General features: G+C 42.0%; 1 protein-coding gene and 1 pseudogene across 4 annotated transcripts; one reads left to right on the plus strand and one right to left on the minus strand.

Annotated features, from left to right (window-relative positions):
* Positions 1-5,375: 5,375 nt before the first annotated feature.
* On the minus strand, positions 5,376-34,853 carry MTURN (maturin, neural progenitor differentiation regulator homolog). Of its 4 annotated transcripts, none has more exons than XR_005021172.1 (4): positions 34,295-34,830; positions 24,500-24,622; positions 10,584-10,745; positions 5,376-9,181 (listed from the first exon to the last, which is right to left on the minus strand). XR_005021172.1 is itself a non-coding variant. In XM_036863087.1 (4 exons), the coding sequence occupies exons 1-4, from the start codon at positions 34,454-34,456 to the stop codon at positions 9,101-9,103; spliced, it is 462 nt and encodes a 153-aa protein (XP_036718982.1). In that variant the 5' UTR covers positions 34,457-34,835; the 3' UTR covers positions 5,376-9,100. The 4 variants fall into 4 exon arrangements, 3 of the variants coding, with proteins under 3 accessions (XP_036718982.1, XP_036718984.1, XP_036718983.1); XM_036863087.1 differs by having other exon boundaries at positions 10,650-10,745; positions 34,295-34,835; XM_036863089.1 differs by lacking the exon at positions 24,500-24,622 and having other exon boundaries at positions 10,650-10,745; positions 34,295-34,853.
* Positions 34,854-36,655: 1,802 nt separating this feature from the next.
* Positions 36,656-49,272, plus strand: LOC118900534 (annotated as a pseudogene).
* Positions 49,273-72,089: the final 22,817 nt, after the last annotated feature.

The raw sequence follows: 72,089 nt of genomic DNA on the forward strand, positions 1-72,089 counted from the left end.
ATGTTCAAGGGTTTGGTTTTGACTCACCTTTTCTGCTCTCCTTCCTCGCATCCCAGCATCATTTGGAAAATGGAAAAGCACCGCTCCCGGGATTTAGCACCCTCTCCCTGGAGCCACTCACCAGCAAGCCCACGCTCGCATGCACGACCCATGGGGTCCCAACCATGACGAATCTGTGTGACGACACTTGGGATCTCAGAAGCAGGGAAAGTAGGTTTGGAGAACTAACATTTCTTATGGGATATGATGTGGCCACCTTTTCTTTTCCTGCACTGGTGGAGGAAACAACGGCAGAGGTCATCCAAACAAGCAGGTGAGACTCAAAGTGAATGGAATTTGTCTTTGAAATGTGTTCTCCAATTCCCATGCACTCCTGCATGATACTGTACCAAGACAAGCCTGAGAATTCCGCGGCGGTGATAGGGTTACTGAGGGCGTGTGCTAGTGCCTCAGCAGGGACGTGGGAAAGGAAAGGGCTGGAAGGCAGGCTGGAAGGGTGTTCTCACGGTTCGGGGAGATACACAGACTGAAGTCGTCAGGGTGTGCTGTGGCCCTACTGCGCGGCACCAGGTCTGAGTGGGTGACAACAGCTTCCTTCTGGTTCTCAGGGACTAGCCTGACTGCAGAGTGAATTTCTGCTCCTGGTTATTTCAGAGTAAGCTTGAGTAAAAGCCGCTTCATCATGAGGAGTCTGCAAGAGCCTCTTCTGTTCTCAGAAGAGTCCGTAATGGCCTTGTTCAGGGGGTAAGACCTAGGAAGAAGGGTCCAGATAGGGGGGCACGCTGCTTGTCTCCACGGCCTTGCCCTGTCTCAGGATCCTCTGATTTTATCAATCACTAAATTATTTCAACAAATCTGTTCCTCCGGTTCTTTAGGGCATTTTCAAATCTTTGCAACCACATGGATACTGGGAAAAAATGCGTCAGTTATCATCCCAATCCACTCAGCACGGCCAACCTGGTCACAGGCAAGGCAAAGAGCTGATGAAACTGAATGAGGAGTTTTCTTCATTCCATCCTGTGCACGGGCAACCATGCAGACCAGCAGCGTTCACTGCACCAAGTTTAAGGGTAGGGCCCCTGTGATGCTGAGCAAAAAGGACCAGGGATTTCATTAAAAGACCGATGCTGATGACACTCTTTGGAGGAGAGTAGGTAAGAGGGCTCTGAAGCCACACTGCCTGGGTTTGAATCTCAGCTCCAGCACTTACCAGCTGTGTGATCTTATGAAAATTACTTAATGTCTCTGGACCTCAGTTTCCTCATCTATAAAAGGGGGATATTATGGGAAAGGGAAGTATTGGGAGTTTGGGATTAGCAGATGCAAACTATTATATACAGGATGCATAAACAACAGGGTCCTACTGTATAGCACAGGGAACTATATTCAGTATCCTGTGATAAACCATAATGGAAAAGAATATGAGAAAGAATATATATATGTATAACTGTGTCACTCTGTTGTACAGCAGAAATTAAACACAACATTGTAAATCAACTATACTTGAATAAAATTAAAAAAACACAAACCTTGAGATATAGAAAGATTAAAAAAAAGGGGGGTATCAATCATAACATCTACCTTTTGTTGGGAGCATTGCAGCAGTCAAAAGGAGTTTAGTACAGTGCCTGGTACTTAGAAGGGGCTTTATAAACGTTTGTTTTAAAAAAATTATTGCATGTAACAGTGCACACAGCTGGGGTATATTCACTCAGCACTGTTTGCTTTATGGCAAAATGAATGAAACCTCCTCGGGCTGTTCCACACTTGCAAAGAATGCAAGCAACACTGGGGAGCAGGGTAACCTTGGACCTTGTCCACACTCACCAGAATCAAAAAACATCATTTTGAAACTTAACGGTAGTAGAGAGACTGCTGTTAAGCCACTGTTAAAATGTTTCTTGGGGGAGCAGGGGCTTCCGTTACGTTTGTGACATGTTTATTGTCCTTTTCACCAATATCCCTTCTCAGGGAGTGTCCCAGGCTCAGCGAAATCACCCAGCAAAGGACAACTATCAATCTCATGACTGTGACATGGGTTAGACCTAATTCAGCAGAAAGAATAAAGACCCTGAACAGAAGAGGCAACACGGAGAGAGGGGAGGAAAGGCCTTCCTGTTCCTTCTAGGGACAAAAGGAAACCCTGGGGCAACTCTGGGAGCCGCTGGGAACTCCCAAGGCTGCCTCCAGTTCGGGCTTTGGCCTGCGGTGGTCTATGACACCCGTGGCCATCACCACATCTTGTTACTGCATCTTGTGCCCTGGAGCCCCCAGGAGTGTCGACCAGTTTTTAGGGGCTCCCAACTACCTCACTTCTGGCCAGATATACTACAGATGCTCAAATCCTTCCCCACCCACCCCTGATCTGTGCAGGCCTCAGGCAGCCTGATTTCAGCCAAGTAGAAACCTGTGGTTCCAGCACCGCCCTCGGCACCCTGAATTTGGGTTGGAAGTCACAGGGCTTCACAAAGCCTGCCGGCTGATCATCAGAAAATCCCGGGCTGCCTTGGAACACAGAGCAGCCTTTCACCTTGCTCAGAGCAAAATAAAATGTGCCATCCATCTCCTCTTTGGCATTTCCCCAGCCCTTCTCAGAGTGAGCTAAATGCCACGGTTCGTCGATCGGTCAATAAGTCATGTTTATTGAGCTGACAGTGTGTACACACGGGGGTGTGGGAGCTGCAGAGAAAGATGGATGAGAAGGGAAGAAAACCAACCAGAGTCAAATGTTAGGGTTTACGTATAAAGAAGGGACTCTACACCTTCGTCTCCTATGCACAGCTGGTTTGCTCGCTCCTTTCACGCCACTCTGGGGGTCTGCTAGCACGCCTCTCCCAAAGGCTCCACAAGGAAATGGGCAAAAGGCTACCCAGCACTAGAAAGCCCTTTCCTTATGCAGTGCTGACCTCTAGAGGCTTCCAATTAAAAAGCATCCCACAGGACCAACTTCGTTTTACTGTAGGTTTTTACATCCTGCATCATTGCCATATTTTCCTGGAAAACAAAGGGGAGAAAAATCTCTCTGCTCCTTTAAATGTTGCCTAATAGGAAATGCCTGCTTTATTCTTTGGCTCCCTAATTACAGCCTGCTCAGATTTTTAGAAATGTCATTGTTTTTTTGCTCCAAAAAAGGGAAAAGGGTAGGTCAAAGATCAGGAAAGTATTTCAAAGTATTTGCCCGCTGTGAAACTAAGAGGAAAAGCACTGTGCCAGCTATTTCGGGACACATTTCTTCAGTTTTCAAAGTACCAGATGGCCAGGCCCGCCAAGGGAGGACGGCATGTTTGCTCCTCACCCCGCCCCTCGTCCTGATTCAGCAGGAGAGCACGGGGTGGGGAGGGGGGTACTACCTGCCAGCCCCTCCTGCACACACGCAGCCAGCCCACTGGCTCCAGCCCCGCGGCAGGGTCCAAACACTGGGTAGTGGGTTTTGTTCTGCTTACTTTGTTTCATTTCAACCCGTTCACATCCACAGTGAACACTAGGGACAATGGGGTATCCCACCTGGCCTGACTTTACTATGAAAACCAGACTCGTTTCTAAAGGAAACGAGACTATTTGTTACATCCCTAAGCAAAACACCCCAAATATTCCTATTTTGTGGTAGTTTTTATCCTGTATTCTTGATCACAGAAAGGGACATGTAGGAAGGCAGGAGAAAGTACCCAGGGATGTCAGCACTGGAGCTACTATACACCCACTATTTTGGCTGGGATCTTTATTTCTTTTCTTTTTATTAGAGTTTACTTTTTACAGTAGTTTTAGGGTCACAGCAATTTTGAGCAGAAGATACAGAGATTTCCCATTTAGCCCCAGCCCACACACATGCATCTCCCATTTCAACATCCCCCATGTAGTGATGCATTTGTTACAACTGATGAGCCTACGATGACACATCTTATCACCCAGAGTCCATAATTTACATTATAGTTCACACTTGGTGTTGTACATCCTATGGGTTTGGACACATTTATAATATGTGTTCACCATTACAGTATCACATAGAGTAGTTTCCCTACTAAAAATCCCTGAAAATCCTCTGTGCTCTGTCTATTAATCCCTCTCTTTTGGGGTCTTTATTTCTAAAAGGGACCTTAGACAAGATAGGTCAATGTCAGTCGCCCAGCCCTCGTTTCCTGAGACAGTATTTTCCTTATAAACTTTGCTTCCCACCTGCCCTAATCTCACTAGCCAAGATACATTCCTACAATGCTAGTGCCTGGAGGGAACTTGGAAATGAGTCCACACTCTTATTTTTACAGATGAGGAAACAAAGATGGGGCAGGGGGCGAGGGGGAGCTGGTGACAAGCCTGTGATCACACAGCCAGTCAGGGAGGAGACTGGGCTAGATCCTTGAACCCCGGGAACCAATCTGAGAAAGATTCACTGCAAAGGGGAAAGTGGCTCTTTCCAACACCAGTCCCTGCACTCAGATAGAGGAGCCAGCTTACATTTTTAAAAGTCTATCTGTTTCAAATTCTTTGCCCATTTAGGTTGTTACATAATGTTGAGCAGAGCTCCCTGTGCTATACAGTAAGTCCTTGTTGGTTATCCATTTTAAATACAGCAGTGTGTACAACAGAAACTAACACAACACTGTTAATCAACTATACTCCAATATAAAATACAAAGTTAAAAAAAAAAAAAAGTCTATCTGTGAGAGCGCTCAACTAACAGTAACAAAGGAGTTCTCTTGTAAGAAAGCCTTTGTCTGGGGAAGACCATGTCACCGCCCGCTGAGGTCAGAATCTTACACTGAGTGAGGTCTGGAATGCTTGCACACAGCCGACCACTCAGTACAATCTCTGACAACACCTATGTCGAAAACAAGGAAGCACGAATTAAGTTACCTGAAACACACACAAGAGCCTCTAGGCTGTGCCTATTAAGGCACTTGCAAATCTAATTTAACAATCTTTGGAGACCTATTCATTTGGGGAAAGAAAATTGCTCTTGATCAAATAATGGGACTTAGCACCAACCTCCAGACTTATTTTTTAAATGCCATTGTTTCTGAATAACAATTGGGCGGAAAGTAATGGGAAATGGTGTCATGTCATCGTAGAACGACCACAGGTTTCTAATTGGTGCCATGAAGGATTCCTAACTAGGACGGGAAAAAATCTAAAGTTCGAAGGAAGAGTGGAAAATTACTAAACACCAGGTTTAATGTCTCCAAATACATCAATTATTAACATCTGAACCATATCAGTGGTTCTTGTAATCACTCCTCCCTCCCCACCCCCCCACAGCCAGGCTCCAACATCAGTAACCACAAAGCTGGCTGATGGTCCCTATTCCCGGTCCTCCTTTATAGCAAGTTAGGCGTCCTTTAGGACCAAACGTGGTGGAGAAAGTAAACAAGAGGCAAATAGCAGCGGAGTTCGGAAGGCTCTTTAATAGCAAGCGTATGGTAATTACATCGTTGGATGAGATCCTCACCCTCCGGGGAGAGTGGAAGGAGCAGGTGTGCACAGGGTTCAATTTCGCGTTTACACTGCTGAAGCATCTAATGAAGGGCAACGATTTTTGGCAACCCATTTCACAGTTTTGTCATTTACAAGAGATTTCTTTGAAAGGAAATATAAAGGCAAAGAAAGCAGAGACACCCTGCATGAAACATTTCTCACCTAAAAAACAAAACCCCCAAACCATTCCTTGCTTTTGCTTCTTATGGAGATACTAAACTTTGCTCTCTTACACAAATTAAGACTGGTTCACAGATAGTTTCAGGTTTTCCCTAGAACTGATGACTTACTTTCTCCTCTAAAAAGCTGACATTTGTACAGAGTACTGCTCTGTATCTTATCTGCCTAGCTATCAGGAGGTACTTAAAGTAAAAAATGAATCTGAAGAAACAAAAAAGAAAAAAAAACAGGCAAAGGCAGTTTTACAAGGAACAGACTGTCAGCTCTCTCTGTGGTACTGAATAACTTGAATACACAGTTCTCAGAAAATTAAATGTTTATTTGTATGTGGCCTGCTGCCTGATTTTAACTACTTGGGCCTATTCAGCCATACCGTGCTTTAAGTAGACTTTCTACAACGTGAAATGCTCATAGGTCCTCTATTTTTGTAATCCAAATTTAAATAAAAATACCAAAGACAACACATTATTTAACAATTTGCCCAATGAACACGAGCTATAGATATTTTACCATGGACACCACGTTGCCACGGATACCAGTGGCTACCGGCATTCTGGCACGTCTGAGAATTATTCTGTATAAAATCTAAAAGACTTCAGCCTTTCATGCCATACCTGGTATCACCAAACCAAGATAACTGCTTGTGTCTTTATGGAAGAGGATTAGTTTTTAATTCAAAAAAATTTGAGGCTTCTCTGATCATCTGAAGACTAAGCAATCAGGCAATGACATCTCTTTGGAGTTAACACTCACTAGAGGGAAGAGGGATCTGTGATCCACTGGAGTTTTAATTGTGCTCTTTTACAACCCGGAAGCGTGGTGGAGTAGGTGGGCTCTGCCCTCTGGCCGGCTGGGGCATTCCTGATCTGCAGCCTCCTCTGCAGCTGACAGCGAGGTCAAGTTTGGTTCCCGTTCTGCCTGCCAGGTGATTGGAGCCCCTTTCAGATCTGTCAGCACTTTGGAAATACAGGCTTCTCTGGCAGCTGGTTTAGTGAGGAACAGAACTCCACCAGATTTGCAAGACACCCATTGTCTCCTTGGCTGGGGGGCATTTTTAAAGCCACAAAGCCACCCCCGACAGAGGCCTTGCCTCTCAACATGCAAGCAGTCCCTTTGAGGAAAGCAGGATCCTGGTGAGATAGCCAGGACAACAGTTCTCTTGTATTTTATATGATAACTGCCTCTTGCCTTTATATTTATGTAAAAAATCAGACCCTAACTCTCCCATTCTACCTTACTCATCTCCTCCTACCCCAGGTTAAGTCCTGCCTATTCCTATGTGTCTCACAAACCAGGAGAAATAAGATCTGTTCATACCACAGCTTCCCAACTTGTATATTTTAATATGAGGCAGATTCCTAAAATATAAATTCCAATGATGCTCTAGTATCACAGCTCTCCTAGGTCCATATACTTTGTGCTCTTATGAAACAGAAGCAATATTTAGACATGTACTTGTGCTAGGGAAAGGTTTCTGCTCCTATGTGGAAACACAGTGACTACGAGAGGAGAGGGGTTTTCACTTAAGGACACTGGAAACCTCAATTCTGGCACCAGGACACAAGGAGAATTCCTAAATTAGAGACTTTTCATGTTCTAGGCATGGGGGAAAAAAGCACTGTGTTGCTGGGAGCCTGGGAGACTTGAGTGGACACCGTACTGTCCATGGTGTTGGCAGGCATACTGTGGGGTCTCACCTCCCTCCAGAATCTGCTCTCCGACTCCTCGAAGTCTCCTTGGTATGATTATCAGGCAGGGAAAGTAACCAGGTAGCCACTAGAAAAATGTCTCTGTGATTCACTCAAACCTGGGACCAAGGTTTTGGAACATTATCACAGGCGTGACTTCACAGCTAGCCCACAGTGATCAACAAGCAATCAACCATTCCCCTATTCACACACACACACACACACACACACACTCACACTCAGTCACTTTCTCTCTGTTACTTCTCTTTCTCTCTACTGGATGACACGGCAACAAAGTACTCATCTCTCACTCTCTTCCAGCTATTCTTCATGCGAATTCCCCGTCTCAGCTAAGTTAAACTTACCCAAATTCCAAAGCCCCAGTCTGTCAGAGCACAGGCAAATCCACACCTTCCATGGCACAGCAGCCAACTGGGACAAGTATTGATATGCTTTCCATATCTCCGGGGCCCCCCTTTACCCTCTCATCTAAGGACAGAATCTCATCAGCCCCTCAGCATCAGACCCGAGGGGGTTTCAACACTCAAAGACCAACACAAACATGTTCTAAGGTCATCCTGTGGCCAGGATCCTAAGGACAGCAAGATTCAAAATGCATTTCCTTCGCATTTCTCGAAAAGTTTCCTTGATTGCTGCTCTTCATACACACACACATAGTAAGGCAGTTAAGGAAGGACAGTGGTTGAAGCAGGAAGGGCCAACACCCCTTTCTTCAGGCGAGTTAAGTGACCTGTCCAAGGGCAAGTACGTGGTCACTGGCAGAGCCAGGACTAAACCCAGGTCTCTCTCCTAACTCCTGGGTCTACGCTTCTCCTGTGGCACCACACTGCCTCTCTGTAGGTGCATTTACATGTTTGTGCGAGTCGGAACTCGTCTAGCCAGGGAACCACTTCCATAACGAGAACCACAGGCTGCCTGCGTCCCTGAGCGGCCAGGTGAAGCTCTGCACTGAGCCAGCTCTGATGCCGCCCACGACCCAAACAGAGAATCCACAGCGCAGGTGAGTGTGTACGTGTGCATGTGTGTCAGCATGCACTGGCCGGGATGCGCACAATCAGAGAAAACGAAGCTTTAGAGGAAACAATCCGATTCGCGAGGCCCTTTGGGGTTTTGCCTTGAAAATAAGTAACACACAGCGATGTTCTTTCCTACCCCTGGGGCAGAACAAAGGCCAGATTTCTCCTCGGCCCACTGAATGGCTGAGTCTGTCTCAGCTCAATTTTTATAAACAGAAAACATTCACATAATAATACCACAATGCATTTGGTCAAAGCCTAAACACTTTTTTCATAAAATACATTTTATATGTCCATTCCATTTTCAAACGTATGTAAATTTAGATTTTAACCCTCTACGTACAAAATTCCAGTTTACCTTTGAATGGAGCAAGCCAGTCAAGCTTCTTCATTTCGGCGGCAGAAGTCATTCTTTCAGACTACTGTGTGAACACGGAGCTTACAGACGTGGGCTCTACCTACGGGAGGCATAGCTCCCAATCACCTGTGCTCAGGTTCAGAGCCAATCAGAACACAGGCAAGGGAGCAAAGCACGGAATCCGCTTGCCCCACTGGATAAAACCCCAAGGTTTGTTTTGTTAACAGGCTACTCCAAAGGAAATTCATTTCACTTGAAGTTAACCTTTAATATGTTTTTCCAAGAAACGAAAAAAACATGGGTACTGAAGCACGGATGGAAACCACGAAATTATTTTACCCGATGACTTAAAACTGTAGGACACCGTTTTACCACGAGCAGCTGTACTCCTCACGGCACCAATCAATTAAACAGAAAACGTTGAGATAATCAGGTTTACACCGACATGCCTGGAAGATATACAAGACTCCCGTAAACTCTGTGGCCTCTGCTGCTTTATTTTTTTTAATCTAAAATTTTGACAACCCAACAGGCATGTGTGTGCATGTTAAAAACAATTCCACCCCAGATGTTATGTTTAGTCAAGTGTTGTAAAAGAGGCATTCTGCATCTTTTATTAGAACCAGAGATGCAGAAGGGTCTAAGCAAAATGAATGTTTTAAATAATTCCATGTTAGCATTGCAAAGAATTTCCCCCCTCAGCGTGTGTTGCTAAATGATGACAGCAGTATTTCCAGTTATGATAGTAGTTGTTTCTGTGAGTTGTCTGAATATTTGATCATTAAAACTTCCCTTCTGAACCAAGCTAACCCACGATTAAAAGATTCCCACCTTCATACCACTTTAAAACTTCACTGCAGTTAGGTTCCTCAAAGCACTTGATTACAATTTTTAAATAAATTATACAGTGGGATCCTTTCTTGACTTTTTTTTGAAGAATAAAAGTCAGATTAAGAAAGTAAAGAAGGATTCCATCATATTTTTTAAAAAATTTATCCTGGTTTATTTTCCTATTAAATTCATCTATGGCTTCAAAGTTTAAGTGGCACTTGGATTTGGGATGTTTTCATGATTTAACAAGTTGCCATCTTGTTATAAAGAGAGAAGGTAAATGTTTCATTTCATATGTGGGGTGGCTTATAAACATTTTAAAGAAATCAATAATTTATGTCACCCCATTTATATTCTCCACTATTAGACTTTAAAAGTGGCTTTGGAATCAGCATGTTTTAAAATAACTGAACATGCAAATAATGTTTCTTCCTAACCATGAACCAGTTGCTATATATCTAGGTAACTCAGTAATGGCAGAACACTTAAACAAAGGCTTCTTTGCCTCTCTTACCCTCTTAATCCAAAACTAAGTAATTCTCCTTTTCTGCCCTTGTATTTGCACTTGTGCAGTTTAATGACTAGATATTAAAACTCATGCTTTATAAGCAAAACCTTCCATTTTCATACACTTAAAAGGTACATAAAAAGTGCAGACTGCATTTCTTCTCTGCCATGCTTTCTCTCAATAATGTCACCTGTGATGACTCAAAACATATCCTTAATACATTCAGAGTTCTCTACTTTTGAGTCAGCAAATGTTAGTTCTCCAACATAAACTCAAGAGAGAACAGTCAGCCGCAAAATGGACTCTAAATTCAAAATGGCAAAGGCTACCGAGACAACTCCATAGAGACCCACTGAAACGGGAGTAAAATTCAGGTCACTTCTGAGCAAAGCTCATCCCAGATATCGTGCGGTCGTTAAAAAGGTATTTCATTTTAATTTGGATGCTGGGAGTCAGACGTCCTGTTTCGAAGTGCTATTGCAAAATGCTAACCCAGGAGCTTGTGACCCCACCTCGGGTACCACAGGGCCCACTTTCCTTCTCAGGTGGGAGCCCTTGGAAGTCTACTGCTGACTGACCCCCATTTGGGGGTGGTCCGCCTCTGGCTCCTCCTCTTCCACGTCCGCACTGTACTCTTCAAATGCGTCGTCATCTGCATCCGGAAGCCCCAGTAACTACAGGGGAGAGAAGAGAAGCAGCTGTGAGTGCCAAATGGCCCACAGGCAGGAAGACAACCAAAGGCATCTGATCCAAATTCAACAAAGGGGGCAAGAATATACTGTGGAGAAAAGACAATCTATTCAATAAGTGGTGCTAGGAAAACTAGACAGCTCCATGTAAAAGAATGAGATTAGAACACTTCCTCACACCATATACAAAAATAAACTCAAAATGGATTAAAGACCTAAATTTAAGACCAGAAACCATAAAACTCCTAGGAGAGAACACAGACAGGACACTCTTTGACATAAATCGTAGCAATATTTTTTTGGATATGTCTCCTAAGGCAAAAGAAAGAAAAGCAAAAATAAACAAATGGGACCTAATGGAACTAAAAGCTTTTTCACAGAAAAGGAAATCACTGACAAAATGAAAAGACAACCTACTGAACAGGAGAAATATTTGCAAATGATATGACTGATAAGGGGTTAATATCCAAAATATATAAACAACTCATACAACTCAATATCAAAAAAACCACCCAATCAAAAAACAGGCAGAAGACCTGAATAGACATCTTTCCAAAGAAGAAATACAGATGGCCAACAGGCACATGAAAAGATGCTCAACATCACTAATATGAGAGAAATGCAGATCAAAACCACAATGAGATATCACCTCAAACTTCAGAATAGCTATTACCAAAAAGTCTACGAATAGTAAATGTTGGAGAGGGTGTGGAGAAAAGGGAGCCCTCCTACACTGTTGGTGGGACTGTAAATTGGTGTAGCCACTATGGAAAACAGTATGGAGGTTCCTCAAAAAATTAAAAACAGAACTACCATATGACCCGGCAATTCTGCTCCTGGGTATATATCTCAAGAAAACAAGAACACTAATTCAAAAAGATACATGTACCCCCAATGTTCATAGCAGCATTATTTACAATAGCCAAGATATGGAAGTAAACTAAGTTTCCATCAACAGATGACTAGATAAAGAAGATGTGAGTTACACACCACAAACACACACACACACACACACACACACACACACAGTGGATTATTACTCAGCCATAAAAAAGAATGAAATTCTGCCATTTGCAACAACGTGGATGGACCTAGAGTGTATTATGCTTAGTGAAATAAGTCAGACAAAGACAAATACTCTGTTATTACTTATATGTGGAATCTAAAAAATAAAACAAATGAATGCATATAACAAAACAGAAAAAGACTCACAGATATATAGAACAAACTCGTGGTGACCAGTGGGGAGAGGGAAGGAGGGAGGGGCAAAATAGGGATAAGGGTAGGGGACTCAAAGATACAAACTACTATGTGTAAAATAAATAAGCAACAAGAATATATTGTATAGCACAGGGTAATATAGCCACTGTTTTGTAATAACTTTAAATGGAGTATAATCTATAAAAATACTGAATCACTATGTTATACACTTGAAATTAATATAATATTGTAAATCAACTATACTTCAATAAAAAAAGTTCAACAGCACTTAACAGGAATTAGCACAGTAGCTATGGATTTCTCATGGGAGTCAGCTACCTCTATAATTATTTTCATAAGCTTATTAGATGGAAGTGTCAATCGTACAATGGATTGGTGCCCAAAGGACTAGGTTTTACTGGAGAGCCTGGAGATTCTCTACTTTTAAGTATCATCCATGTATACACAAAGACATAACATCTATGCACACACACACATATCTGGGCTGTCAGCAGTGGTACAATGAACAGTGCTGACTATCTCATCAAGATGTTAAAAATCTATTCTCCTCTACATCTTCTTCTCTAAAAATGCATGCTGCTATTATTCGTAACACACATATAAAAATATAGAGACTACTGAAATGTTCAACAAAACGGTTAAATAAATTATGGTACATCCATAAAATGGAATCTTACATATCCACTTAAAATACCATTTTTGAATTTAATGATATAAAAAATGTGCTCATGTGTGTAAAAAGAACGTGATGAAAATTGCATTTTCATTATCATACAAATTTTTTAAAAAGTATACACAAATGCATAGAAAAAAAGACTTCAGTGAAATATATCCAAATTTTAAGAGTACTTTTTTAGGCGATGTGATTATGGGTAAATTTTTTCCTTTTTATCGTTTTGTATTTTCCAAATGCTCTATAATGATCATCAGGGAAATTCACAATAAATACACAGTAAACATTTTCTTAGAACACTGTCTGGTCCTGGGATAGAAACCGTGAGGGCCCTTTGCTGGGCCTGATCAATATGGACGAACGCCCTGGTGCTGGCAGGACGGCTGCAGGCATCTTGGCCTTGTCTGCCATCACAGGGATGCCGACCCACAGCATTTTGATGAAGCTTTCTCACATGGTAGCCCCTTGGTTGGCCATTTTCAGGCAACTTCACTGAATGGCCCTACGATCCAAACACTGACTGCATTAGGACAAAGTGAGATGGACCATTCCATTTACTCTGCATTGCTTCCCAGGGCCCTGCCACCCACCCCCACCCCCACTTTCCATTCCCTCCCAAAGGCTTACAGGAGGAAAGGGTAAGCAGAGTCCTGATCAAAATAACACCTTTACTCTGAAGTTCTCAGACCACAACTCTTGCAGGTCTCAGAGAGTCCTCTGAACACGCTCGGGACAAAATCATCTGCCAGGCATTATGGGTCATATGATGCACGTGGCCTGCCAAGGCACCACGGCCAACTGCAGGCACGTGCCTTCCCCTTAGAGCTCAGGGCTACAGCTGTCTCAGAGACACTGCTGACTGGGGGGAGGGGCAGGAGGGGCGCATCTCAGCTTGTTCGCATAGTCTGCACCAATCGCATAGTCTGCACCAATCTCGTGTGTGCTGGGGAGAAGGGAAAAGCCCCTTTCCCCTACTACTGTCTCCCTTCCACATCTTAGTGGGTGGAATAAAACGTAAAGTTTGCCTCTAAAGAGGGAAAAAAATGGCTGGTTACAATGAACACAGATGACTAATATTTTGGTGTTCAAGTTTATTTCAAGAGCTGCTAGATGACACAGCAAGGTGAAAGTATCAGAAGAGTGGTAACATTTAAATAGTTGATAAAATATATTTTTGCCACTACCAAGAACTCCAGAATCACCTAAATGCCAAAAGAAGATGCATTAATTCAATAGTAAATGTAACTCCTCATTGCACTGAAGGGATGCTCCTTCAAAGAGGAATGGTCAGTGGGTTTCCTCTCAGTTAACAAATCTGACTGGATGCCTGGAGCCTTGGGTTCAGCAGGATTCTGAGGCTCAGTGGGAAAGATCCTGGTCAGTTAGCAATGGCTGTCATGGGTACAGGGGGCGCAGTTGAGGCATGCATCCACATATTTGCCATCTTGTCCTAAAGTGACATGCCATTGATTATTCTTTTTCATAATACGTTTAGATAATTCACATGGATTCGAACTGTAGGTACCCCTTAACACCCACCCTCTCCTCAGCTTAGGGTGGCTTGGTAGAAGAGGTTCCAGCAAGCCAAGCGTGAAACCCTTCCCCTCTCTCCTCTTCCTAGCTCTGTACCTTACCTTGATGTGAATCCAAAGCACATAGTTCTAGGTCTGTAGCATCAGCCACATGGGAGGCCCTTCCCTTTGGCAGGAAATCTTCAGATGCTAATTTGAGAGCTGCTCTCCCCCTGTCCTTAAAGGAGGGAGAGAGAAGAGAAGCAGCTCTCAATGGCTGTCAGGACGTTTAAGGCACCTTAGCGGAGAATCTGAAGATTGGTTGAGAGGCTGTGTGGAAATGGCACTGGACCTCGCATCGGGAAGCCAGGGCTCTAGTTGGGGACCACTGCCTTTGCTGAGCCTCAGTGTCCTTCTCTGTAAAGTGGGAACCATGACACCTGCTCTACTCCAGAGAAACTATGGAGATTCAATGAGAAAGTGCATGGGGCCATGGTCTGCAAACTGTAGAGTCTTATGTGAATTATCTAATTACATTATATTATCTTGCTTCTCATTTTAAAGCACAGCCAGTTCAATTATTCAAGGCGAGTTACTGCTGCATCAGTAGACTGTCTCCAGACCCTGCTTCTTCCTCTCTCTTCTGCTGGGCTTGCTTCTGGACTGCCTCATTGTTAATTAGTACTGTAGGAAGTAGGAAGAGAACTAAGAAACTCAGTTCTATCAGCCTCTGCATTAGATTCTCAGGCTTACATTCCATTGAACCAACCAATTTTGTCACACTTCGGATTCAATAATAATAGTTTATATTGGTTAAGTTACTATCTGCTAGGCACTGTATAAGCAGCTTTTCTGTACATTAATTCCTTTGGTCCTCATAATAACCCTATGGGGTAGGTACTATTATTATCTCCCTTTCACAAAGAAGATCTGATGATGTTGAGTAAATTTGCCCAGAGTTGCCCAGTAAGCATCAGAGCAGGATTCAAAGCCAGGCCAGCAGGTTGTAGACATTGCACGCCTAACCGCCAGGCTACCTGGGAGATATCCTTCCAGCTGTCCATGCTGCTCCTATAGCTGGAGCCTTCAGTGTTTTCTACTCGGTAATACACTTAAAAAAATTCAATATGCAATGTTAATATCAACATTTATGAGTACGTACAATTTGGAAGCATGAGGAGGAAAACAGAAAAAGCACAAGAGCTAGAATTTGCCTGGGATTCCAAAGGACATCATACAGATATGTAATAATCTAGCATTCCCACTTCTTTCTCCATTCTCATTTATGGTAGGTAAGTCTAACTTCTGGGTTACCAGAGGCAGGGGTGAGGGGAGGGAAAATTGGCTGAAGGCAGTCAAAAAAGGACTAACTTCCAGTTATAACTTAAATAAGTACTAGGGATATAATTTACATCATGATAAATATAATTAACATTGCTGTATGCTGTATAAGAAAGTTGTTAAGAGGGGCTTCCCTGGTGGCACAGTGGTTAAGAATCTGCCTGCCAATGCAGGGGCCATAGGTTCGAGCCCTGGTCCAGGAAGATCCCACATGCCATGGAGCAACTAAGCCTGTGCGCCACAACTACTGAGCCCGTGAGCCACAACTACTGAGCCCACGTGCCACAACTACTGAAGCCCATGTGCCTAGAGCCCGTGCTCTGCAACAAGAGAAGCCACCACAATAAGAAGCCCGCGCACTGCAACGAAGAGTAGCCCCTGCTCGCCACAACTAGAGAAAGCCTGCACGTAGCAACAAAGACCCAACGCAGCCAAAAAAAAAAAAGTTGTTGAGAGTAAATCCTAAGAGTTCTCATCACAAGGAAAAAAAGGTGTTTTTTTTCCTATTTCTTTAATTTTGTATCTATATAAGACCATGGATATTCACTAAACTTACTGTGATCATCATTTCATGATGTATGTTAGTCAAATTATTATGCCAAAAACTTATACAGTGCTGTATGTCAATTATATCGCAATAAAACTGGAGCGGAAAAAAAAGAATAGATTGAATAGCCAGATTGGAAAAAAAAATTTAATTTCTGGATCCAAATTTTTAACAGTCAAGAATTCATATCAGAAACAGGAGTATAAACAGACTGGGAAGAATCCTGAGTCCTTGCTTTTACTGCACCCACACACTCTTATAAGGGAAAGGAGACAGGCCAAGAAATCCTGTCAAGTATATTTAAATTGCTCCTGAAACTTAGAGTCATTCGTTCTTACTTCAGTAAATTTTTTTTTCAGTTGACAGGAAAAAATCTTTATGATCACTCTGGACAACAGTGTTGGCATTCCCAGGGTCTTGCTTCTTCAGAACAGTCTCTGATCACATAAGAACTACTGGGGCCCACCCATCCTAACAGGGTTGTACCTGGTGGGTAGAGACGCCAACCCTTGAGAATTAAAGCTCTTCAGACCCAAGAGAGTATCAGTTTTCTGTAGGACTAACTCCAGGTCTTTTTGAAAGTGTTATAAACTAGTTGAGGCTCTATTCAGTTGGCACTTAGCATCTGCTGTCTCTGAAGGTGGCACTCACTCAAACACTTGGGCTAGAGTGTCTTTATAAAAGAAGGGGAGATAGTATCTAGGCCCTAGAGAGCACAGGCAACCAGCTAGGCTTTTGGGGCTTCCAGTAAGTGCCTTGTGGCTTTAGAGGTTCCTGTAAGCTCCTTCCAGAGGATTCTTTGAAGCAGCATTTCTCACACTTTGCTGTGTATGACTCACCCAGGATCTACCTAAAATGTAGATTCTGAGTCAGTGGGTCTCAGGTGGGATCTGAGATTCTGCTTTCCTAACAAGCTCCCCGGTGACGGGGATACTGCTGGTCCAGAAACCACACTCTGAGTATTGAGACCCTAAAGTATTTGGGGAATTGGTCATGATTTATCTTAATGATCCATGATGCTGGTGGTACCAAGAAACCTCTGATGGGATCCTGGTCAGTCTGTCTTTTCAATAATAGAGAGAAAAAAAAAAGGGGGGGGGGGTAGGTGGCAAGACTGATGTAAGACCCAAATGAGCAAGAGTAATAGGTATCCTCTTATTTTAGGGGCTATCGCACATTCTACAAAAGACAAGGGTTTGAATGTTCACCATATGAGCAAAAAACAAATGCCATGATAAACTTAAATTGTCAACATTCAGTGTGTGTGTGTGTGGTTTTGTTTTGGTTTTTTTTTTGGATGTAGTGGGGTTTTTTTTGTTTTCTTATCAATATTTTTTACTGAAGTATAGTTTATTTACAATGTTGTATTAATTCAATGTGTTTTTATTAAAATCCACACTTGTGCATAATCTTTCCTACCAGACTTTCTGACCAACTGGGGCAGCTTCCCACAAGTGGATTCTCTCTCTTCTTCCAGACTCTTGACCAGACTAGAAGAGTAGAAGCAAGAATTGAACTTTTTCTGGGTCACAATGGGTTTTCCTGTGGGGTATAATCCCTGGCTCTCCAGCCACTAGTGGCAAAAAAAACACAACAACAACCAATCTTGCTCATGCCAGTAAGACAGAATTAAGGGAATTTTTCTGGTGGAAGGATCTCTGTTTCTCAAGAGAAAAAAACATGGAGTCACACAGCAACCCCAGGCAGGGGACCAGGGTCAATCAGAGTGAGAAAACCTGGGGAAGCACAGGCTCTCACTCCAGGTAGGGCCATCAAAGCAACAATGAGAACCTGCTGTATGGCACAGGGAACTCTACTTCACTTCGCTGTACAGTGGAAAATAACACAACATTGTAAAACAACTGTACCCCAATCTAAAAAAAAAAAAAAAAGAACAACAACCAAAACAGCACAGAAAATCGTCATAGCAAGAGGTGCCTCATGACCCTAATGTCCACAGTGCTAGTAAGAGGAGGAGTAATACTCCAGGAGAATAGAGTAAAGCTTTGAGAGAACTGAAAGGCAAAGATTAATTTTGGTTTTGCAGCTAACTTGGAAATGGTAAGTTCTCTCTTCTTTTGTGAACTGTTTTCTAGTGGGGGGGTGGAGGGGAGGAAGGACTGTTAATCATCACTAAATAAAAGATATAAAAACATGGAGGGAAAAAATGAATGGCATGGCCAGCATTATTTAGACCCATAACCACTATTTCATTATCTAACTCAATCATGTGATGACTGGCGACTGTCAATCCAGGGCCACTTAAACAAAAAAAATGTAGGACTCCAACGATTCTCCAATTCGCATTGATCAAGGCTAGTGACAGGTGTCTCCGAAGCCATTACGGGTGCCAGGACATGGATAAACCCTCCTGCTCACAGATGGCAACGACAGCGCTGTCATTTGCACACATGTACCATTTGGATATGACATTCCAGCAGGAGGGAAAAAAAAAAAACTAGGTAGAAGCCAGGAGGCCCCTGGAGTGGAGCAGAATATGGGTCAGTCCAGGAAGGAAGCTGCCCCGCTGCATCCATGGAGCCGCATATCCACCCAACAAGCATTTCCTAACAGCAGTTATGAGCTGGAAATTGAAACAAACCTCAGTGGGGTGGCTGGGCTTTGACAGCCCTCTGTGTTCTGATTTGGAAGCTCCCCATGCATCCACAAGACACAGAAACATGTATGACCCCCATTTTAAAGATGGGGGCACTAAGGCTGAACAACACGGGCTGGGAGCCGGCCAGGCCAGGGCTAAGCCACCTTGCCCCACCCAGGGACATCTCTAAGGTTCTCTGAGCTAAGGGGCCAAGATGGGCCTTCCTGGTCTTTCTTCTTGGCCGGCCCTCCTCCTGCTCCAACATTGTCCAGATCTCGCCCTTTCAAGTCCCCCCTCCTCGTGAAGCCACTGCCAGCACTTTGTTCCTCGATGAGCCCACTCACATCTGATATTCCCAGTCCTTCTGACACATAGTAGATAAGGCAGTTTTTTTAAAAAAACACAACATAGTTCCTGATTATAAATGTTTTCTGTGACATCATGGAAAATTTAGAAAATTCAGAAGCGAAAATAAATATCACCCATAACCCTGTCACCAGAGGCTCTTTGGTCGTATGTCCCTCTGGGGGACAGGAGCATCCATTCGTCCCCCTTGTGGCACTAGCCTCAAACCCAGTGAGTTGTATGGATCAGGTACTGAATGGATGATTATTATTTCGCCAAAACAAGTGTCGATAAACTTTTGGCAATAATACCCCAACACTGCCCCTTTAAAATCCCTTATCTTAGCCAGACTCTTCTGTTAAGCGTGTGTTGAAATCACTTAGCAAATTGTTTTCTTCCTCCATCAAAAACCTAAGGGTCCTATGAAAGCTTTCACTACTGAGCTCACTTCTCAACAGTATTTTGCCGAGTGTCCCCATCCCGTCTGTGTCAATGCCAGCATTTACTCAATGCTTATCCTCTGTGCCGTGCGCTGCACTAAGTCCCCAACAAGAATCAAGAATCGTGTCATTTAATCTTCGTAGCAATCCTAAGGTAACTATCATCATTTGTTTCCTACTTTTACAAATGAAAAAACTGAGAAACAGCAAGGTCAAGTAACTTGCCTGAGGTCACACAGCCAGCAAGTGACAGAACTGGGATTTGAATCCAGGCAGCCTGCCCCCAGAGCTTGGGTTCCTCATCACTGTAGTAACCTGATTCTGCATAACTAGGTAAAGGGACCACAACCAACACCCTGTGGTCGGTGCACACTCACTGACATCCTGTCAGGAAACACTTCCCCAGAGAACCAGCAGATCGGAGTAAGCAGAGCAGGGAATGGAACTCTTTTGCACCGTACCTAGCAGAGTGTCTAGACCAAAATAAATGCTCGGTTTTGTAACCTGGAGTTTCTCTGTACGTTTTTGTGGCTCTGTCTCCTACCAGAAAGCCAGCTCCTTGAGCGCAAGGACTAGGCACCCTGCCCTGCCTCTTACTCTCCAAGGCGGTGCTTTGGCAAATAGCAGATGATCATACATTTTGTTGATCATGTGATGAAGAGATAGAGAAAAATGAGGAGGAGTAACATGGTGAATAAGAAAAAGAATAATTATTTTTTTCTTGTCAAATCGAACAACCGATTTCTTTGGTAGGGCATGGACTTTGTGATATCGATTGTTTCAGTGGGGGGAAGGCAAACAGAAACGGGGGGAGAAGGCAAACAGAAAGGGGAGGAAAAGCACACAGTCTACAAAATTGCAATGTCCAAGGGTAGAGAGTGCTACTGTGGCACGCTGAGCCTTGCGGGCAGGATCGCCGGGGACGGCCAGAAGATGACTCCACTCTCTGGCCCGTGCAGGCAGGCACGCGTGGGCTTCAGCAAAGTTAACTGACCCTGCTTGACTGATGCCCCAAAAGGCAGCAGAAGGCTGTCAACAGAAAGGTCCTTATCCTTCTGGAGAGACTACACAGGGTAGGGGCTGGCAACGGGCTGGCCAAGGTAAAGCAAGAATTCAAAGCCATGAATGAGGCTGTTCTAAGATGAAGGCAAAAATATTCCTTCTGTGGTTTCCCCAACTAGAAACAAAAAGGAGCTACACAGATTGATCAGATTATCAAAAATTTTCAGGGAATGAGGTGCTCAAGCTTACCTGCGTGATAACCTTGTAGCATTTGGGTATGTGTTACTTCAACAAATACTTTCAGCTACAACCCCTTTCCTGGGTCTTATTTCTAAATCCAGAGCTCCTTTATATAAAACAGATAAATACCAGTGGGAAGAAATACACTCTTCAGTGGAGAGGGAGAGGGTAAAAGCTTCCCCACCGATCTCCAGCAGTCCTTCACCTGGGTCTGTAACACTCCCTTCTCATCCGATCTGGGGCACATCCTGACTGAGAGAAACCCAAAGCTTGCGTGCATTTCACCCTCACTAGTCCTGAGAAGGCCTCCAGCCTCTCCCGAAGGCAAAAAGACCCAGCCAGAGTGCCCAGCACGTGACAGCTTCCCCACCAAAGGGGGCGCCGTGCCAGGTGAAGGCCCCGCCTTGGGAGCACCAGCCCTGCCCACTGTGGCGGAAGGCTCTGCTTTAGAAATGAACTCTGGAAGCTCAACGGCGTTAAATGAAATCTGTGTGTCTCCATGACACAAAGCAGCTTGATCTGAAAGAAAGTATTCAACCAAGTCAATCGCTTTTAGTTGTGCATCTGGATTTTTTGGACTGCAGTTTTTTCCATTTACATGTGGCGGCCTGGTTGCTGAAATACAGCCATAGACTTGGTAAAGCAAGATGGCAAAAGGAGTCCTGGTGGGCGCTCACCTTCTGCAGGTAAGCCCACTCTGCAGGTAGTCTGTTGCTTGCCACCCCAGATGACAGCCACATACAGAGAATCAGGTGGCAGGCTAATGAGTGGAACCCCCTGAGGAAACCAGCTGCACAGTGAGTATCATTTGCCAATTAGATAGTCTGGGGGGGTTGAGATTTGAGGGGACCAATTTTTTTAAAAAATTTTGTTTGCCTTGATATCTCTAGTTGGATGTCTAACAGGTATTTCAAACACTGACGTGTCCATAACCGAGCTCTTGATAGTCCCACCCCCAAACTTTCCTCCTGCAGCCTCACCCACCTCAGTCAAGGAACACCATTCCCTTCACTGAGTAGATGAGGACCTCTGGAGTCATCCATGCCTTCTTTTTCCCACACCACACTTCCAACCCATCAGCAAGTCCGGCTGGGTCTACCTTCAGGCATCTCCAGAATCAGCCCCTTTCTTCCACCTTCACTGTGATCATCCTGGTCCAAGACCGATGGCCTCGCCTGGAGGAAAGCAACAGCCCCCTCACTGGGCTCCCTGCTCCCACGCTCCCCCGCACAGCCTGTTCTCTACTCAGCAGATCCCTCCTGCGTTTAAACCCCCCCAGCGGCTCCCCAGCACACAGGAGAAAAAGCCCAAGTCCTTCTGTGACCTGCAAGCCCCTGAGGTTCCTCGGACTCATCTCTCGATGCTCCTCCCCTCCCCCCCAACTCAGGCCGCAGCAGCCCCTCCTTGTTCTCTGAACACTGGTTTTCTCTCCCTCTGTGGTCATATTTGCTGTTCTCTCTACCTGGAAAGCTCTTCCTGTAGCTCTCCTCATGGCTCACATCTCACTTCAAGTTTTACTCACACTACCTCCTCAGTGAAGCCTTCCCTGCTCCCCTAATCAAAATTGTCAGTGCCTCTGACACTTCTCACCCCCTTTCCCTGACTCATGTTTTTTTTTCTCCTCTGCACTTGTCACTAACACATTATGTGCTGTACTCATTTATCTTATGTTGTACTCATTTATCTTATCTCTCTGCCACTAGAATATAAGCTCTGTGAGGTCTAAGATTTTCATCTGTCTAGTTCAACTGCTAGGAACAGAGCAGTAAAGAGTGCCAAGTGCCTACTGGGTACTCAGTAAATACATCTTGAATGAATGGAAGTGGGATAGACCAGTATCATTAAGTCAAAAATCTATTTTGAATAAGCCAAACAGGCTTAGAAAATTAACAAACAACAACAACAAAAAGAACTGGTTGGACAAATGATACAAGTCAGATAAAGTGACAAAAGCCACTTGAAATTCCACTTTTTATAATGATGGATTAAGTGATAGTGATCGGGACAAATTCTTGCAAAGAGAACTAAAAAATCTGGATTCAATATGAAAAATGCCTTCTTAAATACATTGAGAATTAGCACCCAGAGAGGTAAACCTATCAAAAAAAGCTGCTTTTGTCCTAAGGACATTTGCTGACCTGGAAGAAACTTCTACTGCATTCTTGGCCTACTCTAAGAGCTAGGGAGACCAAAGTCAAACCCAGGGCCTTTCAAAGGAGCAAACTGTTATAAACCATCCTCACTTTAGGCTAGGACCCCAAAAGCCTATGCTATGGTCTGAGTATTTGTGTTCCCCCCTCCAAATTCATATGTTGAAATCCTGACCTTCGAGGTGATGGTATTAGAAGGTGGGCCCTATGAGAGGTGATTAGGTCATGAAGGTAGAGCCCTTATAAATGGCCTAGTGCCCTTATAAAAGAGGCCCTGGGGCTCTCTCTCTCTCCTTCCACCATGTGAAGTTCAAGTGAAAAGATGGCCATCTGTCTAGGAAGTGGGCCCTCACTAGATACCAGATCTGCTGGCACTCTAATCTCAGACTTCCAGCCTCTAGAACAATGAGAAATAAATTTTTGTTTATAAGCCACCTAGTCTATGGTATTTTGTTCTATCAGCCTGAACAGACTGAGGCTGCTCTCAGAACAAGGATGAACCAGAATAAACCAGGCCTGCAACCTGACTGTCCATCACCTGGAGAGTTCTAAGAACCACAAGTCTCAAACTGATTGAGGGTGGTCTCTGACCGACAGGGCCCCTCCAGCCCTGGCAGAAGCAAATAAAAATCCTCTCTGGAGGAAAGTACCATCATCTTAGGCCTCAATATACCCCTATATATAAATTTGCAAATACAAATATACAAATTTTCAAGCACGCAGAGATAATCCAACACGCAAAGAAACAAGATACCAGGACGGTGAACCAGTGGTAACAAAAGCTGACAAAACAGACTCCCAAACCTTGAAATACTGGAATATCTGACAGTCTCTTATGCAGCCAAGCCTACCATGTTCAGAGAAGCGAAAGACAAGTTTGAAAATTCCAGGAAAGAAGTAGACACTATTTTAAAAGATTTGAAAAATGAAAAAAAAAAAAAAAAAAAAAAAAAAGAAATCCTAGAGCAAATAACACTGAACATGTAGAGTATTTATGGTGGGCAGGGAATTGAACTTGGGGCACGTGTCACGTAATCTGACTTTCTCTTCCAATAAAAATAAAGAGAGACGTAGTCTTCCAATTAGGGGTGAGTATTCATTTTACATGTTTTTCAGTTATAATGAAACAAACTGTCAGCTAACCATAGACATACAGATTCCTAAATCCTAAGGGGGTTGGGGGAAAGCAAGCTCTCTATAAGAGACTTCATAAAAAGAGAAAAGAACACAACAACTATCCAATTTCCTCCTTCTCCATATCCATCAACATGGAGGTACATCCTTTATATAGCCTTCTGGCAATTTCCTACCATAAGAGAACCTCCATAGCACTTCCAAGCATTTTGGTTTTAAGTCTACTGGATGAGAACCAGAATACTCAGTTGTCTCATAAAGGCTCTGTTTGCTTCCCACCCAATCAGAGATTCTTAACTCAAGTGATGCTAGAAATAACCATCATCCCTGCAACAAACAGCTGTGTCGCATCCCGTTTCCCCCTCCCTCTCCGCCCTCAGCCTCCCTCCACTAGCTGCTATCTTTAAGCCACAGGGCAGACAAGAGAAAAACAATTAGTCACCCCAGGTTTTGCCCACTTTCCCCACAATCCATGTTATTCAAAGCACAATCAATGGAGACAACAAGATGGCTTTAGAAGCCAAGCAGGCACCTACAGGTCTGAAAGACTTGAAGACTTTTTCCAAGACTTCATGGAGCGTCTTCTTGCCGCAGGAGGAGATGTAATCCTGTGCTAGCTGCAAAAAAGGCAGGCAGTCCTCGCTCTCACTCCACACGTGCTACATGCCCGCCGGCAAGGGAAAGGAGAAAACAAAGACAGACAGTCATTATACTCAGTTTGAAATACACAAAGCCAAGAAGATTTTTTTTCTTTAATTACATGAATTTGAGGAAGGCCTCCATTCCAGAGTAAAATCCATATAGTCATTCTTGATTTGTTTGCATTGAAGGAGATCAGAAAACGCATACCCTGCAGAAACCCCCCATGCTTCTGGTCCATAATCTCACCTGCTCAATTTTCCATCAAATCTGCTCATACGTAGTAAAAGCGGCATTGGGATCAATATTCCCCTACCCATGATTTCCACCGCCCCCCTTCTGGTGCCAGCTATGGGTGGTTTTAAAACAGGAGGAAGGAGAAAGGAGAAAGGAAGGAGAAAGGCTGAAGGATGAATTAGGCATAGCTTGTAACTGCTTACTTGGAGATATTCTTTACCCAGATTAGCCTGTGATGGTAAATTTACTTCAAGATGAAATGAATTCAGGAGAACACACAGAAAAGTCATCACTAAGTCACCAGGAAACAAAGGCTTTCTGAAAGCCTACCTTCCCTTAAAATGCTTTAAGAGGGCATCGTACCCAAGCAACACCTTGCAATGTTAACACGCACCAAGAGGAGACTGATTTAGGTTTTATTTTTTCTTAGGGCTAGACAAGTGGGTTTTTTTTTCCCCCAAATGAGGATATCCATTTTAGCACATCTTTAAGACTAGGCTAGTTTCTCCCATAAATGTTCAAGGATCTGGAATAAGTCCAAGAAACAGGCTTGAGAGATGTAGATGCAGAAGGCCCCTGCGTATCTGAGCAATGGAGGGGGCACTGAGCTACCAGGATGACATCAGGCTATCAGTCGGGTACCAAGAATCGCTGTTTAGAGGGGCCTGAGCAGTGACAGCTCAACGTTGGTGAAAAAAATGCAGAGGAGAGGAAGATATTTGGCAGATGAGAGCAAGGAGCAGGGACTAGGCAGCAAGAGACGAGATCGGTTTGGAGAAATGGTCCATGTCAAGCACTTGCCCCCTCCTATTAATACAAATGATTAGAGCATCGCCCCAGAAAGTCATATGCCCAACACTCAATAAACATATTTCACTTCCTTCTTTCTCACTGCAGGATCTCCAGGAACTAGAAAGAACTTAAAACACTGCTCAGATCCAAGAGAGAATAACAAGGTGCGAATATGCCATCTTTACCACCCAATTATCTGTGTTTCATAGATGTGAAGGTCCATTTCCGACACGTGCTGCTCTAATTCCAGCAGACTTCTAGAGTAGCTATCGCCTTGACCTAATAAAGATAACTTCTAGATTCTCCAACCTTAGAGAATAGCTCAAACACGATTCCCTATTAATTAGAGGCCCTTAAAGTTGTTGAGCCTCTGAAATGCCATTTATATAATAGTCTCTTGCATTGTACAAAAGCATAACAGGACAAAGTGCTTTTATATCCATTACTGCACTTGATTCTTAATTAGTGGGGATTCTGCAAGACAAATAATAAAGTCGCACTTTATATAAGTTCAGCTCAGCACCCATTTTCAAACTCAAATTTTAAAAAGTTCAAGCATATTTCAAATTCTTATCCAAGTCAGAGATGGGATTAACACCTAGCACCACACAACGGAAAATTTTAAGCCTGCCTTCCCTAGACTTGTTGTGAAGATTAGAGAAAAAGTAAAAAGTTTATTTAGTGCCTGGCACAGTGCCTGGCTGGCAAATAGTAGATATTCAATAAATGGCGGATATAAGTCGCCTATTTCCCCTTTTGCATCTGCAGGAGGATTGGGGGTAGGGGTTTCCACCTGCCACAAGGCTAAATCAGACACCCTATGTGACTTCACTGAGAACACTATCCAAGGCAACTTGGGATATAGTTCATTCAGAAGCAGGTGTATCTATGAAAACCTTGCATGGCTATTTTTTAACTACATTTTTTTAAAAAAGTACTTCAAATTACAAAGTAAACTAAGGAAAGTATATCACTCAAACAATAACAGAATCACAGAGTATCCACCACTGCTTGGTAATCAGTTTATTCAGTTTGAGTGTTTCTAGGGCATCTATAGCCTCATGAGGAGATTATTCATGCCACAATTTTCATTACTCCACTTTTGGAATTGTTGATTTATGAATATATTGAAGAAAGACTTAACACCTGCTAAAGGGCCTTATGTCCAGTGTGCCTAAATTTCCTTCCCGTGGCTGTCTAACTCATCCTGAATTCCCAGTAGTGTTGGTTTTGTGGTTTAAAAGAGTTTTAACTGAAGCTCTGCCCAAATGATAACATGAGGGAGCAGGGGGTTGGAATAAGACAGGCCCAGGTATACACGACCACTTAAAAGACATCACTTACTAAATGTTAATTGTTTCATATCCATTGTATCTCATAATAAAAGGTATTCAGTTTTATTTATTGAAACTGTCCCCTTCTACAATTAATCAAGGCAGTCAGCATATAAGATAAGATGAACTAAAAATTAAGTCTGCAGTTGAGAACATAAAGACAAAGGGGAAACAACAGAAGAAGAATAATGTAAAACCAAGTGAGATTAGGACAAACAGTGCCGGGTAAACAAGCCTGGCACTTGCCATGGATGGGACACAGATTTGCCTCCACTGCTTTCCAGAGGCCTATGCTATGCAAAGAAAGACATGCCATCAGTGCCCCGAGGCAGTGCCCACATATAAAACAGACCAGCTCTTCAGAACTAACAGGAAAGGGACTAGGGGCAGGAGGGTTACCTCTTAGGAAAATAGAGAGGCCCATTCCAAAACCAAGGGAAGGCAGAGAGAGCGTGCGATGGCTGGGCTGAAGCTACTGAAAGCAGGATCTGGGGTCTAGTCTTGTACAAAGACAAATGGGCACCTGAAGACCCAGAGTCCTGCACCACGGGGCATGGCCACAAGGCCTTCAACTTGGAAAATATCAAGCATATGTAACCAAACACCCACTTTGGCCACGAAAAAACTATAGCAGGGGGTCAGAGAACCTGTGACTTTGAACAATGTAATTCCCTGGCAAATATAAATCTGGGGACAGAATGTATTGAATTTCCAATAGGGTAGTTAGAGCCAAGGCAGATCGCAGACCTGGACTATCATAATAGGGGAAATGCCAAGAAAAGGCTTCGCTAAGGAGGGGAAAGCGGTGGTTCTTAAGCTTTAGCTTGCATCACAATCACCTGGAGGCTAATTAAAACACAACTGTTGGGTCCTACCCCAGAGTTTCTGATGGGGAATGGGGCTGAGAATTTGCATTTCCAACAAGTTCCCAGCTTCTGCTGCTGGTTCTGGGACTGCAATCTGAGAACAAGAACCAGAGTGGAACTTTGACCAACTACATATTTGAGGGTGGGCGTTACATTAAAAAAAAATCTAAATGTCATTACTGACTAAAACCACCTCCAATTTTCAGGATGGCATGGGTTGCAGTGAAGTGGCCCCCCTTGTACCTACCTTGAGCAGCCTATAGATTCCTGCTCATTTAGAGTTGAAAATCCCCAGTGAGAACTCTGATTTCAGCACACACCATCTGTGGCCGTTCTTTCTGTTTTTAAGTTGGGTCAGAGTTTATTATCAAAGCTCGCCCAGCTTAAGACATTATAACAATGTCATCTGCAAACAGGAAAATGAGCGCCTGTTTTCTGTAGTATAGATGAGAACATCCAGCTTACCCAAAAATGGAATTAGATCATCAAGGTAATTCAATCCTGCAAACATCTTATTGATCACAGTCTGTGTGCTCCTACGGTTCTACCACTTGTGGGGATGGCACTTGACTTCCTGGTGCTTAGGCAGAGTTGGGGGTGGCAGGGGAGCTAAGAACACGCCTGTTGCCCTCCCAGGACTCAGTTATCTGTGTCAAAGGGCCATTGCCAAGGGCCTCACTCTCACTGCATGGGTTTTCTGCTGTCAGCAGTACTGGGGAGTGCATTTTAAGTTGGTGCAGCTTAACGCACAACTGACTGCTCTCCACAGAAGAGATGGTGTAAGAGGCTAAGAGCTACAAGCCATCTCACGCCAGCCAACGTATTTCTGCCCAGGGAAGAGCATTGCTGGCCACACCTACCATCTGCTCTTGGTGTCAAACACTGATCTGTTTTACCAACGAGGAAACTGAGGCTCAGAGAGGTTAAGCAACTTGTCTGTGGTCACACAGGAAGCAGTGGGCAAAGCGAGGATGTCAAGAGAGGTGTCATGCCTTCAACCTGAGCCTCAGCTCCTTCCTTTGTAAGTCGCAGAAAATAATAATACCCACAGGGTGGATATAAACATTCCAAGAGATAATCTGTAGATAACCCTGCCTCTCATTTGGCAGGGGCCCAATGAGTGCTTATTCCCTCCTATTTGAATTTATATTAGCAGAATTTTACTCTCCTCAGGATTACACCCATGAATGATGAAGGACATATCTTTTTCCCTGAAATAATCTCTCTGTATGAATAATGCATGGCCACCGTGGAAGGCATTAGAGTCTACCACTATTGCTCATTTAATCTGCAAATAATAATGTGATATAGGTATGATTATCCCCATTTGACAGAAGAGGAAACTGAGAAGAGAGTTTAAATTTAATAAGAAAGTGCCTTCTTTCCACTCTACCACCATGTAAACATGATGCAATCTCATTCAAACAAGTTGTATTTTCTTTCTCCAAAATGAAAAGGTTGTTATTTAGTCACATAGTTAAGAATAGAGACATGCCTAGGACGAAAATGGAGAGAGAAAAACACAGGCATAGGCACACATATAAAATTAAATCACATAGTCCCTCTATAAATAAAACATTTTTCTTCAATACTATGACAACTGCTACCTTTGTTTTTGCATTGAGGAGGGATTAAACTCTACAAAACTGTGGACCCAAACATGTCGTGGACAGTAAGGGAGCACCCCCCTCCCTGTCGGCAGCGCCCAGGCACCAGGGAGGGGCCGGGCAGTGCGCTTTGAGAGCTCCTTTCTCCTGGCCTAGGCGAAGAGGGAAAGCAGCTGGTGCTGCCATGCCCAGGAGCACGTGCCCCTCTGTCTGTCTGGCATGTTAGTGGCTGCCAACACCCCATTCCTCAAGCCTGACCGAGCTCTCAGGACCTTTTGAGCTGGCAGAAGAGGGGAGCACACTGCCTGTGTGTGCTGTCGGCTATTTCCCCATGACACCTGAAGAGCCAGGCAGAGTAGCTGCGTCCTTGAACTTCCAGCACACACAAGGCACTGGCAGCATCTTATCCCAGGACCTGAACTCCTTGGCCGTCCATGGAGAGAGACCTGAATCAGGGCAGCAGTTTGGAAACGGACTGCAGGGACAGGATGGCCTGTGAAGCAAGAAGGGGAAGGAGTGCACAAGGGACCCAGGAGCTGCCAAAGAGAGGGCAGACAAAAAGAAGTCCTTGTTCCTAGGCCTCTGGAGCCCCCAGCCTGATGCTGCCTGGGGTACAGTCTGCATGGCAGAAGGCACAGCCCTCTGGGCTTTGGCTCAAGTCCTGGCTCTCTTACTTCTTAGTGGCATAGTCCTGGATGAGTCCCTTAAACTCATTAGCCTCGGTTTCCTCACCTATAAAATGGGGATATAATAATACCCACCTTAGAGAATATTTGTGAGGCTCAATAAGAAGTAGCCCTTGAACCCACAGTCTGAATTGGGTCCCCTGTTGTCACTCCTGTGGTGCTATATACTCACTACAAGGCTACCGTTCAAGTTGCTCTACCATCTATTAGCTGTGGGAAAGTTAGCAAACCTTGCTGGGCTTCACTTTTCTCATCTGTAAAGTGGAGATAATTACAGAGTAGCTTGTGAGATTACTAAGATTAAATGAGTTCATACATGCAAAGTCTGACACACAGTGAACTGCACGTAAGTGGTAGTTGTCTTTGAAGCTGTCACTCTTGAAATTTAACATCTATCTTCTACACTAGACTGTTAGTCATTCATTCTTACAAACATGGATTGAACGCCTATCACATGTTTGACACTGTTCCAAGCGCTGCAATACAGTGGTAAGACAAGCTCTCGTGAAGCTTACAGACTAGTGGGGCAGGCAGAAAATAAACAGTGGACTATCAAGTGCTGATGAGTGCTATGATAAGAATAAAAGGGTGAGGGAGGGAGTATGTGGTCAGGAAGGTTTCTCCCAGGCTGCAATGGCAAAAAGGAGCTGGCCATGTAAAGATGTGGGGGAAGAGTACTTTAGGCAGAGGGAACAGCACACGTAAAGGCCCTGAGGCAGGAATGAGCTTGGCTTGTCTGAAGACCAGAAAGGCCAGTGTGGCAGGAACACAGTAAGCAAGGGGGAAGAATGGTCCAGGATGAGGTCATAGAGGTGGCAGGAGACAAATCATGTGGGGACTTGAAGCCAAGAAAGCTTAGGTTTTATTGCAATAATGGGAAGTCAGTTCAGGAGAGGTAGGGAGTGGTGAGAACATGACTTGGATTATATTTTAAATAGATCCAGAGGGACTGCTGTGCAGAGACCCTGCCAGAGCCACTAATATCATCACCCCCACTTTAGGCACTTTCCCCAAACAAGTCTGCTAGGGAGGTATTAATATCATCCCTATTTTACAGATGTGGAAATCATGGCAGAGAGGGGTTAAATAACTTCCCCCAAGGCTCAAAGTTAGATGTGGGGAGCTGGGGTGCAACTCGAGTAGCCTGACCCCAGAGCCTGTGCCCCTAACCATTATACCACTCTGCCTCTTAGATGAATGGAATGGCCCCATTCTAGGTAGCCCTGGCCAAGTGCAGAGTGAGCCCTCAGTAAAAGTCTGTTGAATGAATGAATGAATGATATAAAGACACTCTGTAAATTGAGAAATGCTATGTAAATATTCTTATTGTTAAATCCTTCAGATTACATTCCCTTCATCTCAAATTTCTTCTAATGTTTAGCAGATTTTTCTGGGAAAAGAAAAAGAAGAGAAGTAGGACATTTATTTCATGTCTGAGTTCCCTTAGCTAGAGGCAAACAGCACTTGACAAATCTGGCCTGGGACAGATAAGAGGAGAAGTTTTGGGCGAAGAAAACTCCAGTGGTTGGCATCTTGTCCATTATGGCCTCTAGAAACTGAAAAAGTTCCAGTCTACCCAATGAATTACTCCCCCTCACCACCATTATCTTTCTTCCCTATCTATTTCATTTAATTGTCAGTGAATGAATACTTTCAAAAGAAATACTTTCAAGCACTTTACTCATACAGGTGGGAAAACATTTAAAATATAATATGGGTGGCCTTGAAAAAGGCCTGATATACTTAATGTTTCTGAATGATGGTTTGATAAATATATTCAAGGCAAGAGAATAGCCTTGCTTTTCTCTACCTACTTATTCTCTTTGGATATGTCTCCTGCAGTGCCAGCAAGAAGGCTGTGTGGAACTCTCCCCCATAAAATCCAGAACCATGAGTGATTCTTGTCCCATCTCGAACAATAAAGAGGGGGAAAGGTCACTGGCAGTCCAAGGAAGCCCAGGGCTAGAAGGGACTCCTAATCAAACCCTAACACTGCAATTACTTGGACCCTGATGCCCTTTCCACTATATCCCTGGAGCTTACTTACACTTTTACAATGGAGTAAATCCCTTTTTAATGATCTCCCACTGACAACACTAATTTACTTATTTTAACTACAGTTAACAGTGTTCTTACATACACTTATAGTTTACTTGCTCTTCACAAGTACCTATGATGGAGGCATTCTGATCAACCTCATTTTACAGGTGAGAAATTGAGGCTCTTAAAAAAGAGACAAGTTCTGGGCTTCCCTGGTGGCGCAGTGGTTGAGAATCTGCCTGCCAATGCAGGGGACACGGGTTCGAGCCCTGGTCTGGGAAGATCCCAAATGCCGCGGAGCAACTAGGCACGTGAACCACAACTACTGAGCCTGCGTGGCTGGAGCCTGTGCTCTGCAACAAGAGAAGCCGCAATAGTGAGAGGCCTGCGCGCTGTGATGAAGAGTGGCCCCCGCTTGCCCCAACTAGAGAAAGCCCTCGCACAGAAACGAAGACCCAACACAGCCAAAAATAAAAAATAAATAAATTAATTAATTAATTTAAAAAAAAATTAAAAAAAAAGACAAGTTCTAAACTCTGGGGAACCCCAGATCTCTGACCCAAATTTGTGGGGCCCTTGCTGTGCACTGGAGACTATTAGGTGCTTTATCTATTTGATCACCTGGCAGTTGGTATTATACTCATTTTCTGGATGTGTACACTGAGCATCTGAAAACATTAAAATGCATCTGACCAGAGTCACACAGCCAGAACTCAAATCTGGCTGTCCCCCAATGCCATCCCTCTTCTAGAGTGTCGCAGGGCTGGGGCCAGGTGGGTTGTTCACCTTTGCGGGGTGGGGTGGAGGTGGTGGGAGGGGCATGCTTTATCGACAAGTCATACAGAAGCCTTCATCTCTCTGGGGCCAAGAGAGACAATCTTGCTGTCTCTCTAACTCTTTCTCGAACTTCCCGTGGGTGGTAGGGGCGCGCGACAGCCTGGACCTCGGCCCAGCTTTGTCTCACCCTACCTGAGGAGCCAGCGCCAGGCCTCGCCGTGGCGCTGCCCCACCTCCGTCCGCAGGGGCGGCAGCAGCGCCAGCTCCAGGCTCAGGCCGGCGACTCAGGCTGGTAACCTGAGCCCATAGCCGCCTCCATCTTACATTTGGGGACCATTATTTTTTCCTCGTCCTTACAAACACTTCATGAAGCGCCATCCTCGCCCAGTCTCTGCACCTCCCAACCCAACTCCCCGGCCCTCTACATCCCCTTCCTAAACTACCAGCGCCAAGATCCCAGGTGGGCGCAGGATGCAAAGTCGAGGTTTTGGACACCGCAGTTCCAGGTCCCGGTACCTCCGAGCCTGGGGCAGGGCGGGGAGTGGGGTGGGGAAGAGAAAATCCCCCTCATCTAGAAAAACCGAAGGGCTTTGGCAGGGCCGAGGCCGCCGCCTCAGCTGGACAGAACCTCTCGGGCTCCACACACCCCGTTGGAAGCTCACAGAGAAGCAATGGAAGCACGAGAGGAAAGGGGGATAGGCGTGCCTGTGTGTTTGTGTGTGTATGCGCACGCGCGAGTGCGTTTTTAAGATCCGAGGTGTAATTCCGCAAAGAAGGTCCAGGAGATGGGGCATCGCTAGTGTGGACATAGGCTTTGTGTCCAAACACCGATGAGAATAACATGGGGGAGGGGGACGGGAGCGGGTTCTCCCTGGCAGGGACAACTCGAGGAGTTGCGTCTGCGCATTTAGAGGGTAACGGGGTTCCTCACCTGGGCGGGACGCCTGGGTGTAGGAAGCTCCCGACTCTGGATCCTGCGGGAGGGGAGGGTCCGCGCGCCCTGGCCCGCACTGGTGCGAGGCTGAGACACCCCCGGAGATGCTCCAAGCCGAGCACAGCGCTCGAGCCGTGGGGTCGCGTCCCGGAACCAGCCCTCTCTAGCCCGGCTCCCCGGATCCTAAGGACGCCCCTGCCTGCCGCCTACCGGACGCACCCGGAGCGCTGACCCCAACGGGCCGGGCCCGAGTGCTCCCCCGGCGGAGCGCGGAGCAGCTGGGTGCGCCGCGGTCAGCCGGTTACGCCCCCCCCCCACCTCCCGCCCCACCGCCTCGCGGCGAGGGAGCTCGGGCGCAGGGAAGCGGCCGCGAATCCACACTCCCGCGCGCTGCGGCGGTCCCTCCCCCAGGCACTCACAAAATTGTCCCCGCAGCCGTTGTCCGGACACAGCACGTAGAAGGAGACGCCGGGGTCGGCGTAGAAATCCATCCTGCGCTCGGTCTCCTCGGTGGCGATGAGCTCGAAGGGCGTGTTGGAACACCATTTCTCCGCAACGTCAGCCAGCTGCTGGAAATCCATCCTGGCCCGCCGCGCCCGCTGCTCCCTCAGCCTCCTCACTCGCCGCCCGCCTCCCGCTCCCTTCGCCGCCCGCCCTCCTCTCCTCGGGCGCCCTCCTCCCGGGCGGGCAGCGCGCAGCTCTGTGGGCTCTCGGGCAGGCGGCGGGGCCGGGCGACGCGGGCTCCCTCCAGTCCCGGGGCTCCTCCCGGCGGGGACTGTTTACATGCTGTGTGTAACGGGGTGGGCGGCGACCAGGGACAGCGCGGCGCCGCGCCCGGCTCCTCCCCGCTCCGCCTCTCCTCCCGCCCCGTTTCGGGCCGCCCCCGAGGCTGGCGCGGCGGCCGGGCGAGGTTGGCGGTGGGCGCGACCGGGCGGGACCTGGCGCGGCGGGAGGGACCGGGCGCTCCGCGAGCTCCCCTGTTCCACCCCCACCTTTTTAAAAACTAACCCTGAGCATAGCTGGGCCCTCCCGAACCCAGGGCCGCCCCGGCTCGTGACGTCATGGGCCCCAGCCAATCAGCCGAGCCTGAGGCCAGCGCCGCGGCCTGCGAGCCCGGTGACGTCACAGCGCGGGCCCGAAATCCGCGGCTTCCAGGTTGCAGTGAAGTGGAGTTATCTGGATCGCGTTTATCTGCCTTTGGAAGGCCGGGAAAGCGTTTTCCCCGATGCGACTGAAATGCAGGGAAGCTCACAGAATTGCAGATAACGTGTACCTTGTCTGAGGCTAGCAATGGAGGAGCTGAGAAAACCTAAGGGAAACAGAGCTTTTTTTTTCAGAAATCACAGCTCTGTTCTCTGATTAACGTAAAGAAATGTTTCCCATAAATACATTTACTAGACACTGAAATGAATGTCCATTTGGAAAGGAAGATGAAAGTTTTGGGATTTGGGGGTTTGTTTGTGTGTGTGTGTGTGTGTGTGTGTTAACATAAAGCTGAATATTTCTTAGAAATAAGCCTTAAAAGACTAGCTTGAATAGTAGTCACCTTCAATCCATATTGTATAACCTAAAATGATCAACTGCTAATTTGGGAGAGAATAAAATACATTTTAAAACAAGAGTACAAGGCCCAAAGAGTGCACCTGTTGAATGCTCACTGGCTGCCGGGGAACAGACAGGCATTGCTGGCTTGCAGAAAATGCGTTGGACAGAGCCCTGGCCCACAGGAAGTGAATGACTACTAGCAGAGACAGGCTAAATAGCATTCATTCTACAAACATTTAATCAGCTTTTATCTTTAAAGTTTGTCTTCTGAACCAAGCACTGTGCTAGCCTTAGGGATATAAATATGAATAATATGTAGTTCCACCCTCAAAGAGCTGGCAGACTAGGGAAGGGCAGCTCATGACACCACAAACCCATTGAACACACCACTTCCTCAATAGAATAGATGCGATTCTGGAAAGTTGTTTTTCTTGCACATCTCTGGGATAGGAATTCTTTTTCCCTTGGCTTCCCTTAATAAAATCAAAGCTGTATTCCCATAGTGAAAGTAGAAAATCCAGTTAATCTTTTGGTAGAGGAAGAGGTCACGACAGTGATCAGCCTAAAGGCTTCCTGGGCATTGCATCCTATCTGATCTTTTTCCTGATGGGAGTTGTCCTTACCTGGAAGTTAATGCTCATGTGTAACAGTTTCACGACTTCGTAATTTCTGAATCCCTTTAAAACAATTCAGTTCAGTGAACATTCCTGGAGTATCTATTGAGTACCAGACAAAGATGCACAAGGCCCAGTTTTTGCCATCGAGGAATTTACAGACTGAACTAGGGAGGATTCTAAGATGACCTTCAAGATTCCTGTGTACACCAAGATTCCTGGTATACCCAGATGTTCTCCCAATTATTCAAACAACCACTAATCTAGGTACTGCTGTGAGGGATTTTGCTGATGTAACTAAGGTCTCAAATCAGTTGACTTCAAGATAGGGAGATTGTCCTTGGTGGGCCTGATGTAATCACGTGAGCCCTTACAAGGGATTGGGCTTTTCTTGGAGATTCAAAGCATGAAGTAGATTCATCATCAGTGAGATTCTCCACTAATGGCTTTGACGATGGAGGGGGCTGCTCTCCTGGAGAAGATTCTAGGCGCTCAGAGCAACCCCTGACCGCCAGCCAGCATGGAAATGAGACTTGAGTCTTACAACTGCAACGACCTCAGTGAGCTTGAAAGTGAATTTTCTGCAGAGCCTCCAGAGAAGAGCTCAGCCTGACTGATAGCATGATTTCAGCCTTGGGAACCCTGAGCAGAGAACTCAGTTATGCCTTGGCTGTGCTAGAAATTCTGACTTACAGAATTGTGAGCTAATTAATGGGTGTTGTCTTAAGTTGCTAAATTTGTTTTAATTTGTTATGCAGCAGTAGAAAACTAATACACAGGACAATGAAGGAGACAGACACAAGAATAAAAAAATTCAATACGTTGTTGTGTTACAAAATGTTGCTTTTTTCTTTCTTTCTTTTAAATAGGGACACCTCAAGATAGAGCAATTTTCCTTGCAGTCTTACCTGGTTCTGTCACTTAAAGCATTACATGCATTAGTCTGGAAGTTTCAAAAATGAAGAGAGATTCTTTAAATTTGAAACTAAAATATATAAAAGACATAGCTTTTCTTCTTTTTGGAAAGGAGGGAGTTATACAAATACATGTGTTTTTAAGTCCATCTATCAAGTTTGCTCCAAGTGATGGATGACCATAATTACAAAGTTTTATTTATTTAACAAATACTTTTTGTCAGAAGATGAAAAATTCTCAGGATGAAAAAGAGATCTCTGGGGCTTCCTTGTGGCACAGTGGTTAAGAATCTGCCTGCCAATGCAGGGGACACGGGTTCGATCCCTGGTCTGGGAAGATCCCACATGCCGCGGAGCAACTAAGCCCGTGCACCACAGCTACTGAGCCTGAGCTCTAGAGCCCGCGAGCCACAACTGCTGAGCCCATGAGCCACAACTACTGAAGCCTGCCTGCCTAGACCCTGTGCTCCACAACAAGAGAGGCCACCACAGTGAGAAGCTCGAGCACCGCAACGAAGAGTAGACCCCGATCACCACAACTAGAGAAAGCCCGTGAGCAGCAACAAAGACCCATCACAGCCAAAAATAAATAAATAAAATAAAATAAAATAAAATAAAAAGAGAATTCTGAGTATAAAGCAATTGTTCAATAAATTGAATAGACATCGTTGGTTTCCTTAGAAAGGCGTTGAGTTTAAAGAACAGAAACTTGAGTTCTGGGTTGATTCCCACCTCAGTGAGTTTCAGTTTCATGTATTGATAACCTGCAATTTACTTAATTGCCCTGAGCCTCAGTTTTCTCTTCTGAAAATGGTGACAATAAGTGAGATAAATTATGTAAAGTCCTTTTTCCAGAACCTGGCACACAGTAAGGACTCAGTAAATGCCATGATTACTCTTAATCTGCTTCTTGGGAATGATTTGTAGGAAGATCAGCTGATGAATTTTAAGAGTAAAATTCAGGAGTGACATGAGGGTGATAGCATGGTGAGTACTGATCACAGATGATGTGAAGTATTTTTTCCAAGCATTTGGAGCAGGGTTTCTCAATAGCAGCACTACTGATATTTGGAGCTGGCTATTTCTTTCTTGTGGGCAGTTATCTTTTGCACTGTTGGATGTTTAGCAGTATCCCTGGCATCTACCTGCTAGATGCCAGTAGCATTTCCCCCCCCACTCCCCCTGCCACTGTGACAACCAAAAATGTTTCCAGACATTGTTAAATGTTCCCTGGAGGCCAAAATCACCCCCACTTGAGAACTACAGACTTAGAGAGAAAAGTCTTGCACATTTTATGGAAAGGGTGCTCACATAAAAGCAGTGGAAATTAGTCCTGGAAAGTGCATTTACAGAGGCTGCTTGAACCTTGGTTTCCTTAATGCAACTGGAAAAGTCAGTTGCTTGGACAGGAAGCCAATAAGTCACTCTGCTTCCCTCCTGCTTGGACAGAGTCCTGTGAGGCGTCCCGTGTAGAGATGTATACAGGCTCCAGGTACAGGGCAGTGGTCATTCCAGAACTTCAGCCGGGTCTTCTGTGTAGCCCAAGGCTAAAGGAACATCAAGGACCCCTGAATCCCCTTTCTTTTTTTTTTTTTTTTTTTTTTGCCTTTGGCCCTTGTTCAGAAGTAGAAGGAAAATTAAACCATAGCCCCATTGGTGGGCAGAGAGTTGTTCAGGCTTCATTGTATTTAGAGAAATGTTTCTCTTCTTTTATAGGAATCTAGACTTTACTCTTTCTGAACACTGTCTTTGGGAGATGTGTGTCGTTAAGGAGAGGAGGCATCTTCACACCCCATGCTGGCTGGGAGGTCTCAGGAGCTCGAATCGCAATTGCAAAGCCCACCAGAGATTCTCCTACTCAAGCCGACTCTTCCACCCACCCCTGTTCCCAAGTCCTCTGTGGCTTTTATTCTAGTGTGAGTAAGGCTGACTTGAATATATAATTTTACCTTTTATTTACTCCCACATTGTAAGTGCATTTAATTAGCCCTACCATCTGGTGAATCTGCTTCATCCACATAGCCTCGTGGTCATGTGGTACAAGGAACGAGGCAGAAAGGGAAGTGTGGCTGGTTCCACATTCACCCTTTGAACCCAAGGTAGTTGCCATTGTATCAAGAGGGACTGTAGCCGCCAAGCTCCAGGAGGTGACCGTCAGTAGAGTGGTGTGTGATTTGTCACAGCAGTGATGGGAGAGGTGAAAGGACTCCAGGATCTGGAGACAAAACCCCCAAGAAGTCAACATAAGAGGGATGAGAGCCATCCCCACAGCTTCCCAATACACTCAGGAGAGGTGACACCTGGGCAGTGGGGTAGGGAGAATAAATAGAAGGTAGTCGGGTGAGTTCAGCCTATGCCAAAGTTTATGTTTCATTGTAACTGGAGTTTGAAAAAAAAATTAAATTGGAAGATCGGCAAAAATTAAAAACCTACATAAATGGGTCACTGTGACCCAAATACCCCATAAACCTCAGGAGAAGGATTTTCTTCAGCATTCTTGCCCTCTGGCCAGAAAAATCCATTCTGAATTTTGTTTCCGAATCTGTCGATCTTAACTTCTACAAAATCATTTCCTTTTTGTTATCCCTCTAAAGGCTTTGCATCTAGAATCTGAGGAAGCTTCGGGTTACATAATTTGGCTACATTTGCCTTCAAAGCATGTCTACCTGATCAAATTCCCTGATTAACATTTTCCTTTTACATATGTCAAAGAAACAGAAATTATTTTTATTTTATTTTTATTTTTTAAAATACATTTAAACACCTCGGCATTCTATTTTGTTCAGTCATTCCCCTCCTTGCCCTTATTCTCAACTAAAATAGTTTCTCATGTTCCCTGTTTCTAAACATTTTCGTTGCCTTCTTTCCATATGACACACAAAACTCCCTTTTCAGCAATATCTCTTTGGTGGAGCTGAAAGAGAAACACAGACTTCATGGTGGCAAAATGGTTGTTTTAACATTTTTCTTTTCCCTTTCTGATCATGATTATAGTTCTGCCTTTATTTTATTTGTCTGCTGAGGCTTATTAGCACCTAGTTATATTAGCTCATTCTCTAGCGAGGTGTCCCAAGAGCATTACTCCAGAACTCCTACAAGGATGTAGCTTTCCCTCTGGGAAAAGGCATGTATCCAGGAAATTTGCTAAACCGGAACCTGCTGTCCTTAAATTAGCAGACTGATCTTTTATGATACGTCCACTTAGTAAGATACAATGATCTGGAGGACAGCAGAGCTTGCTTTACTCCAGCCTTGCCCCAGACAGAGAGCGTGCTTGTCCTGAGCTACAACACCAGCAAAGTAGTTGATAGAACGAGTGCAGCTAAGATTTGTGACACAAATGGAAGTCTGGGTGTTAGAAAGACTTCAAGTCATGACTTTGCCACAATTAATTAATTAATTGTGACCTTGGATAGGTTACCTAACTCCTGTGAACCCCCATTTCCTCATCTGTAAAAACGCAATAATGGTATATTCCTTGTGAACTTGTTGTAAGAATTTGAGAAAATAAATATGTGAGTGTGTGTGTAATAGGGGAAGACAGTGCAAAGATCAGCAAGAAGTTTTTTAAAAAGTGAGAAATTTGACAATATATCTAAAGTTCTGATAGTAGTGGTCCTTGGTCTATAATGTGTGCAGAGATATTGATTAAGTTTAGGTTTTGTTAAATTAAGTATGCCTGTTAAAAAATTTAAGGTGTATCAGTTAGAAATTGCATTCAGCTAATAAAAGTCTTGACTAAAGTGACTTGAACAAAATCAGAGTTGGTTTTTGTTTCACATGAATGAAATGTGGAGGTGGGCAGTTCAGGGCAGATTTGGCCACTCCTTGGTCATTAGGGGTCGGGCTCTTTCTGCCCTACTATCCTTAGAGTGTGGCTTCCATCTTCAAAGTTGCCTCAGGGTGCATTATGGTTTCTGGAGTTCCAACTATCACACCCACATTCCAAGCAGGACAAAGGAGGGAAGGACAAAGGAACATAGGCCAACTGGCATTATTCTTTTAATGAGCCTTCCCAGAAGTTCCAACTAACTTCTCACATACTGTTTCCCTTCTATCTTTGAGGGAAACTCAGAAATGTAGTTTCTCAACAAGGTTTATTTCCCATTTTCATTGCTAAGGAAAAAAGGGAGAATGGCTATCGCAGAGACATCGAGCAGGTTCTGCCATAAGGGTAACCACTAAATATTAGAGAAAGAATGAGAAACTTCCAAACAAATAGAAAGGAAAATGGGGACCAAAGAAAGTCCATTGATCCAACAGATAGCGGGAATGAACAGAAGCCAAGAAAAATCATTCTAATGAATGATATACACAAAATAAGATGGAGTAAATAATTCCAGTGGTTTTTTTTGTTGTTTTTTTGTTTTTTGTTTTTATTTTTGGCTGTGTTGGGTCTTTGTTTCTGTGCGCGGGCTTTCTCTAGTTGTGGCAAGCGGGGGCCACTCTTCATCGCGGTGCGCGGGCCTCTCACTATCGGGGCCTCTCTTGTTGCGGAGCACGGGCTCCAGACTCGCAGGCTCAGTAGCTGTGGCTCACGAGCCCAGTTGCTCTGCGGCATGTGGGATCCTCCCAGACCAGGGCTCAAACCCGTGTCCCCTGCATTGGCAGGCGGATTCTCAACCACTGCGCCACCAGGGAAGCCCCTAATTCCAGTGTTTAAGTGTACTCATAATCAATGTGAATGGACTTAACCCACAGATGAGAACATAGATTGTCAGACAGGATAAATCAAACAAAAGTCATCCATATGCTGTTTATAAGAGACACACTTAAATTATAACAGAGGAAGTGTGAAAGCAAAGGACTGGGAAAATATGTAACAGGCAAATTCCTGTTAAAGGATAATGTTTTTAAAAGATAATATCATGATGCTTATATAAATAGAGAAGAAAACATCAAAGATTTTATTTAACTCTTTAATTAGTGAGGGAACTAGTAAGATGCTATAAAAGAGAATTCAAAGTATTACACTTTTATAGTTGAATCAGGAATGAATACACAAATAGATGCAAAATTGGTTAATATCCACAGGGTGATAATCAATTACATTTCACTGAACATAATTTTTATATCGACGGAGAAAAATTATTTGCATTGCTATCAGTTTGCTATAAAACAGCTCAAAGACAAGGAAAGGCACAAACTACAGAACCTGAAAACTCAGCGGGATGTGCTCTCAAACAATGCTTAATTTTCCATTGAAGACACCAAGGAACATTTTGGTCTATGTTAGTCTTTCACAACGTTCCCTAGTGTCCCCTCTCCTTCTATGATCATAACAATCTCAAAGAAAGATTATTCTTTTTTTAAAAAATTTATTTATTTATTATTTATTTTTGGTTGCATTGGGTCCTCGTTGCTGTGCGCGGGCTTTCTCTAGTTGCGGTGAGCGGGGGCCACTCCTCGTTGTGGTACGCAGGCCTCTCATTGTGGTGGCTTCTCCTGTTGTGGAGCACGGGCTCTAGGCGTGCGGGCCTCAGTAGTTGTGGCTCATGGGCTCTAGAGGACAGGCTCAGTAGTTGTGGCGCACAGGCTTAGTTGCTCCGCAGCATGGGGGATCTTCCTGGACCAGGGCTCAAACCCATGTCCCCTGCATTGGCAGGCAGGTTCTTAACCACTGTGCCACCAGGGAAGCCCTCGAAGAAAGATTATTCTTAAGTTTGACTGGCAAGATCCAGGTCCACAGAGTAATTTGACCAACTACAAAATTAATTTTTGTCTTGAAGTTTTCATAAGGAATCCCAGAATGATCTCTTAAAAGATTTGCTCTCCTATGGCTAGGAAACTCTTGCCATCAAATTATGCCTGCAGTATCTATAAATTTGGGTGAATTTCTTTCTTCTTAAAATCTTCCAAATTTCTTAAGGTTCCTGGTCTGCCAGGAAGTAACCTTCCTCACCTCCTGTGAGGCTGGGATCCTATAAGCCAGACACCAGCCAGTTTTCCTAGGAAGGCTTTGTAAGCGTCAGCTCCATAAGCCAAGTCAACCTTAGCTCCCTAAGCTAAGCTCCCAAATGGGGGTTGGTCATATCTGATGAAATAAGCATCATTCTCAAATATGGCACTCCAGGAAAGGCCCTGGTTGTACAATCAATTCATCCAATTGTATCCTGGTAAGGAGAACAGGTTCTTATTGAACCTTTGCAAATAATTATATTGCCATGAAAAGCATGGAGAATCAGTAAGAGTTTCTGAATTCTGTGAGATCAGTGGTGATCAAATATAATTTTTAAATGTTCCATTTCAGTTTACAAAAGCAGAACCTACTAAATTTTATAGGTTACAAATAGCTTAAGAAGAAAGAAAAGGGTTTATTTATACAACCAGAATATAGAACACTGAAATAAAATCAACATTCCAAAAAAATAACCACAGTGAAATTTTCCTCATCAGTTCACTCAGTCTTATGTAATTAATTCTTGTTCCCTGAGCCTTGGGTTAGTAGTCCTCTTGACTAAAAACAGTACTGGAGATCTTGATTTGGTCCACTGGTATGGTATGAAAGTTATCTAAGAGATGCCAGCTCAGAAGCATGTACACTAGAGGCTAAGTTTTAAAGCACTGATAGCCTGAAGTACCGGGTACAGTCCTTTTCTATACTGAGAAAAGACTCTGAGACCATCCTTCTTAGTTGAAGACAAAATTGGCCTGTAGCAAGACTTCCCTGGTGGCGCAGTGGTTAAGAATCCGCCTGCCAATGCAGGGGACACGGGTTCGAGCCCTGGTCTGGGAAGATCCCACATGCTGTGGAGCAACTAAGCCCATGTGCCGCAACTGCTGAAGCCCGCAAGCCTAGAGCCCGTGCTCTGCAACAAGAGAAGCCACCGCAATGAGAAGCCCGCGCACCACAATGAGGAGTGGCCCCCGCTCGCCGCAACTAGAGAAAGCCTGTGTGCAGCAACGAAGACCCAATGCAGCCAAAAATAAATAAATAAATAAATATACTAAAAAAAGAAAAAATTTGGCCTGTAGCTTACAGCAGAGCCTTCAGGCAAGCATCAGAGTAAAACAAAAACTACTTGTAGATGGCAGAGACTTAAAATGGCTATGTTTAATTTATAACTAGTAACCTTCAAATGTGAAAGGTCTGATGAGGGGTGCCTAATAATAATGCAACCCACAGAAACTTGGTTGTTTCTATAGCATGTCAAAGAAAGATAATAACGTCACCCCTCTGGCAAAAAAATAGTCTGTCCCTAAGGATAATGATTGAGCTTACATTCAAAGATACCTGATTCATTAAAATGGAGAAACATAATTTTATGGAGGAAAAATCTTGAGATATAACATAATGATCATAAAACATAATATACCAAGAATATACCAAGAATAGCAAGTAAAGAGATTCAGGAGTAGGGCCCAGACCTCTGTATTTTTATAAAACTCCATAGGTAAGTTTGATGTGCATTCCCATTTGACAACCACTGGCCCAGTAGACACCAGGTTCAAATTAAAGAAATAAAACTATGGCCAGGCCAAGGTAACATGTTAATTACTGAAATTATGATTGAGACTATACTGTTGTTGTCGAATGCCATCAGGCAAAGTATTGCCAGGACTCTGATAAATACAGGAAAACACGACACACCTATTTCATAAGAGTTTTGATCAGTATTTTCCTTGAGGATAAAAACAGAACACGGACAGACAGGGCATTGACAAATCTCCAGGGATTTCCTGGAAAGCATACCATTTCTGAAATATTTATATTAACAATAGTTTATCTGTACAAGTTTAACCTAGGGAAAGCTGAGCTCCTCTTCTGATCTGACAACTCTACTCATGCAAGTCCTACAATAGTAATGCATTAAACAAATCTAGCACCTCTCTTTTTATAAGGTGAAAGAACAAGGCTTTGTGACTTCCTGGGGCCCTCTAGGGAATCTCAAGATTGTTTTAGATGTAAAAGACATCTTGATTTTATGTACACTTTAAAACGGCTAAAATGGTAAATTTTATATTATGTATATTTTACCACAATAAAAAGATTAAAAAAATTTTTTAAATTACAATTAAAGAATCCCCCCCCCGCCCCGAATCCTGATTTTATTTTACTTTTTCTAAATTTAAGATCTAATTTTTGGGGAAATGAAAATAAATAAAATAAAAAACTTATCAGAAGATATTTGGATACTTAATTAAGATGGGATCATGGATGACTTAGAAACAATAATTGATTACCTATTTAATTAGAGTCACAATAAAGCATTTAAAAATAAACATAGATGGTAACAGGATTTTAAAAAATCTATGTTCTTTCACAAGTGAAGAACCTTGGTTCTTTTTCTTCCTTAAATAATCAAGAATATAGTAAAGTCAACATAAAGCACAGGAAATTATTCTGGTAAAACCCAGAATCTTTGGTTACACAGCAGGTAATGATAACCTTTACATTGTAGGCTGAAGCATTACTCAGTAAATCAAGGCAACAAGCCTACTAAAATTGGGCAAACTTTGCTAAGATTTTAACACATTACAGAGCTACTTTTCAGACTCGAGTATGATAAACTAAGGCAAATAAAATGTAATTTCCAAGTTCTGTCCTTCATTATCCTTTTTCCTATTCTGAAACAGACTGACATTTTACTTTAGAACAGATCTTAGGGGGGCTGCAAGGTCAAAACTAATTTTATTATAACACTAAGATGTTATCTATGTTAACATGCAGTGCATTAATCATTGCTGTTGGCAAATGAATCAATATGTATTTTTAAAAGTTCTCAGTTGCCACCTTTAATATAGTAAATGTCGATAGTTATAACCCACATAAACAAAAGTCGCTGGGGCTCTCAATAAATCATGAGTGTACAAAGGGGCCCAGAAACTAACAAACAAAAAAAGTCTAAGAAGTACTGCCTTAGGATAAATTTATTCCTTTTCCTTGGAAAACAAAAGCACATCTACAGTTGTACATCTATTTATGATAAAAACTCTCTAGAAAGTGGGCATAGAGGGAACCTACCTCAACACAGTAAAGGCCACATATGACAAGCCCAGAGCTAACATCATACTCAGTGGTGAAAAGCTGAAAGCATTTCTTCTGAGATCAGGAACAAGACAAGGATACCCCCTCCTGCCATTTTTAGTCAACATAGTCTTGGAAGTCCTAGCCACAGCAATCAGACAAGAAAGAAATAAAAGGAATCCAAACTGGAAAGGAAGAAATAAAATTGTCACTGTTTGAAGATGATGTGATACCATACATAGAAAATCCTAAAGATGCCACCAAAAAAAACTACCAGAGCTCATCAATGAATTCAGTAGAGTTGCAGGATACAAAATTAATATACAGAAATCTGTTACATTTCTATACACTAACAACGAACTATCAGAAAGAGAAATTAAGGAAACAACCTCATTTACAATTGCATCAAAAGAATAAAATACCTAAGAATAAACCTGCCTAAGGAGGTAAAAGATCTGTACTAGGAAAAGTATAAGACACTAAAGAAAGAAATTGAAGATGACACAAACAGATGGAAAGATATACCGTGTTTAACTCACACACTTATGGTCAATTAATCTATGACAAAGGAGGCAAGAACATACAATGGAGAAAAGACAGTCTCTTCAATAAGTGATGCTGGGAAAACTGGACAGCTACACATAAAAGAATGAAATTAGAATATTTTCTAACAACATATACAAAAATAAACTAAAAATGGATTAAAGACCTAAACGTGAGACCAGAAACCATAAAACTCCTAGAAGGAAACATAGGCATAACACTCTTTGACATAAATCATAGCAATGTTTTTTCAATTTGTCACCTAAGGCAAAGGAAACAGAAGCAAAAATTTTAAAATGGGAACTAATTAAACTTAAAAGCTTTTGCACAGCAAAGGAATCCATCGACAAATGAAAAGACAACCTACTGAATAGGAGAATGAATTTGCAAATGATATGACTGATATGGGGTTAATATCCAAAAATGTATAATCCATAAATAGCTCATACAACTCAACATCAAAAAAACAAACAACCTGATTTAAAAATGGGCAGAAGGGGACTTCCCTGGTGATCCAGCAGTAAGACTCCATGCTCCCAATGCAGGGGACCCGGGTTCAATCCCTGGTAAGGGAATTAGATCCCACGTGCATGCCGCAACTAAAGATCCCACACGCCACAACTAAAGATCCCACACGCCACAACTAAGACCCAGTGCAGCCAAATAAATAAATAAATATTTTTTATAATAATAAAAATAAAAATGGGCAGAAGACCTGAATCGATATTTTTGCAAAGAAGACATACAGATGACCAACAGGCACGTGAAAAACTGCTCAATATCATATATCATCAGAAAAATGCAAATCGAAACCACAATGAGATATCACCTCACATCTGTCAGAATGGCTACCATCAAAAAGTCTACAAATAACAAATGTTGGTGAAGATGTGGAGAAAAGGGACCCCGAGAACACTGTTGGTGGGAATGTAAATTGGTGCAGTCACCATGGAAAACATTATGGAGGTTCCTCAAAAAACTAAAAATAGAACTACCATATGACCCAGCAATTACACTCCTGGGTATATATCTGAAGAAAACAAAAACACTAATTTGAAAGATACATGCACCCCAATGTTCACAGCAGCACTATTTACAATTGCCAAGATACAGAAGCAACCTAAGTGTCCATCAACAGAAGAATGGATAAAGATGATGTGGTGTATATATATACAGTGTAATACTACTCAGCCATAAAAAAAGAATGAAATTTTGTCATTTGCAGCAACATGGATGGGCCTAGAGGGTATTATGCTTAGTGAAATAAGTCAGACTGAGAAAGACAAATACTGTATGATATTTCTTATATGTGGAAGCTAAAAAACAAAACAAGCTAGTGAACATAACACAAAAGAAACAGACTCACAGATAAGAGAACTAACTAGTGGTTATCGTCAGTGGGGAAAGGAAAGGGAGGAGGAGCAAGATAGAGGTAGGGGACTAAGAGGTACAAATTACCGTGTATAAAATAAATAAGCTATAAGTATGTATTGTACAGCACAGGGAATATAGCCAATATTTTATAATAACTCTAAATGGAGTATAAACTTTAAAAATTGTGAATCACTATGTTGTACACCTGAAACATGTAATACTGTAAATCAACTATACCTCAAGTTTTAAAAAGCACATACAGGTGTATTTCTTTGTCGTTATTGTTCCTAGTGTAGCCTCAATAACTCTTTTTTTTTTTTTTGGCTGTGTTGTACGACATTTGGGATCTTAGTTCCCTGACCAGGGATCAAACACGTGCCCCCTGTATTGGGAGCATGGAGTCTTAACCACTGGACTGCCAGGGAAGTCCCAATAACTCATATTAATTAAACTTTAAACCACAATAATTAACTTCCATTTATAATGACCCAAAGATGTATCCTCTCTGTAGCATATGAAAATAAGAAGCAAAGTATACAAAATTAAATAGTGGTTACTAGTCAATATTTTGGTATTCTAACTTACCTGGTTGTATGTACCAGAAAGCCAAACCAGCTTAAGCAAAAAGGAAATACACAGGGTCCGGTAACTGAGAAGTTTAGGAGTTGAATAACTTTGGCATGGTTGACTCTAGCTGCTCAAATAAAGTGACTGGGCATCTGTCTCTTTTCATCTCTTGGTTCTGTTTTCCTCTGAGCTGGCCTTGTTCTTCAGAGCCATCTGCTTTCTCGTGATGAAAAGAAAGTCCCTAGCAGCACTAAGCTCACATGATCCTTAGTGTCTCACAGCTCAGAAAATGGAGATTCAGGTCATCTCTTTCAGTATCTGATTATTCTCCCTAAAAGGTCCTTAAGTAGCTCTACTTGGAGCAGAAGCCCATCCCTGGGCCAATAGCTGATTTCAGAGGTCTGGGATACTCCAAATGCTCAGCCTGGACCACCTGCCCACCCCTGTGATCATTTAGAATAGGGAGCAGGTGTTCTCTGCCCCAAGCATGATGCTCACTGTTTTCATGAAAAGGCAGTCTCGAAACTTCAGCAGGGCGCCGTGGAAGCCTATGAGCAGGTCCAAAAGGAGCCCCTGAAGCTGAAAGGCGTCGCAGAGCTCAGAGTGACTAAGCGGAAGAAGAAGAAAAAAAGGACAAGGCGAAACTCCTGTAAGTGATGGGAAAGGGCAAAAACGAGGAGGAGAAGTGGCGCAGCCTGGACAAGCGGACACTGGCCCAGGTGGCCTCTGAGAAGAAGCAGGAGAAATGGCAAATGGAAAGGCTCCTGAAGAAAGCATCCAAAACCCACAAGCAGAGAGTAGAAGACTTCAACAGACACCTGGACACGCTCACGGAGCACTATGACATTCCTAAAGTTAGCTGAACAAAGTAGCCTCCCCATCTGGGGTACGGAGTAGCACCGAGGAGAAGCAGAAGGCAAAGTTGGGATTATGTTTGGTGCCTTTGGCATTTTCTAGAAATATTCTCTTACACACATCCTTACGTCTTCTGCTTGAGACAGTGCTTTTCAAAGCTGTATGTCCTTATTCTGGAACTTGATTAAAGTAAGACTGTCCTTTTACTCTATTTTGACTTCTCGGTAGCACGTAGCAGGAAAGCTTTTTAGCTTGGAAAGTTTACCCAGAGATTAAGGTTATTTCTGTGTAAGTGCTGTGGAAAAGTGTTTTTACCCCCGAGTTGCATCTGACTCTTTGACAGCCAGCCAGCTGGCTTTGCCTAGATGAAACTAACTCCAGAGGACAAGGAGCTAATGCCAGCGTGGCCTGCAGCATGTAGACCTCTGTAGGGCCCTGCAGGGGCTGCCTTTCCAAGCTCCCTCTAGCTTGGGGCTCATGCTCTCTCATCCAGGGTCCAAGGAAGCCACTTGTAGCTTCGTGGCCTTCAGACTACCTCCTCAGCCACCTGGCCACTGAGACAATGTGGCCTGGGAAACAGAACAACCACCTAAGGCAAGGATGGAACGTACGTCTTGTCCCTTTCTGAAGCTGTGGCCAGTGTGTAGCCTCTTCCACCAATGTCCCCATTCCAGACATGTCTAGTGGGTGTTGCCATGGCAGACACTGCCAGTTGAGCACAGCATTCTTTGTAATGGAACCCAGACACAACCTGCCTTCTTACCCTCCACCCTGGGCTCCAAGCAGCTCCCCGTATTTATTCAGAGTTGGCACATAACGTGTTCGGCGTTCCTGGCCTCAGGATACCTCAGGGGTGATGGGACCAAGGCAGAGCTCCAGAACAGACAGACATGGGTGCAGTTGAAAGGAAGGACTCAGGTTTCCATGCTGGAGAGCCAGGATCTTTGAGGGCCTATGTGTACCCACCAGATGTGGATCAAATTGCATATGCTATTGGGAGGAAGTGTGTTGACATAGATGTTGAAAGAATAAGAAAGTCAGAAAAGAAAAACCGTGTTGGGTTTGGGACTGTCATATGTGAAAGGCAGAACAAGACAAAACAGTTATTAAAAAAAAAGAAAAGGCAGCCTTGTTTAGCGGAAAGAACACTAGACTGATATTCAAAATCCCTTGGTTTTGCTTCTGGCTCTGCCACCTCCTAACTGTGTGACCTTGGGCAGGCAATTTCACTTCCTCATACAGCAGTATTTTGTGGTATAGAATGAATGGGTTGGATTAGATGATTCCAGATTTAAATGTCTATAAATGTGTTTCATTAATTCAGAAGGAATCAAGGTTTATTTGTCTGTTTGGGGGCTCAAAACAAGATGTAGAAGTAAGTTCTAGCAGTCCTAGTCAATAACAGAAACTTATTCAAGCTAGGTTAAGCAAAAGATAAATAAGTCAGGAGAACTTTGTACAAAAATCCAGAGTATCTCACAGAACCCAAGGACAGAAGTGGACGTCACGAAAGCCAAGCAGCAGGAACTAGAAAATTACCAGGAACTATTATTTTCTCTCAGTCTCTGTCTCTCCCTCTCCCTTCCTACCTCCCTCTTGCTCTCTCTCTCTCTCTCTAACCAGATCATTTTTTTCCCCTTTTCCCTTTATTTTGCACATCAGTTCCGTTCTCCTCTTTCTTTTTTATTTTTTCCGTTCTCCTCTTTAAATGTCCACTTCCTCTGCTTCTCCCGCCATGTGGATGAGAATGGTTTTCCACAATGGCAGCTTCTGCTCTTCAGTTTCCATAACCCTCATTCCACCTAAAAGGCACAATCATCCCTGAATCTCACCTCCAAGTCTGATTGCCTCACCTCAGGTCAGGTGTCCATTTGTGGCCAGCAAAGCAGGGTCATCAATCATAAACATGGTTGCCTCATGGAGATGGAGACGTTCTCAATGAAATGGGGGTACTGAACTGGGAAGACACCCCCAAAGGTATCTATTTCAACAGTTAGGGTAATTTTTTTTTACAGACAAGTGCAAGGTACTATTGTTAAGAAAGAAGAACTCAACAAGAAATAACAAATGTCGGAGAGGATGTGGAGAAAAAGGAACTTTTGTACACTGTTGGTGGGAATGTAAATTGGTGCAGCCACTATGGAAAACAGCACGTAAGTTCCTTAAAAAATTAAAAATAGAACTACCATATGATCCAGCAACTCCATTTCTGGGTATTTATCTGAAGAAAATGAAAATACTAACTTGAAAAGATATATGAACGCTCATGTTCATTGCAGCATTATTTATAATAGCTAAGACATGGAAGCAGTCTAAGTGTCCATCAATGGATGAATGGATAAAGAAGATGTCATACACACACAGATGTATATACACACACAATGGAATTTTGTTCAGCCATGAAAAAGAAGGACCTCTTGCCACTTTTGACCACATGGATGGACCTTGAGGACATTATGCTAAGTGAAATAAGACAGACAGAGAAAGACAAATTCCATATGATCTCACTAATACGCTGAATCAAAAAAACAAGTAAAACGGCTCATAGATACTGAGAACAGATTGGTGGTTGCCAGGGGTGGGGGTGGGGTGGGGAGTGGGTGAAATGGGTCAAAGTGTGGTCAAAAGTACAAACTTCCAGTTATAAAATAAATAAGTCCTGGGGATGTACAGCATGGTGGTTTCAGTTAATAATACTGTATTGTATATTTGAAAGCTGCTAAGAGAGTAGAGCTTAAAAGTTCTCATTACACACACACACAAATTGTAGCTACATGTGGTGAAGGATATTCACCAGACTTATTGTGGTGATCTTTTCACAATACTTGTATATACAGAAATCAAATAATTATGTTGTACACTGAAAACTAATATAATGTTATATGTCAATTATATCTCAATTTTTTAAAAAGGAAAAAGAAAGAACTTTACAACTATAAGGCTTTTAGATAGATAAACATGAGTTAAAAGAAAAAAACTTCTTGGAAGGGGATGGATTCATAGAGTATAGGAAACTGAGCATGAGTCATAATAACACCATTTTAAAAACACAGTAGGAAAAAAAACACAGTGGGAAGTGTAACCAAAAGTATAACATAAATAGTTTTAGGGTCTTGTATGATTTATATATATTTGGCAATGAGGATTCTGATATATCAATATGTGGATCTGGTGGTATTTCTTTTCTGAACTCAATTAGAAAACCAGATGGATCAATTTCCAACAGCAGCTCCCAAGTTAATATGTTCTGATCCCACCTCTTAGAAGAAAGGCCATCTGACGGAATGCCCAGGTAGAATCACAAGGCATTTCATACTGATATCCTCATTTCTGGTCAAACCTCTTATAGTTATTTATAAATAAATATTTATATTATATATAGAGAGAAATAAATCTGGAGATTTCATAGAAATGGCATCATATAATATGTGTGGTCTTTCGTGTCTGGTTTCTTCCATTTAGTACAGATATGCCACATTTTTTTATGCATTCATCAGCTGATGGACATTTGGGTTGTTTCCACCTTTTGGCTATTGTGAATAGTGCTGCTGTGAATATTTGTGTATGAGCTCTTGTTTGAACACCTGTTTTCAATTCTTTTGGGTATACACCCAGGAATGGAATTGCTGGGTCATATGATAATTCTATGTTTAACTTATTAAGAAACTGCCAAAATGTTTTCCAGAGCGGCCGTACCATTTTACATTCTCACCAGGGTTACATGATGAGGGTTATAATTTCTCCACATCCTGGCCAACATTTCTTTTCCGTTTTTTGACTACAGCTAACCTAGTGAGTATGAAGAGGGAATCTCAAGGTGGTTTTGAGTTGCCTTTCTCTAATAACTAAGTTCTTAGGTTTTTGATTGCACAGAAAAGATTGTTTACTCTCAGAGGCATGGATTGTACCTTAGAGGTTTAATATTCTCAGGGCTGAGAATACAGTAGGTGATTTAATCATTACCTGTTGACAAATCTTTCATTTGGCAAACATTTACAAGCAGAGTCTGGGCTTCGTGTGAGCTCAGCACCAATCAAAGAGAGTTCTATTTAGCTTCAGGAGGTCAAAAGATCAGAGCACATGGATACATTCTAAAGACTCTATGACAACAGGCCCCTAAGAAGGCAAATTCACACCTCAACATGACGCAGCAATGGAAGCTTTAGAAGCAATCTGATCCATTGCACCAAATGGTGGCTGAAGGTCAATTACAATTAAAATCGGTATTGGCTTCTGTTTTCATCTCCCTTTCCATTTTTAATAAAAATGTGTCTTGGTAGAAATCTCTTAAGGCAGATGGGTGCCCACTTTGTAGAGGTGTTTGGTGGGTTAATGTGAGCCAAACACTTCATGATGATAAGACGTCTGCTGCAACTGAAGAGTCAGGTGCTCTTATTAATGAGACGTTTAATTCTGAGCATTTACTCCATGCAAGATCCTGTCCCAGGCAATTTATTAATAGCTGAGAACGTAATGCGCAGCTTTCAGACATTATCTCAATCTTAATAAATAGCTCTTTCCTCCGCTGCGGCACTGGTTCTGTCTGGGCTCAGATCTGAGCTCTGCCCCTTACTAGCTATGAGATTTAACCTCTGTGAACATCAGTTTCCTTCTCTGTAAAGATGGAAATTAAAATGCCCATCTCTTAGGTTGTTCTTAGGACGAGCTAGGATAACCTGGTTAACTTACTACAATGTCTGGCACCTGGAGAGAAGTTAATAATGTTAGCTCTCTTTGCCTTCATTTAGAAGTAGGGATATTATAGATATTATTCCTCCTCCTTTGTAGATGGGAGAAGTGAGGCACAAGCCTCACAGTGAATGAGTCATCATCCTGTCTTCCCAGCTCACAGCCATTTCCAGCTCCCTGAGGACTGCACCCTGAACCAGGGTGATGGACCACAGCAGTCATGTTTGTACCACAGGCACGGCCTTCAGGTCATTGCTGATTGAATTGAGGGAGACAGACACGGGATTAAAGTGGGCCAATCAGATTCTTGTGTAAGAATTTGGAATTGAGACCAAGAGACAGAAAGTTAGAATCTCTATGTGGTTAGAACTGTGTCACATAATTTAGGATCTTGATGCCACTATATTCTGGCATATGGATGGGGGAGTGCAGGAAGTTGGTCCTCAGAGAGAGAAGATGGAAGTAGACGTGCAGAAAGAAGCAGCAATGAGAGCCGAGAAGAGACCCCAGTGGTTTTCCAGTACTTGGTTCTAGTATTTTCTGAGCCCAGCTCACACATTTTCCCTTGGATTCCATGAGACACCCACCTACAGACTTATAATAAATTCCCTCAGGTCACTTCTCGGAGTTTGGTGGGCAAGATTTTCACAGGCCACCAAACTCCAGTGAGCAAGTGACTGAACTTTATTTCCTGTAACATAATTACATTTGAGTTCTCATTCCACCTGATGGCAGAAAAGCAATCAAGTTCAGCTCCAGGTAAACTCAGTCATTTCAGCGTTTTTTTTTGGCATTTTAGGTTTCACTCAGTTCAGGGTATCTTCACACATTTCCTTCTCACCATAGTGTCATCTCCAGACTTCTTGGGCATCCTTCTTGCCATCAAGAGGAGGCATTTAGCCCATGCTCACCTCCCTGGAGAGAGGTGTAACCGCGGTGCGATGCATTCCATCTGCTCTGGGGTCATCAACGTCCTTGCAGCCACTCTCCAGCCACCTGGTTCTGCACCACAGCCCTCTACAGCTCTTTGCTCACTGTCAGACACTTTTGTGCCCCTTTTAGGAACTCACTATCATCCAAATCTTTTTATATCTTTTTATTTTTAATAAAAATGGTTTTGAAAAAATCTGAACAATCTTTAATCTGCAGGAAGTAGAGGTTTGTAGTTATTCTTCTGAGTTCTTTCTAATATCTTGCTTACAACATAAACTTTGTGCACTGATCTTATGGGGGGAGAGTCTTTGGAAACTTGAAATTCCTTTTTCTTTCAAAAATCCTGGCTGTTGTAAATCAAAAGTGTTAGATTTTAAGACTATTGTTTCTACTATAAATTTCAAGAGCCTAAGTTGGAACTAATCTGAGTTTTAAGAACCTAATTTGGAACTCAAATCCATTTGGCTGAGATACTGCATAGTGGTGACTTAACTGGGGAGGGCCAAGGAGTAACTTATAGGAAATGCACATTTTGTCATGCTGCATGGATTTGCGTTGATTTCTTGATTACTGTGAGCTGGATAAACACTGGCTTCCCAAGAATGCTTTCCATCGTTTGACCCTGTCTGCCTTTTAGAATTTCCAGGATTATCTCCTCTGTAATGTTCCATCTGCTTTCCACAGTCCTTGTGTCACTTGGTGCACAGATACTGGTGGGCACATGGAAAGGGTGAGCCAAAGTTAGACCTGCATTTGCAAGACCACGTGAAACCCAACGCTCATTCTCCTGAAGCCAGGCTGCTTTTAGAAAGAGAGAAGAGGAATGCCATTCCATCACGCATGCTTATCATTCCCCAACTTTGGTTTCAAACCATCTTTATACCCTGGCCCATGGAGAAACTTGCCATTAAATTCTGTTCTCTCATAGCCCTTATATAGCAACTGTGTTGGGGACCACTTCATATATTCCAAGCTTCTCTAAGACAGCAATTTTCTAACAAGAAAGCTAGAATGGGGGAGCATCTAAGATTTAGTTGCAGCAAATTGGAGACCAGACAATATAATCAACTTATTCAGAATAGTCAGTGAAAATCAGCTCTATGGGAGAGACACAACATTGTCATGCTTTAAATGCAATGTATCTATCAGTTAGGATTATAGGGGTCTTAGAGTAAGTATTCCCTTTGTTACTTCTAGGTCACGGGGTACAGAAAAGTAAATTTAATGAATTTTAATGATATAATAAAAATATAATATCACATGAAAAAAGTAGTAAACAGATATACACATATGAATCCAGTTATTCATATATATATATATATATATATATATATATACATACACATATATGTGTATCTAGACACATATAAGAATAAAAGATGGAAGCAGTAAACAGTGATCACTTCTAGGTAGTGGTATCATGGGTCGTTTACATTTTCCTCCTAACATTTTAACACGTGGCCCAAATTTTTCATTATTCTTATCAAGAGAAAATAATTAACATCATCCTTTTTTAAAGGGTGAAATGGGACTTTCAATCTCATAAGACAACATGAGAGGAAATGATAATCTGAAAGCTCTCCTGCCACATTGCCTAGAAATGCTAGATAAAATATAGCAAAATTTATTTTAAATCCCTGAGTGAACTAGTAAGAGAGAAGGGAAGGCCCAGGTGTGTCAGTTAGAAATAGCAAAGCCAGTGGCAAGGATGTGAGATGTTGCTGCAACTGGGATTGGGGCCTGGATCCCTGAATAAAGCAGTTTTTAAAGGGTTGTACTCTCATTGAAAGAGTAGATTAGGAAAAATATCAATCCACTGGCATAGAGACAAAAAGGTATTTGTATGCTTTTCTCTGGGTGGGAAAAATGTCCATCTGAGAAACAAAGTCTCCAGGTTTGTTTCTACTCCAACTTTGGAGGTTTAAATTTGCAGATGATCCAGGAACCATGATTCTACCTGACCTCCAAGGTGATAAAATGACCAAAAACTTGGTCCAGATATGGTGATCTCTCCGTAGCAAACTCAAAACAGCTCTTGAGAGATACACCCCAAACCCAGGCCACAGGGGAGTCTCACAGAAAAACAGCCTTCTCTAAAGAGGAGCTCACAAACAAAAATGATGAAATACAGAAGGACAAAATCCTCCATGAGAGTCAGCAGACACAATAAATAGCACCAAAAGATTCCCTAAAACTCTGCATAATAGAATGACAATTTGTTTTTGTTGTTGTTTTTGTTTGTTTGTTTGAGTACAGGAGTGGCATGATCTGATGTAATATTCCAATGTATATATGTGACACATCTAGAATGACAATTTGAAAGAGAATGTAAAATAATCACCTTTAAAAGTCTTAAAAGGCCTGAACGATGTAATTAAAACACCAAGGGACTTCCCTGGTGGCACAGTGGTTAAGAATCCATCTGCCAATGCAGGGGACACGGGTTCGAGCCCTGGTCCGGGAAGATCCCACATGCCATGGAGCAACTAAGCCCGTGCACCACAGCTACTGAGACTGAGCCTGCGAGTCACAACTACTGAAGCCCATGTGCCTAGAGCCTGTGCTCTGCAACGAGAGAAGCCACTGCAGTGAGAAGCCCACGCACCGCAACGAAGAGTAGCCCCCGCTCGCCACAACTAGAGAGAGCCCGCATGCAGCAACGAAGACCCAATGCAGCCAAAAATAAATAAATTAATTAATTTTTTTAAAAAAAGGGTTTGTTTAAAAAAAAAATCACCAAAAAAAGAACAAGTCCTATGAAAGGCACTTTGCATGACAGTTATGAGTACAAAATCTGGAGCTAAACTGCTAGGTTCAAATCCCAGCCCTATCACCCATTAGCTGGATGGTACCACCTATTAGCTTGATTTCTTGATTACTGTGAGCTGAAAACCCTGGTCTCCCAAGAATACCTTCCATCCTTTGACCTTGCCTGCCTCTTAGAATTTCCAGGATTATCTCCTCTGTAATGTTCAATCTGCTTTCCACAATCATGTCAATTGGGGTGAGTCACTTAATATTTCTGTGCCTCAGGTCCCTCCTCTATAAAATGGGAATATTAATGGTACTTACATCAATGGGGTGTTGTGAGGATTAAATGTGTTAATATATGTAAAGTGCTTAGAAGACTGCCTATCAAACTATATCAGAGAGATGGAAGTGGATAGATATAGACATAGTTATATATTGTATTAGTATATATATAATATATATTCTAAATGTTTATATACTAAATCCATGAATTTAAAAATAGACTCAGATATCAGACACAAAAACCCAGCCATATGCTGTTCATAACACGGACACTTAAAATCTAGTAACTCAGAAAGACTAAAAAAAAATGAAATAGCAAAAAAATTATACCAGGTAAATACACTTTTTAAAAAAATTGACAGCACATACTCAGTAGCAACAACAGAGGCCAGAAGACAGTAATTATGTTGATATTAGACAAGAAAGACTTTGAAATTTAAAAAATTTTTTAGATAAAGAAGGTCACTGCAAAATGAAAACATGAACAATTCACCAGGAATATTCAACAGTTCTGATGTTCTAAGCACCAAATAATATAGCATAATTGACAGAATGACATGGTAAAACTGGACAAATTCACATTTAGAATGTGGCAGGCAAAAATAGAATATGGAAGATTTGAACAACACAATTTACATGACTCAGTGTATACCAAAAAAGTCAAGGTTTTCTGAATACAATGTACTACAATTTGAAATCAGTTAACAAGATAACTCAAAAAAACATTAAAAACACACTTCTAAATAGTTTCTTTGTCAAGAAAGAGACTGTAAGGGAAATACATACATATTTATCACTAAAGGACAATGACAATAACACATAATAATACATGTGGGATGCAGCTAAAGCAGACCTTGAGTCACTTATGACCTTAATTGCATACATTAGAAAGGAAGAAAGCCCGAAAAGTAATAAGAGAAACGTCCATCTTCCAGTTGTAAAACAAATATGACAAACCCCAAAAAGTAGAAGCCAGGAAATAGTAAAAATCAAAACAGAAATGAATGAAAAAAACAAAAACAAAAGTTGTTTTTAAAAAAGTTAAAATAAGATGATGCTGAATAGCCGAAACAATCTTGAAAAAGAATGAAGTTGAGGGGACTTCCCTGGTGGTCCAGTGGTAAAGAATCTGCCTTACAATGCGTGCTTGACCCCTGGTCAGGGAACTAAGATCCCACATGTCGCAGGGCAACTAAGCCCACGTGCCACAACTACTGAGCCCGTGTGCCTCAACTAGAGCCCGTGTGCCGCAAACTACAGAGCCCACGCGCCCTGGAGCCTGCGTGTCGCAACCAAAGAAGAGAAAACCCGCACGCCACAACTAGAGAGAAGCCCGCGCACCACAACGAAGAGCCTGCGCGCCACAATGAAAGATCCCGCGTGCCTCAAGGAAGATCCCGCGTGCTGCAACTAAGACCCAATGCAGCCCAAAATAAATAAATAAATAAATAAATAAATAAATCTTAAAAAAAAAAGAATGAAGTTGGGGGACTTACTCTTTCCAATTTCAAAATTTACTACAAAGCTCTGGAAATCAAGATAGTGTGGCATTAATAAACTGTTATATTAATGGTCAATCAATTTTTAACAAACATGCCAAGAAAATTCAATGGGGAAAGAATAGTTTTTTCCACAGATGGTGCTGGGACAACTAGATATCCACATGAAAAAGGATGAAAGTGGACCCCTATCTTACATTATATATAAAAAATTAACTCAAAGTGGATCAGAGATCTAAAAATATAAAATTCTTAGATGAAAGCATATGAGTAAATCTTCATGATTTTAGACTATGACTTCTTAGATACAATAGCAAAAGCACAAGCAATAAAATAAAAATTTTGATAAATTGGACTTTATCAAAATTAAAGAATTCTGAGTTTCAAATGATAGCACCGAAAAAGTGGAAAGACAACCCACAGACTGCAAGAAAACATTTGAAAGTCATATATCTGGAAAGGGACTTGTACCCAGAATATATAAAGAACTCTTACAACTCAATAGTATAAAAATAAATAACTCAATTAAAATTGGGCAAACGATTTGAATAGACATTTCTCTAGTGAAGATATACAAATGGCCAGTAAGCGTATGAAAAGATGCTCAACATCATTAGTCATTAGGGCAATCAAATTATTTGCAAATCAAAATGATGAGATACCGCTGTGCACCCACTAAGATGGGTATAGTAATAAAAGAATACTAATAACAAGCGTTGGTGAAGATATGGAGAAATTGTAACCCTCATTCATGGCTGGTAAATCAGAAAATGATGCAACCACTTGAGAAAACAACTTAATGTCAAACATGGAGTTACCAGTTACCATAGGACCAAGCAATTCTGCTGCTCGATATATATCCAAGAGAAATGAAAACGTTTGTCCACACGAATACCAGTACACAAATATTCATAGCGCCATTATTCATAACAGACAAAAAATGGAAACAATCCAAATGCCCATCAACTGGTGAATGGATAAACAAAATGTGGCACATCCATACAATAGAATACTTTTCAGCAATAAATAAAGCAGAATAAAGTACTGATGTACGCTATAATATGGATGAATCTCAAAAACATGCTAAGTGAAAGAAGCCAGTCATAAAAGACCAAATATTGTATAATTCTATTTATATGAAAGATTCAGAATAGAAAAATCCATGGAGACAAAAAGCAGATTACTTGTTCCCTAGGGCTGGAGGATGGAGGCATGGGGAATGATTGCTCAATGGACACAGGGTTATTTTTGAGGGTGATAAAAATTTTTTTAAATTAGATTATGGTGAGGACTATGTAACTCTGTAAATATGATAAAAACCATTTAATTGTGCACTTTAAATGAGTGAACTTTATGGTATATAAATATGATTGCATTTTGAGAAATTAAATGAGATAAATGCAATGTGTTACCCTGGACTGGATCCTGAAACAGAATCCTGGAACAGAAAAGGAACACAATGAAAAAATTGGTAAAGTCTGAATAATCTTTGTACTAACATTAGGGATGATGGGTGATAATAATACAGGAATTCTGTGTTAACTTTGTAACTTTCCTATAAATCTGAAATTATTCCAAAATGAAAGTAAAACAGAACCATGGCAAACCTTTAGTGAGTTTGATCTAGAGATATGGGGTGGGGGGGGGCGGGTAGAGGAGGCACAAATAAATAGGAGTGACACATAGGATATAAACTATAAACAGTGGAGGTGTAAACCTAATACTAAGAACTATTGTGTACTACTGCTGTGCAAGGTAGGTTCCTTCACTGTCACCACCTGAAAGTTCTCTGGGCTCAGGATGACTTCCACAACGTGACACAGTTTGAGATAAGGAACAGGCCCTATTGGGGGAAACCTACAACACAAGGGTCAGCAGAAGAGATGAGAAATGTGGTTCACTGTCTTCCCATCACTGCATGGAGAGTCATGTCAGGACCTGAGTGTGTGTCAGTGGGAGGCAAACGACTGCTTGGCAGAGTGACCTGGGTTCAAGTGCTTGATGTTTATAGCAGCTGCTGAGAAAGCCAGTTGCTCAGCACCTGGAAACCTGGGGTTGGGGGTGTGGGCTGTGGGAAGCCGCAGGCGCTCCTGCCAAAGGAAGGGAGCTACTGATCCAGTGGGAAGCTGATTTTGGGTGTGATCCCTCCCTCTAGGAGAAGGTGGTACAGGCGTAGCTGGCTTCTTGTCCAGTCCACCCAGAGTAAGCTCTCAGGGTTACTTTTGCATGGTTGTACTTGACACTCAGAACCAGTAAATTGAAAATATACACAAAACGCATGGTTTCTTAGAAAAATACAACTTAATAAAACCACTCAAGAAGAAATATAATTTTGGCTTAGATTTATAACTTGAACCAGGAGTTTTAAAATCCACCTTCCTCTCTTAACAAGAAAGAAAAGGAAGAAAGAAGGAATAAAACAGCCAATTAAGCCCAGAAGACTTTACCAGACACAAACTTCAAAGAACAGATCACTGTTTTCTGAAACAAACTGTTCCAGTGAATACAAAATGAGGGAACACTGCTCACCTCATTCTATGAAGTAAAATAATTCTGATGGCAAAATCAGATAAGGAAGGTATGAGAAAGTAATAATTAAAGGCTAATCTCACTTCTAAATATAGATGCAAAAATCCTAAATAAAATTTAGTCACATGAATCCAGAAATGCCTATTAAAAATATATCATTACCAAGTTGGAGTCATCTTAGGAATGCAAAGATGATTAAAATTAGAAAGTCTATTAAGAAGATTTATTATATTAACTGGTTAAAGGAGAGAACCATATGATCATCTCAATAAATGTAGGAAAACTTTTGATAATATTCAACCTTGTTTCACAAATATCCATAGCAAACTAGAGTAGAAAGCAAATTCCTTAGCCTGGTAAATGGTAGCTACAAAAATTATAGCAATTTTCAAAATTACACAGCAAAAATTATATATAATGGTGAAATGCTGAAAGCATTCCCTTTCAGATCAGGAACACAATGGAGATTTGTCCTATCACCACTTCTATTCAGCATTGTACTGGGGTTTTTCACTAGTGTGATAATACAAGAAAAAGAAATAAAAATTATAAAGATTGAAAAGGAAAAACTAAGAAATACAAAAGAATCTACAAACTACTAGAAATAAGGGTTTATCAAGGTTATTGAAGGCAAAACAGATATGTAAAATCAGTAACACTGCTGTTCACGAGCAACAAAAATTATAAAATGTAATTTTTTAAAAAGATATATTTTCAAAGGCAACTCTAAAATATAAGGTACTAGGAATAAATACAACAAAAAATGCACAAGATTTTTATCACTAAAATTATAAAACTTTATTTATTAAAAAAATTTTGTTTAAACTTTATTGAAGAACATAGTAGAATACCTAAATGGATGGAAATATAAACCATAGTTATTGATGGGAAGATGTAATTTTGTAGCAACGGCAGTTTCTCTCCAAATCAGTCTATTAGTATGATTATAATAAAAATTCTAACAAGATATTTTTCAGAACTTGAGAAGATGATCCTTAAATTCTTACAGAAGATTAAAGGATGAAGAATAGCCAAAACTCTTTTTAAGAGGAAACACAAGGGGGGTGTGTGTGTGTGTGTGTGTAGTGGAGGAAACTGATTGCAACAGATCATCACTTTCTTTAAAGAACAGTGTGGTATTGGTCCAGAGAGAGACAATCAAGCAAATGGAATAGAACAGAGTCTAGTATTAAACTCATGTATATATGATAGCGGTGGGATTTAAATTACAGGAAAAGGATAGCCCCAGTGGTGCTAAGACAAGTGGCTATCCATAAGGAAAAGATAACATTAATCCAAACTACACCTCATAACACAATTTCTGGATGATTTCAAAGGCCTAAAGGTGAAAAATTATAAAATTATTGGGAAAAATATCAATGATGTTCTGGTGATATTTGTATATGGAATTATTTTCTAAACCAAACACAACAAGCACTAATCATAAAAGAAGAATGATAATTTGATTATATTAAAATTAAAAACTTGTTTTATAACAAAAGCCATGAGATATAAAGGGAAAAGACAAGCCACCAACCAAGAGAAGATATTTGCTACTCATATGACCAATATAACCAGAATTTTAAAAAAAAGATAAACAACCTAAGAGAAAAATGACAAAAAGTATGAATAAGCAGTATCAGGAGGAAGAATCCTGAATGTCCAGTAAACATATGAAACCATGCTCATCAACCCCTTTTTTTTAGCCATTTTATTTCTCCATTTGTGAATTATCTAGTCATAGCCTTTGTAACTTTTTCTATTGTGTTTTGCATATTTTCTAACTGATTTGAGGGAATTCATGTTTTTGAACTTGCCATTTTGGTCTGGCTCTTCTGACCTTGTAACGTTGGCCCTGCTGTTTTAACGCTGTTGTTCCTTAGAACATGTTTGTTTGTTTGTTTTTAATAACTCTTAAAATTTAAATATGATTTACATACATTTGAAACCTTGTCTGCTCCAAATTCACAAAGATAGTGCCCTAAGTTTCCTCATAGAACCTTTAGACTTTTAAAACTTTTACGTTCAGTTGTGTGATCTTGAATTATTTTTTGTGTGGTGTAAGGTATGGGTTGAGGTTCATTTTTTTTCCCGTATAGATAGGCAGTTGTTCCAGCACATTTTGTTGAAAAGATCTGCCATTCATCATTGAACTTCTTTGATATTTTGACCAAAAATTAATTGACTATATAAATGTGGGTTTATTTCTGAACTCTCTCTTGTTCCTTGATTCTTTATACCATACCATCTTAATTAGTACAGCTTTATAGAAAGTCTTGTAATTAGCTAATGTAAGTCCTCCAACTTTGTTAACTTTCAAGATTCCTCTGGTTATTCTAGGCCCTGTACATTTTCACATAAATTTTAGAATTAGTTCATCAATTTCTGCAAAATCCTACTGGTATTTTTTAAGACAGGTTTATTGAGACATAACCCATATACCACACAATTCACCCATTTAAAGTTTACAAGTCAAGAGTAAAATTCAAGTATGCAATTCAAAGTATAGAATTCATGCAATGATTTTTGGTATATTGCTTTATTAAGTTAAAAAATTGTGAAAAATATATGTAATATAAAATTTGCCATTTTAATCATATTTAAGTAAGCATTAAGTACATTCACAATGTAGTACAAACATCACCAATATCTAGTTCTGAAACATTTTCATCATCCCAAACAGAAATTCTGTAACCAGTGTGCAATAACTCCCCATTACCCTTCCTCCCAGCCCCTGGTAATCTCTAATCTACTTTCTGTCTCTATTAAATTTGCTTAATCTAGATATTTCATGTAAATGTAATTGTACAATGTTTGTTCTTTTGTGTTTGGCTTACTTCATTTAGTATGTTTCCAAGATTTGTCCATGTTATAGCATGTATCAGAACATCATTCCTTTTTTTTTTATAGCTGAATAATCCATTGTTTGTACAGACGACATTTTGTTTACCAATTCATGTATTGATAGACATTTGGGTTATTTCCACTTTTGGCTATTGTGAATAATGCTGCAATGAATATTGGCATACAAGTGTCTGTTCAAGTCCCTGCTTTCAATTCCTTTGGGTCTATGCCTGGGAGTGGAATGCTGGGTCTTATGGTAATTCTACATTCAGTTTTTTTTGAGAAACTGACAAACTGTTTCCACAGCATTGGCACCATTTTACATTCCCACCAGTAATGTTACAAGGGTTTCAATTTCTCCGTATACTCTCCAATTCTTGTTATTTTTTTGTTTGTTTGTTTTTCATTATAGCCATCCTAATAGGTGTGAAGTGATATCTCATTGTTGCTTTCATTACATTTCTCTAATGACTAATGACGTTGGGTATCTTTTCACGTTCTTAATGGCCATTTATATATCTTCTTTGGAGAAATGGCTGTTTCCCTTTTGCCTATTTTTTAAATCAGGTTGTCTGTCTTTTTGTTATTGAGTTATGTGTTCTATTTATAGTCTGGATACAAGTCCCTAATCAGGTATATGGTTTGCAAATATTTTCTCCTATTTTGTAGTTTATCTTTTCACTTTCTTGACAATGTCTTTGATGAACAAAAGCTTTTTATTTTGATGAAGTTCAATTTATTTATTTGTTATTGGTGTTGCTCATGCTTTTGGTATCATATCTACATGCTGGTATTTTTACTGGGATTACATTGAATCTTTAGATCAATTTTGGAAGAAATGACATTGTGATACTGTGATTTATAATAAGAAATATATTGCATTTCTTCCATCTGACTGTTCCTGAGTTATATCCTTTTATAATAAACTGGTAAGTATAAGTAAAATGTTTCTCTGAGTTCTGTGAACTAATTTAGCAAGTTAATTGAACCCAAGAATGGGCTTGTAGTCAGTGAGAGGCACAGGTAACAATCTGGACTTGTGATTGGCATCTGAAGTCAGGGGAGGGTAGTCCTGCAGGACTGAGCCCTTAACCTGTGGAATTTGACGTTTTCTCTAGGTAGATAATGTCAGAATTGAATTGAATTGAGTTGAATTGTAGGAAACCCAGCTGATGTCAAAGAACTGCTTTGTGCCATGATAAACACACACGTACACACACACACACACACACACACACACACACACACACGTCGGAGGCATCCTGTCAATATCAGATCTTCTAACCCATAAACATGGTATAACTTTAAAAATTTATTTTAGGTCTTCTATATCTTGTCTCAGACATATGTTATAGTTTTCCGTGTAGAGGTTTTATACATATTTTATTAAATTTATTCTTCATTTTTTATTCTATTTTAAATGGCACTGGTTTTCAAATTTCATTTTCTAATTGTTTTTTGCTAGTATGTAGAAATACAACTTATTTTTCTATACTGATCTTGTCTCCTGCAAACATCCTATATTCAGCTATTAGCTCTAGTTGTCTTTGTAGAGTTCTTAGGGTTTTCTGCTGAAGACATACATCCTTTGCAAATAAAAGGTTTTACTTCTTTCTTTTCAATCTGTATACTTGTATTTCTTCTGTTGCCTTACTGCACTGGCTAGAACCTCAACTTCCATAACGAATGGAAATGGTGTGGTTAGAACAAACATCCTTACCTGTTCCTGATCTTTGGCGGGGGCGGGGCGGGGGAAACATTCATTCATACTGTTAGGTATAATGCCACCCAGTGTTACAGGTTGAATTGTGTCCCTCCAAAAGATACGTTTAAATCCTAATTCCTGGCAGCTGTGAATCTGACCTTATTTGGAAATAGGGTCTTTGCAGATATAATCAAGTTAAGATGAGGTTACACAGAGTTAGGGTGGGCCCTAAATCCAATGACTGGCATTATAATAAGGAGAGAGCGATTTGGAGACACAAGGGGAAGACAGCCACTTAAAGATAAAGGCAGACATTGGAGGGATGCTGCCATAAGCCAAGGAACACAAGGATTGCTGACAAACATCAGAAGCTACGAAGAGGGAGCACAACCCTGCCAGCACTTTGATTTTGGACTTCTAGCCTCCAGAACTGAGAGAAGAAATTTCTGTTGTTTTAAGCCAACTAGTTTGTGGTAATTTGCTACTGCCCTAGCAAACTAAAATACCTAGTTTTGTAGTAAAAGATGTTCATGAATTTTTGGTTTTGCTCTCTCGTTGTTCTGTCTGCTTTTATGTGGAAATTCAGAGACTGAAAAATTATACTGTTGCCATTCCCATCTTCCCAGAATCTTTCTTCAAGTCAGTGATTTTGTTTTATGGTTAGCACATGGTTTAGCTTGGTGAATGTTCCAGGTGTACTTGCAAAGAACTTGTATTTTGTAAATGGATGTAGTTTTCTACATATGTCAACGAGGCTGAGTTGGTTGACAGTGTTTGTTAGGTCTTTGGTCACTTGCAACCAAAAGAGTGCTAACTGGTACGACATTCTTTATGCTCCCACTTCATTGCCGCTCCCTCTAGGGAGCCTTTGTGCTATGCCCTCAACTAAAAGGACACACTCTCCCCTCTGGGATCCCGAAGTATTTTGTCTACACTTTTTGTAGAGCTTGTATTACATTCTATTTTATAAGAAAATAATTCAAGAACATGTCTTATCTCCATTCCTAGACTGAAAATTCCTGGAGAGCAGGGTGTGTATAATTCATTCCTATGTCTGCAAGGCACCTATCACGGTGCCTTGCACACCATAGGTACCCACTTGTTTGCAGTGTTTTAGTTCCTGCCTGGTTGTGGAGACACTTCTGTCAACAGAACTCAGTTTTACAATGCAGGGACTGGCATGGGGCTATATTAGATAGATTTCATTTTTGGTGTGTGATTAAACATCTTATTTTCTAAAACATAAGATATTTTAAATAATTTTCTTTTAAAAGAAACTTCCTCTCCTACCAATCCTGAATATTTAGCAGATTAAAACAAATAACTATAAGAAACTTAAAAGAAAAAGCCTTAAGTATAAGTGATGACATTTATGTACAGTCTAAAGATGTCCTTCCTGAGAATGTAATTTCCTTTCTGTCTACGTGCAATTAGAGTGAGCTGAGAAGGAATTAACTACATGTCAGAAGCAGGTACCTCTTTAACCACTCCACCACCACAACTTAACTAGTACTTGCCATGTGCCAGGCACAGTGCTATGTGCTATAGATATGTTCATCTCACATACTCCTCATAACAACACCATCTCAGTCTTAAAGACAAGGAAATAAAGATTCAAGGGGTTAAATGATTTGCCCAAGGTGACCCAGAGTGTAAATTACAAGGACAGAACCAGAATCCAGATCTGTCCATTCCAGTCCCATGCAGTTTCTACCCTCACGCCCAGGAAGATAAGAAGGGTACAGAAGGATCTGAACAAAATGTGCGCTCCCACTACGTGTCCAGGAGATTCAAACGTGGGCCATGATGAAAATACCTACAAGCTTGTGCCTGTCCAGGTGAGTAAGGCAACACGCCAGGGGATTTTCATACGCTGACACATTTAATCCCTGCAAGGAAATCAAGAGCAGGGAGTGTCACCTCATTCTCTCGGTTTACAGAGAAGAAAGTGAAGCTCAGAGAAAGTAACTAGCTTGCACAGAGCCCAGCAGGCAGGGATGGCAGAGCTAGGATCCGACTCCAGGTGTCTGCTCTCCTACATCAGTCACTTAGTGGTGAGGATGTGGGCTCTGGAGTCAGCCTGTCTGGGCTCACGGCTCAGTTCCACCTCTCACATGCATGCTCCTTGGGCGGACAGAGCAGCATTTCTAAGCCTCAGTTTCTTCATATATAAATGGAGTTAATAATAATAGCATATAGTTCCGGGTTATTCTGAGGGTTAAATGAGATACTTTGTACGAAGTTCTTCACACAGTTCTGGGTGGTACATGAAGATTCATTTATTGTAATTTAGGAAGGAGGTAAAGACTAACGGAAAGCAAAGACTCAGCCCAGTGTCCTGGTGCTGCTGCAGAGTCAAGCAGTTATGACTTAACTGGGCCCCCAGCTGGCCCTCGTTTAGGCACGTTGCTCATTTTCCTCCTATTAACCACAGAAGATCGTGTCCACGTATCATGTGGAGGCGGAAAGCATTGAGAGAGAAGGTGATAATACGGCCAAAGGCAAATGTCTTGGACTCATTTGAAAATTGCTCAGGCTTCTTTCAGTTACAAGTGACAGAAGCAGGGGGAAGTGTTGGTTTGTACAACTGGGAGAGGCGGGTGTGGACCCGCCCCAGACACGGTCTGACACAGCACTCAGCGGCGTCTATCCACATCCTCTGGCTCTCTGCCCTCCGTGCTGCCCCCATCCACCCCCTCCTGTCTCAGAGCTCCACACGCAGCCAAGGGAGGCAGGCTGCCCACGAGTCATTCTCATGCCAACGCAGGTTGGTAACCCTAGAGAAAAGGGATGTCTTAGTCAGCTGGGGCTGCTATTCCAAAATACCGCAGCCTGGGGGGGTTACACAACAGATGTTTATTTCTCCCAGTTCTGGAGGCTGCAAGTCCGAGATCAGTGGGCAGGCTGGTTGGTTCTTGGTGGGGGTCCTCTTCCTGGTTATGTCCTCACATGGGCTTTCTTGGTCACGGCAGAGACCCCTTGCCTTCCTTTTACAAGAGCACTGATCCTATCAGGAAGGCCCCACCCTCATGACCTAATCTAACCCTAATTACCTCCAGAAGACCCCACCTCCTAATACCATCCCACGGAGGGTAGGGTTTCAACATATGAATTTTGGGGGGACACAAACATGCAGTTCATAACATGGATACTCTCTCCTGGTGTCCAAATATATGATCCTGGAGAAGTCCCAGGATGGGCCTATTCTGGATCACATGCCCACTGCTGTGGCCAGAGGGCTGGGCACTGTGACTGGGGGCCCAACCAGAACTCAGAGCAGTGAAGGGGCTGTCACTCAAAGAAATAAGAGTGTGTTCCAGAACAAGGGGAGGGGAGATTAGGGCAGAAAAATGTATTAGATGTTCTCTGGAGTGAGGAGGAATGTCCTGTAGAAAGTGTCAGGTCCACCCTAATGCCCTGTGAGCTCTTCTTCTGGACTCCTCCAACTGGGATACAGCTATGAAGCATCACAGCTGGCTCTAGAGCTCAGGCAAGGAAGAGGAAATGCCGCGGTCTCCGTGGAAACGGGATTAGGTGAAGGTCTCCTTTTTGAAGGTGGCATGACATTCAGTGCGGGGAGGGGACCCGCCCTAGAGGCAGCACTGGATCCTCTGTGAGAGCAGGGACAAGCGGCCAAATTAAGAAAAGGCTTATTCAGCTAGGAAAACTCCAGGCATGATGGCCTTTAAAGTTTTACCTCCTGTTAAAACAGTAATAATAACAGCAACTATTACTATCACCACCACCATTTTTGGAGCTCTTACCTTGAGCTCGACACTGTGCTGTGCACATTATGTACAATTCCTGATTGGATCCTGATAACCTTTTGGGATACTGATTATGACCACCACAGACGAAGGAGTCTTCCAGTTCCACAATCCTGTGATCGTCTTTCTATACTAATCAAGTCAAAGATTTGGGATTTTATAAAACTGTGTGACAGAGAGAGGGTCTTGAGTTGCTCTCACACATGCCACAAGAGAATATAGGGCTCCCGTGGGTTTCCACCAACATAATGTTGAATGGTCCTGAAAACATGCTTACTGAAGACAGGTTAGTGCTGCATTCTTGCATCTGCCATCCCTGGAAGCTGAATTTGATCAGCACAAGCTAACACTGAAGTACAGTTCTATTGACCAGCAATTTCACTTGGGCAGGGAAGGGGTTGACGTTTCATTTCCAAGCTCCCAGAAGCACAAAGAAAGAAATCTTTCAGCATCTCCAATGGACTGCAGCCAATTCATGTGCAAAATTCCCAAGTTGCTGAGTCTTTTTGGCTTCCTCTTGTAAAATGACTGTCAGCTACTCCAAATGGCTTCTTTTTCTATTTTTTCATGTTTCAGATGCACTGGGCAAGTCAGTAGGTCTCATACTGGGTGTTCCATTTTTTCCCCCTTAGCCCCAAAGAATATAACACCGTGAGCTGTATAAGATGGGATATTTAGATGAATAATATATGAGTAAAGAAACAGCGGCTTATGAGTGAAAAATAACCAGGGGGAAAAGGGAAGTGTGGTGAGATTAAGTTAAAATTTTAAGGTACCTTGCTAGAAGTTATAAAGCAAATGTCACTATAAGGAGCAGCATATGCCAGAGGTCCACTCACACTATACGATGATTTTAAACCTTGTTTTAGACTAGGCCTCCTGCCCTAATTTTAAAATAAAAAGATAGCATAGTTATCAAACAAAAGTCAAGCAATATAATAAATTACAAATAAAAAAGTAAAACTAAATCAATACCCACTTAAAAATAACCATCATTAACTTTAGTTAAATATCATTCCTGACTTCTTTTTACACAGATACAGATTAAAAAGAATAGAGCATATTTTGATAAACATAGATGTATACTTATTTTTTCATATTTATTTCTAATCATATTAATTTTTTAAAAAAGCATTCAGGTAGTTTGCTCGTATTTCGGATAAGAAACTAAACTGAAGCCATTACTAAACTTTAAATATTTCTTTATCCCAAGAGGTATTTCTTTCAAGATCCATTCAAGCTTATTAAAAAAAATACCATTACATACATACTTTATAACTTTTTTAGACAATATCAGCTCTCTGCTATGAAAATAAGAGGAGATTGGCACTCTTATACCTCCCTTTCCCCACTCTCAATTTATTAGTTATATTATCAAGGTTTATAATATTTGCAATCTGTATCTACAATACAACTACAATTCCCAGTTTGGTCTTGGTTCTTTATATAAATTCAATGCTCACCGCCAGTCCTTTTATTTGATTCATTTCTCCTATCAAATGGTCTCTTTAAGAAGGACTCACGGGTGTTGCATTCTCTGAGTTCTTGCATATTTAAGAGTACTTGACATTATATTTGACAACTCGGTTGGCAATAATATACTAATCTTCAGAAAACTAAAAATAGAATTACCATATGATCCAGCAATCCCACTCCTGGGCATATATCCAGACAAAACTATAATTCAAAAAGATACACGCACCCCTATGTTCATAGCAGCACTATTCACAATAGCCAAGACATGGAAGCAACCTAAATGTCCATTGACAGATGAATGGATAAAGAAATGTGTTATATATATGCAATGGAATATTACTCAGCCATAAAAAAGAACA

This window comes from Balaenoptera musculus, chromosome 9, assembly GCF_009873245.2.
Source record: "Balaenoptera musculus isolate JJ_BM4_2016_0621 chromosome 9, mBalMus1.pri.v3, whole genome shotgun sequence".
Classification (NCBI taxonomy): domain Eukaryota; kingdom Metazoa; phylum Chordata; class Mammalia; order Artiodactyla; family Balaenopteridae; genus Balaenoptera; species Balaenoptera musculus.

Coding starts and splice junctions, on each gene's coding strand:
- MTURN (XM_036863087.1), bottom strand. CDS start 34,456: ATGGATTTCCAGCAGCTGGCTGACGTTGCGGAGAAATGGTGTTCCAAC. Junction 24,623..34,294: donor ACGGCTGCGGGGACAATTTT/GTGAGTGCCTGG, acceptor GCGGGCATGTAG/CACGTGTGGAGTGAGAGCGA. Junction 9,182..10,649: donor CGGACCACCCCCAAATGGGG/GTCAGTCAGCAG, acceptor TATATCTTCCAG/GCATGTCGGTGTAAACCTGA.